This window comes from Atheta coriaria, unplaced genomic scaffold (assembly GCF_025399875.1).
Source record: "Atheta coriaria isolate IRGN ID8LTWV9N9 unplaced genomic scaffold, Caltech_Dcor_3.1 hic_scaffold_3_pilon, whole genome shotgun sequence".
Classification (NCBI taxonomy): Eukaryota; Metazoa; Arthropoda; class Insecta; order Coleoptera; family Staphylinidae; genus Dalotia; species Dalotia coriaria.
The window spans coordinates 4,078,550-4,130,764 of record NW_027045445.1 but is presented as its reverse complement, the minus strand read 5'-3'; the positions used below and the strand labels follow the sequence as shown (position 1 = coordinate 4,130,764).

At 37.4% G+C, this 52,215-nt stretch overlaps 11 protein-coding genes and 1 long non-coding RNA gene across 25 annotated transcripts; 7 read left to right on the top strand and 5 right to left on the bottom strand.

The window, feature by feature from the left end:
• Positions 1-618: 618 nt before the first annotated feature.
• On the top strand, positions 619-3,956 carry Hmx (H6 family homeobox). The gene is made up of 3 exons (XM_065317753.1): positions 619-1,185; positions 1,874-2,019; positions 2,596-3,956. Exons 1-3 carry the CDS (start codon positions 836-838, stop codon positions 3,405-3,407), a joined length of 1,308 nt encoding a protein of 435 aa, XP_065173825.1. The 5' UTR covers positions 619-835; the 3' UTR covers positions 3,408-3,956.
• Positions 3,957-14,508: 10,552 nt separating this feature from the next.
• Positions 14,509-16,351, bottom strand: LOC135789624 (cytosolic non-specific dipeptidase-like). Its single transcript, XM_065299542.1, has 2 exons — positions 15,281-16,351; positions 14,509-15,225 (listed from the first exon to the last, which is right to left on the bottom strand). The coding sequence occupies exons 1-2, from the start codon at positions 16,207-16,209 to the stop codon at positions 14,670-14,672; spliced, it is 1,485 nt and encodes a 494-aa protein (XP_065155614.1). The 5' UTR covers positions 16,210-16,351; the 3' UTR covers positions 14,509-14,669.
• Positions 16,352-19,268: 2,917 nt separating this feature from the next.
• On the bottom strand, positions 19,269-20,649 carry LOC135803835 (peroxiredoxin-2-like). 2 transcript variants are annotated; one of them, XM_065317545.1, is made up of 6 exons: positions 20,572-20,649; positions 20,443-20,513; positions 20,278-20,368; positions 20,049-20,190; positions 19,584-19,954; positions 19,269-19,514 (listed from the first exon to the last, which is right to left on the bottom strand). In XM_065317545.1, the coding sequence occupies exons 2-6, from the start codon at positions 20,473-20,475 to the stop codon at positions 19,420-19,422; spliced, it is 732 nt and encodes a 243-aa protein (XP_065173617.1). In that variant the 5' UTR covers positions 20,476-20,513; positions 20,572-20,649; the 3' UTR covers positions 19,269-19,419. The 2 variants fall into 2 exon arrangements, with proteins under 2 accessions (XP_065173617.1, XP_065173618.1); XM_065317546.1 differs by lacking the exon at positions 20,572-20,649 and having other exon boundaries at positions 20,443-20,565.
• A 203-nt stretch (positions 20,650-20,852) lies between these two features.
• Positions 20,853-23,434, top strand: LOC135803834 (E3 ubiquitin-protein ligase rififylin). Of its 2 annotated transcripts, XM_065317544.1 has the most exons (6): positions 20,853-21,029; positions 21,090-21,538; positions 21,598-21,728; positions 21,797-22,299; positions 22,351-22,561; positions 22,633-23,434. In XM_065317544.1, exons 2-6 carry the CDS (start codon positions 21,432-21,434, stop codon positions 22,806-22,808), a joined length of 1,128 nt encoding a protein of 375 aa, XP_065173616.1. In that variant the 5' UTR covers positions 20,853-21,029; positions 21,090-21,431; the 3' UTR covers positions 22,809-23,434. The 2 variants fall into 2 exon arrangements, with proteins under 2 accessions (XP_065173616.1, XP_065173615.1); XM_065317543.1 differs by having other exon boundaries at positions 20,853-21,538.
• Positions 23,435-23,569: 135 nt separating this feature from the next.
• LOC135803832 (E3 ubiquitin-protein ligase MARCHF3-like) lies at positions 23,570-24,897 on the top strand. The gene is made up of 2 exons (XM_065317541.1): positions 23,570-24,303; positions 24,369-24,897. Exons 1-2 carry the CDS (start codon positions 23,570-23,572, stop codon positions 24,808-24,810), a joined length of 1,176 nt encoding a protein of 391 aa, XP_065173613.1. The 3' UTR covers positions 24,811-24,897.
• A 239-nt stretch (positions 24,898-25,136) lies between these two features.
• On the top strand, positions 25,137-26,763 carry LOC135789745 (serine/arginine-rich splicing factor 3-like). 3 transcript variants are annotated; one of them, XM_065299729.1, is made up of 6 exons: positions 25,137-25,249; positions 25,393-25,591; positions 25,661-25,805; positions 25,892-26,114; positions 26,187-26,396; positions 26,461-26,763. In XM_065299729.1, exons 2-6 carry the CDS (start codon positions 25,396-25,398, stop codon positions 26,494-26,496), a joined length of 810 nt encoding a protein of 269 aa, XP_065155801.1. In that variant the 5' UTR covers positions 25,137-25,249; positions 25,393-25,395; the 3' UTR covers positions 26,497-26,763. The 3 variants fall into 3 exon arrangements, with proteins under 3 accessions (XP_065155801.1, XP_065155798.1, XP_065155799.1); XM_065299726.1 differs by having other exon boundaries at positions 25,889-26,114; XM_065299727.1 differs by lacking the exon at positions 25,137-25,249 and adding an exon at positions 25,299-25,317 and having other exon boundaries at positions 25,889-26,114.
• On the bottom strand, positions 26,665-28,898 carry LOC135789744 (ester hydrolase C11orf54 homolog). 2 transcript variants are annotated; one of them, XM_065299725.1, is made up of 6 exons: positions 28,759-28,898; positions 27,911-28,033; positions 27,762-27,860; positions 27,530-27,705; positions 27,028-27,465; positions 26,665-26,966 (listed from the first exon to the last, which is right to left on the bottom strand). In XM_065299725.1, exons 2-6 carry the CDS (start codon positions 27,984-27,986, stop codon positions 26,790-26,792), a joined length of 966 nt encoding a protein of 321 aa, XP_065155797.1. In that variant the 5' UTR covers positions 27,987-28,033; positions 28,759-28,898; the 3' UTR covers positions 26,665-26,789. The 2 variants fall into 2 exon arrangements, with proteins under 2 accessions (XP_065155797.1, XP_065155796.1); XM_065299724.1 differs by lacking the exon at positions 28,759-28,898 and having other exon boundaries at positions 27,911-28,193.
• LOC135789747 (serine/arginine-rich splicing factor 7-like) lies at positions 28,420-32,017 on the top strand. 5 transcript variants are annotated; one of them, XR_010547647.1, is made up of 5 exons: positions 28,420-28,598; positions 29,030-29,231; positions 29,290-29,482; positions 29,719-30,141; positions 30,816-30,957. XR_010547647.1 is itself a non-coding variant. In XM_065299739.1 (4 exons), the coding sequence occupies exons 2-4, from the start codon at positions 29,033-29,035 to the stop codon at positions 29,744-29,746; spliced, it is 420 nt and encodes a 139-aa protein (XP_065155811.1). In that variant the 5' UTR covers positions 28,420-28,598; positions 29,030-29,032; the 3' UTR covers positions 29,747-30,959. The 5 variants fall into 5 exon arrangements, 4 of the variants coding, with proteins under 4 accessions (XP_065155811.1, XP_065155808.1, XP_065155810.1 ...); XM_065299739.1 differs by having other exon boundaries at positions 29,719-30,959; XM_065299736.1 differs by lacking the exon at positions 29,719-30,141 and having other exon boundaries at positions 28,427-28,598; positions 30,816-32,017.
• Positions 32,018-32,395: 378 nt separating this feature from the next.
• Positions 32,396-35,419, bottom strand: Wee1 (Wee1 kinase). Its single transcript, XM_065299722.1, has 3 exons — positions 34,462-35,419; positions 33,578-34,396; positions 32,396-33,523 (listed from the first exon to the last, which is right to left on the bottom strand). Exons 1-3 carry the CDS (start codon positions 35,104-35,106, stop codon positions 33,314-33,316), a joined length of 1,674 nt encoding a protein of 557 aa, XP_065155794.1. The 5' UTR covers positions 35,107-35,419; the 3' UTR covers positions 32,396-33,313.
• Positions 35,420-35,637: 218 nt separating this feature from the next.
• Positions 35,638-50,892, top strand: LOC135789746 (actin-associated protein FAM107A). 5 transcript variants are annotated; one of them, XM_065299734.1, is made up of 5 exons: positions 35,638-36,060; positions 49,126-49,195; positions 49,460-49,661; positions 49,940-50,111; positions 50,171-50,892. In XM_065299734.1, exons 1-5 carry the CDS (start codon positions 36,007-36,009, stop codon positions 50,246-50,248), a joined length of 576 nt encoding a protein of 191 aa, XP_065155806.1. In that variant the 5' UTR covers positions 35,638-36,006; the 3' UTR covers positions 50,249-50,892. The 5 variants fall into 5 exon arrangements, with proteins under 5 accessions (XP_065155806.1, XP_065155802.1, XP_065155803.1 ...); XM_065299730.1 differs by lacking the exon at positions 35,638-36,060 and adding an exon at positions 38,911-39,314; XM_065299731.1 differs by lacking the exon at positions 35,638-36,060 and adding an exon at positions 46,512-46,669.
• LOC135789749 (uncharacterized) lies at positions 39,608-40,645 on the bottom strand. The gene is made up of 2 exons (XR_010547648.1): positions 40,291-40,645; positions 39,608-40,199 (listed from the first exon to the last, which is right to left on the bottom strand). It is a non-coding gene; the product is annotated as an uncharacterized lncRNA (long non-coding RNA).
• An 83-nt stretch (positions 50,893-50,975) lies between the features above and the next one.
• On the top strand, positions 50,976-51,801 carry LOC135789748 (uncharacterized). The gene is made up of 3 exons (XM_065299740.1): positions 50,976-51,127; positions 51,180-51,461; positions 51,525-51,801. The coding sequence occupies exons 1-3, from the start codon at positions 51,076-51,078 to the stop codon at positions 51,662-51,664; spliced, it is 474 nt and encodes a 157-aa protein (XP_065155812.1). The 5' UTR covers positions 50,976-51,075; the 3' UTR covers positions 51,665-51,801.
• The last annotated feature ends 414 nt before the right edge of the window (positions 51,802-52,215 follow it).

Sequence of the window (52,215 nt, the reverse complement as noted above, 5' to 3'; positions counted from 1 at the left end):
GCGCATTCAGGCTCGCTACGCATGCGATTGTGCCCAACAACTAGATACGAGGAGGTTCCTGTCAGCGCGGCAACATGCCGCCGCATTTCATTGCATTTATTCGAGCGGAAAATCATCGGCTGCCTATTGAGATGAAACTCAAACGTGTATCACCATGTTTCAACCCTATTTAAACATAATTTCCTTCAAAAAAAAATTAAATTTTAGCAAATAAACCACGTTTAATCAAATAATAGCATCATCGATATTTGGGACTCAATTCCAACAAGAAGACAGTAGTGAGGTTGTGAGGCGTGCGCGGTTATCCCACTCAACGAAACCGACTCACGGACTTTAACTCACCCCCTCGGTTATCCTGCTTGCACTCACATGTGCCCAACGGGGTGGGTTTGCTATGGTCTCGAGTTGGAGTGTCTGGTATGAGATACACCACTTTTAACGGTTTAACGAAAGGGACGAGCGAAATGCGTTGAAGTGAAGTGCACCACCGTCGGTGCGCTCGCTGCTGCCACAGGGTGTTCCCCCCCAGGACGCGTCCGGGGGTGTGTCCTCTTAAAATAACCGCCCTTATCGGGCGCAAACATCACACCGGCCCGTGTAAACCACTCTACACCGCAAACGGCATCAGTCGTCGCCACTCGCGCCGAAAACCAAACCGAATTCACAGTGTGCTGATTGTACAAATGTACAAATGTGCTCGTCGGATTGTTCGCATCACAGTTATTGTTCACAACTAAACATTCAACACTAAATACTAAACATATCCGCATGTGTAAAGTGTTATAATATCACAGTGAATATAAAATATTTCAGTGAACAAAAAAAAATCGGTAAAATGTCTTCGCCCGTGAAAGAGATTGAAGTGAACGTCGTGTCAAGTCCAGAATCGACATCGAGGAACAATTCACCAGAACCTGAATATCGCTATAATCATCATGTTCCGGCAAACATCACGTGCTTTCCGGTTATCAAGCAAACGCAAGCGGACGAAGAGAAAAACGACTCGAAAGATAGCACAAAAAGTACGGGCACGCCGAAAAACTCGGGCGCTTCCACAAACTTTTCGATTTCGAGTATTCTCAGCCGCGCGGAACCCGCGGCGAAGAAAAACGGATACTTGCCGACGCATCAGCAAGTCCTCGAAGCTGCCATTTCAAGTAACAACGACAGCAACATGCTTTCAAGGTAATTACAGCATAAACAATTCATATTAATCCATATAAAACGCGTTTTTTTGTGAAAATAGTTAAATATCTTGTCTGGTGACATGAAAAATGTATAAATAAGAAGATTGTTGGATTAGTTTGTCTTAGCAAAGTTGCAAAACCTCTTGGCAGGATAATCCACCCCAAAATCCCCTATTCTTTACTGTTTTGCATCGTTTTCATCCAAAATATTTAAGGATGAATAACAAAACGGTCTGTATTCATACCTTAAACATGCTACATCAATATTTTTATATTTGAAAAATATAAAATACCTCCTCAAAAGTCCTCAAAGCGGTTTAGAACCTAAGAGCAAGAGCAAGCGCAAGCCGTGCACCTCGGAAAAGGTTGTTTATCGATCATGTCAAGATATCGCAGCACTTAAAGACCAATGCGGTCTCCTGCACCAGCAAGCGCAAGACCAAGAGCAGACGGCAGGAGACAGAGGACTAAATCCTCTTAGGGAATTCGGCTCCTTGTGCTTCCGCTTACTTCCGGCCGCCTCCCATTAGACCCAGACTTCCCAGATTGCAGACTTTCGGCAAGTTGGGGCCCAAGACTACCTTTGAAATTTCGTAAACCTCTCATGTTTAAATTATAACATTCCAATACTACTCAAATACAGATTAATAAATAATTTGAGTACTAATAGAGCGTTATTTTTACAGATTAGGTCTTATGTCACATTTCGGTGCTCTGGCGGCAGCTTCAAGTCGTTATGCAGCGTTATGTGGACCGACGGATCCGCGCAGTATACCTTGGTACTGGGGGCGGCTACAACCTCAACTAAGCCAAGAGAAAACAAGTCCAAATGGTGAGTAAAAATGACTTATGACCACATGAATTATTGACTTGTAAGCGATAGTTGACGAATCACTACAAGTGCTCAGCCCATTTGTCATTCCCCATTTAATTTCGTTAAGGAAGCAATTAGTTTGCGTGCACGCGTGCTACACGATAAATGATAAAGTAAAACGTGTGCCTTTTTATGGTTTCTAATCCCGTAAAACTCCCAACTGAAACGGAAACAATCAATGTTGAAAATTATGAAACTTTTCCTGCATGGAAGTTGAGCGATAATTAAGTTAAAACTGGACTATTGCGTTTTATTGCCTGAATGCTTCCGGCTTGTTCGGTCGTTACACGTAATTTCCAACAATTTCCTTTATAAAAGCAATTTAACGTAAGTTGAACGTCGATAACGCAAACTCCAACCTGAAAGACGATCTCGCGCCTGCAACTGTCAGTAAATCCGCCCTGCACTACTAGAGTTATGGCTTCCGAACGATTAGAAGCAAACCAAGCAAACCGTGCACGCAGGGCTTCCCGGAAACCACCGGACTGCAAATACTCCTAACACAAGTTTATCATTTTCGAAATTTGTTTGCAGGCGGCACCTCCAACAATGACGATCAATCGCCACCAAACTCACCGCGTGACTTTCACTCCACACTACCATCATCAGAGAGCAATCGTAGCCCACGACCCACATCACCCGACGGCCATCGTTCACCACCCAACAGTCCACATCAAACCACCTCGCATACATCCTATCTGGAGCAGAATTACCTATCGCTAGCACGCGCAAAAAGTCCTTTCCGAGAATCCGACTCAAGTATGGTCATCGACGAGGAGGTCGACGACGACGAAAGCGACTACGATACAGATAAAGACAAAAAAGTGCAAAACGCCAGTTTAAGCCCCGGCAGCTCACTGGCGAACAAGCGCAAGAAGAAAACTCGAACAGTATTCTCCCGGTCGCAAGTTTTCCAACTAGAAAGCACCTTTGACATGAAACGCTATCTCTCCAGTTCGGAACGAGCAGGACTAGCAGCCAGTCTCCATCTAACCGAAACACAAGTAAAGATCTGGTTCCAGAATCGACGGAATAAATGGAAGCGACAGTTGGCGGCGGAATTAGAAGCGGCCAATATGGCGCACGCTGCACAGCGGCTGGTACGCGTGCCGATACTCTACCACGAGGCGGCGGCAAACCGCCATCCCTTCGATCAGGGCCATGCGTTAGCGCTGCATCCGCATCCGTTGGACGCACGCGATTCCACCAACACCGGCGCTGTCGGCACACCCCCCGCCGGCTATCCGAGCTCACTGTACTATCATCATCAGGCGAGTGTCGCCGCCGCCGTGCACAGCCTACCATCGAGTCCTGTAAGTCGACCGCCAATGTCGGGCCTCGTCTGAAACCCGACACACCAGCCGCACTAGTGAAGCAAAAGTGAAGCAGAGATGCAAAACGTACTAAGTACAAATTATTTATAACAGAGAAAAAAAACTTCAGTGTGTGTAAGTGTGTAAACATATTGTGAGAAAGTGAACAAAACATTTTAGCCAAATAGGTTGTATATATTTATATTTATACAAGAGTGCAGAAACAGCGCGTAAACACTGCGCCAAAAAAGCACAGCTTGTGTTTTTTTGGTGTTTTAAATATAACTAAGCTAAATATTTAAAAAAGAATGTGCAAGATTAATGATAATTATGTTAAGATTAGTGATGCTTTGTACATATTCATTGTATTTATTTTCTACTATATGACTAAAACCAAACAGCCGGAAATAATTTGTACATAAAATCTTTACAAATCACAATTTGTAAATGAAAACTATGCAACCACACATACACATAAATACTCTTTAAACTAACAACTATCTAAATTAATTGTGTAGCCACATATTGTTGTTACGAAAGTGAAATAAATGGAAATTAGATGATATTCGTGACATTCCAAAAGCACAGCTTGTTTATTTTGTTTTTATTTTGATATTTTTCTATCCTCTTTCTTTGAATTCTGTGTATAAAAATGATGGCCGAGTTTAATCAATATCGCATCGAGATAGAGTCAAGTGAATGCAAAAAGAAAAACGAAAATACTTGATTGGAGTTTAATCTTACTGCTGGGCAAACCCTTTAGAACATCTGCTCACTTATTACAACACTAGGTACTGGGGTTTATTCTTCTTCTCTGCCATTCCTGCGAATGTAGGGATGAGTTCACGCTTTGACTCGAGCGTTTTGTCCATGTTTGCCATTGTTATAGTACTAGTACATTATTCTAATAGGGGTGGCGTGTGACCCCATGTGTATAGTCGTTCAAATCACTCAAAATTCAAGCAATTATGTTGTCTCCGCTGTATTTTTAAGATAAAAAATCTTGCAACTTTTATGTTCTTGAAATTTGTGTGTTGAAAATCATTCGGAAATAATTCCCTGCAATTATGCGTAATAGTAAACCCGTTATTAACCTAATAATATTAACCATATTTTTACTACTCAATTGAATTCATTGTGCGCGCATATTCATCGCGTTAAATATCCATCGAAATTCAACCGCCCGCCCATCGCAACCCACCCGTGGTCTATTTCCGCGCGGCACAAAGCAACCGATAATTAACATCGAGTGAATGCGAGTATTGGATTTATATTGAACAACAACTGCAAGTGGGATGATCGGGCGGTTCCAGAGGCACATCCCCCATGCAGTGTCGAAAGGTGTGAACTTGCACACCAGAAAATCGCATTGATTCACTTACATCGAATGTTTTTCAAGGGCGTTTCGAACGCAAACTTACACAAACTGTATTTCTGGGACAGTGTAATGTATAATTTCGCTGGCATATGCTACGACACTGCGTAGAGTCTAGAATTACAACAACCAAGGGGGATAATAATTGCAAATGTTTGTAAAACGAATTGTAAAGCGGGAGAAAACAAAAAGAAAAAAATGAAACGCAGCGAAATAAAAGAACGTTTTGTGCCCGAAGTGAAGTACACGTGACAAATAAATTCAACGAAGGCGTTTAATTAGCCACAGGAGTCGTTTAAATTACACGAATGCATTTGTCATTTGTGAATTATGCAATGCAGATGCGGAATTACAATCTAAACTACAAATCTATGTTAATTTGTTAAAAATTCCACAAAAATAGTCAAACAACCGCAAAAATTTTGCAAAAATTTACTAAAACTAAACAATTATTACCCAAAATAAAATAATTTAATAATTTAAATGCTAATAAACGAATTATTCATCACAGATATAAAATTAATAAATAAACTACTATGCCACGGTTACAATGCACTTTATCGTCTGACTTTTAAAGATTATCAACGTTAAAAATCTAATCGCATCGAAAATCTAAATACTCTCTAATTCCATCCGTGTGCCTGGTGCAATAAAAGCCCAACAAACCCGCCACCAACCCCTAAATAAGCCGGAAAACTTCAAAAATTATAGAAATGTTAATACTCTAACCAAGTACGAACATTCATGCACGCGCGCCTCCTCCAAGTCCTTCATTCCCTGATAAATATAAATAGGTACCTAAAAGTGTACTAAATGTGTTCGGTTTGAGGGTTTTTTTTCGCTGAGCGGGGCGCGCACACACCAAGTATGCATTTATTTGAGTGTGTATATTGTGTGCGTGTGTGTGCACTTATATTATGATCATGCTTCGACGTTTGATGCTCGCAGCGATAACGCTCTTCGTATAGCGAAAAGATGCTATCGTCGCCGAATGGGAGGGTAAATAGTCATGTTAGTGCGTGCGCCCCGCGCACACAAGGGGTACATTAAATGATTATCTAAGCAAACAAAAATCATCTATTTAATTAGAAACGTGTTCGCCACCGGAAGCCGATGCTCTCTCTATGCGTATTTTTTTCGGGGCACAAACGGCACTAAAGTTTAAGTTAAATGTTGGCGCATTTGATTAGGGGTCGCGTGCACGGCACACTTTTCGGACATTCCTACAATTTTTCAAATTGTACCCTCAACAGAGGTGGAAAACTGTAATCAGTTATCGGTCACAATACTCTATAATTTATTAATGGTCAAAGCAACATATGCCTGTTGAATTAATCAAGTGGAAACTATGATAAAACAATAATATAAAATTATTAACAGCTGCAAGTAAAAAATAAACTTTTGAAGTTAAAACTTACTCAATATTGAAATAAATATAAAAAAAGTGTTAACAGTTTTTTTATGTCTTCAGGCGCATATATTAAATTAGTTTTACTTCACTTTACTTCCGTTGCTCTTCCGATACGCTTTAATTCGTGTTAATATGTTATTTGCGCCTGCTCAAAATACAACGCTTTTAATCAATTCCAATTTAAAAGTCTTGTCATTTGACTCCACGTTTTTTTATCATCAGATGTTATCCGCGCAGTCGTTGGGGCTTTGTGCGTAGATTTGCTTTCGCCGAGCGCATAAACGATGAAAATTGGTTGCTAAACGCAAGGAACTATTATGAGCCCGAAGCGAAGGGACGCGCTGCGCCGCAAGCACCAGAAATACGAAGCTTTTTTTCCGAGGGGTGGTCGCCGGGCACAAAAGGAATCTCATTTTAAGGGCTTTTTATACATTACGTACTGAATGGAGTGTATACAACACTCGTGTTAAATTACGTGCAAGGCAAAATCGCGTGAGATATTGTGATTAGCGTTCGATATTCGCTACGAATTATAACTTTATCAAACCTCTTGATTACTTCATTTCTGTACTTATCAAAGTGACCACAGTATACTCACAGAAGGCAGGTATTTGTGAGTAATTTAAAAACTCTGTTTGATCACATAAAACCTTCGCAAGAAAATCGAAGAAAAGAGAAAAAGGAAAAGTTGACAATAGCAAGAGGGCACGAAACTCGACGCAACATGAGGAGGAAGAGAAAAAAAGGCCACAATCGGCAATTCTTCATTTTGCACTCGTCGTACCGCCGCAGTCGAACACCACTGGTGCAAATTGAATTTAATTCAAATCCATTTCACTTCTTGTTTGTAGCCAAACAAAGGTGTTAAATTCGAGCCGCCAGACCTTGTGATCGTGTTTTATTTCTTTTTTATTCGTATTATGTTTTCTACTTACTTAGCGCTTAGGTACGACCGACCCATCGAAGGTATTTCTAAACAAATTCCACTCAACACACAAAAAAATAAAAACATTTATTAAGATGTTTCAAATATTTATTACTACGGAGTAATTTCATGCTTTAAAACGAAGACAGTCTTTTTAAAGATATTATTTACGTCCTAATCTAGATCGGAATATATTATAGAAAGTAAAAGCCAATAAAAAAAACCAAACGAGATTGATAAGCGACAATAAAACATGTGTATCAACGCTCCACGGCGCATCCGTAATTTAGGGGTAGTTTTAAGGTGTGCATAATGATGAGATAAATATTATTAATTCATGATTTATGTCGCTTTACACCTTGACCGCTGACTCTAAGCTTCGGCAGATGGCCGAATAGAAATTACGATATTAAAATGAAGAAATATGCAAATTATTCAATTTGTATGTTTGATCATGTAATTTAAAATTTAAACCCTTAATTTATTTTTCAATTTTCCTCCCGAAAATTTTCCCCACAATATTTTTTCGCCCAGTCATAAAAAATTACTGGTTTTTGTATGCTACACTTTGCACTTATGTGAAGAGCAAATAAATAATAATGGAAATACCGCATTGTTCAGTTGAAGAGCGGCGTACGCGGCCATTGTCTTTCGGGTAAAATTTTTAATTGCTCTTTTCGTGTTTTTATTTTCCATTATTCGCATTTAGCCCTTCCCCCGATTCTGCACAACGCGCGCGCGCGCACGTTGGTAGTACTCGTGCCTAGTTGTTTTATTTCGCAACTGTAAACTGCGCGCTGTGTGTAAGTACGACGTACGGTTTACTCTCGTGAAGAGAGCTCGTTATAATTACAAAAACCGCCTCCGCAAACAATGCAACAAACAAGAACGCTCGCGAGCTTGAGAGCCAGCGCGCGCGCAATTCACGAATGAGCGCTCGAATAAAATGAACAAAATGCAAAAATGTACGAAACCACTCGTTGACGCGTTTATGCGTCACACAGAAAAAAAATCGATATAGACTTACAATCGTGAGTTTAGGCTAGCCGCTGGCGCTTTGTCAGCCATTCATGTGTATTGGGTTGCAGAGAGCTAATTGTTGAATCGATCGATTTCAACATCGCGCTCGAAGCGGCTAATTTAATTGGAGTAAATAACAATTTAAAGTTTCGCGAAACTCTTCGACGTGCAACCGTGCAACGACGATCGTACCAAACTGCATCCATGGCATCCGATAAACATGTTTTACTTGTTTCCGAGTTTGCAACTATTTTCAATGCGAGACAAACAACACAATCCACTTCAGCAATTAAATCGTGCGGACGCTGCGGTTGTAAACAGGTTTTAATAGGACTAGCCGCCACCGACTAGCCTATTAGCGCAAAGTACGTTGGGTTGCCGGCTATGCGCACGACTGAAAAGCTTCCGCTCATGACTACCGATGGACTCGGGGACTCAGACTGCAATTTCCATTTATTCGAGCGCGCACGCTGCAAGTTTCTATGCGATGAATTTCGAAATTTGCGCTCAAACGCAGAGAAATCCACACACATTTCACACATAACCTCAAATATTCGCTAGCGCGATCCTTCATGCTGTAACAGGCAAGTAATTTCGAAACCGCATGATAACCTAATCACACACACGGGCGTGCATTAATATTAATGTGCAGAGACGCGCGTAGTGAAACAAACAAACACATCAAACTGCTTCACAAATTTAATCAAGACTGTGTGCACTTACCAATTCAATTCAATTCTCGTATGCGAGCGGTGTTAAAATCACATCAATCAATGGTCATGGACCATGGTCACATAGCAACCGTGTGTTGAGTGAGTGAAAAGCGAAAATCTCCGCCGGCTATTTACCCTTCTACCATCTACCTTTTACCTATACATGTTTAACGCTGTGTCTGTCTTCGTCTTTCTTTTTTGCTCGCCATGGGGGCGGCTCGCGTAAAACGCCCTTTGATAGAGCGTCTCGCTAAAGAGCATTAAGTGCACGCGTAAACGAGTAATTACTTTCTTCTCAATAATCGATAAGTAATTTTTGCTTTTATCTCTTCACATTTTTGTGTAAATATTCACCACTTTAATAAAATATTAGAGCAAGACGGAGAGAATCTCACATTGAATGTAAGAGGGAATGAAAATGCTACGAGCAAATCTAAATCTCAATTTGTTCAACAAAAGCGAATCGAATTGATTTCGGTAATCCTTTTGGACGATTCTTCGATTTGCGCACCATATTGAGTCGTTCATACAAAGTTAACTTCTTACCTAACCGCCCCCGATTCCTTGAACACTCACACTGACGCTCAGTCAAATTTTCTTTCACAAAATAACTTTTCACGACTCCACACTGTCAGAACTCATGCTTAACCTCTGGAAAAACTCTAGCGTCAATAAACTGAACTAAAATTTGGTGTATAACTGGTTGCATATATTGCGGATATTTATATCTATGACATGCAAAAAATAACAAAAATATATTAGATTTAACTATGAATATACTAAAATAACCTTCTGTTGGAAAATCGTAGCAATTAAAAGTCAGTAATTATCCGGACTCGTGCGTCGAGGTACTAAATTTTTGTCGAATGTTAATGAGGATATCAATGACAATTAATTAAAGTAACAGCATAGTCTTTCAAAGGGCCACACTGACACTACCTCTACCCCTCGCTGTATATTGCTTTCTAGTATTGCCCGAAGCCGCATCCGCACACACACATCGCTACAGCAACCGAAAACAGAATTAATTACGAGGTTTATATAACCCTCATAAATTATCTCGCGGGGTGACCCCGAATCAGCCGCAACATCGGCCATCGTTGAGGCGAGTGCGGTGTGTGTGCTCGTAAAATTTAGAACACAGGAACTCGTAATAAATTAAACTCACCTTCGCAAACGGCGCGCCGACCACCGAAGAGAGCACATTTTTTAACTTACACTCAGCACAAATGTGAAGGTTATGTTGAAATTGCAAGCGTATTCGTTCGAATATACGTTAATATAAGTATTAATTCCACTCAAACGTTGTGGTAAGTAGTACAAGAGAATGTAATCTCATCGTAATGTAATCTCGTATCGTTGGTTTATCAAGAGAACAAAAATTCACGCGGTGTTGACACAAAAAGAAACTAATGGATGTAACGCGCACATCAGCGCCGCCGCGTGCAATAAGGGTAATAAATTGCGCTTCGTACCAATAAGAATGATCCTAAATTATACTAAATCACTGCTCTAGCCGGTACGTGCCTAATCTCGAGGGATATCGTGCCATCATTTCATTTCTGCAGCATACCGCACAGACAAAAAACGAAACACAAAACAAACAAAAAATCAACGCACGGCAACGGGGTTGGTACGCCTGATGCGCAGCCAACACATAGTACACGCTTGTATAATGGCCTACATACATTTTTACTCTGGTCACATTAAAACCAGATCATCCTCCATCATAATAAAAAATGCGAAAAAAAACACAACGCCCGCAACCGCTATATTTTTATTAATTTTTCGTCCATTTTTAACCGACTAATGGGTCAACAAAATGTGCACGCCTGGCAACGTACTACCGCTCGTAATATTTACTTAAAACGAGGAGAAACCTACGAATTTATATGCGCAGCGTGACTTTCAACGGTTATCACGGTTATCACGTTAAATCACGAGCGTGCAGTGCGCTTAAAAAATTACCAAATGCAAAATTGCCAGCGCCAGCGAATAATAATTCGCGAAATTTGCGTTTTATTATAATTTACTTTGTGTGAGCGCCGCTAATTGCATGTTTAATCGGTGGATAGCTAATTAATATACATTATTACCGATTTATAATTTTATTTCGCTTGAATATCCTTAAATTATGTTGTTATTTACAATAAATGTTATATATTCAGCAACAACAGCATCATAACCTCAAAAAAGCTTCATAATATGTCAGAATACAGTTATAACCTCTAATAATAGCTTTATAGTTGATTTTTCATTTAGTAAATGATTATAAAGTAAATTGTGAGCGTGATGTGTGAAAAAGAGGGTTGATTAAATCCTGCCTATGGATAATCAAAGCGCAATATGCATTTAGCACTGACGCCTTTGGCATATATCAAAATTGTAGGGGAGGATATTTACTTTGATAGAGCTTTAAGTACTTACATCTTTACATTGCAATTTTTTACCTCCCACAACTTTAATATTCAATATTGTTGCAAGAAGATTGCAACACTAATGAAAAGATGTTAGTAGCGTTAACTAAACCACCGGCTAGTTTGCATCATCGCAGGCGCAGAAGCTTTCAAAGAATTCCGTCCAAATTAATCCACAGAGGCTTTTGTGTGCTCTTTATACGCGTGCATCGCTTCAATAGAAGAGCAAATCTCCTCTGATGGTCGCTCATTCGCCAAGGTCAATAGGTCCCCCTTCGATTAACTCTCCCCCGACTTCAGGACCAGCCAGACTCCCCCTAAATCTATGTTGTATCCATAACATGCTGCTGGGCTTTGCTTTTACATTCGCTAATGCGCCCGCACATTGGCATTGAGAAAATCACAAAGTGAAGATTATGCGTATCTGTCGCGACACGAATATTCACCGCGTGCCCACCCACCCCCCGGGTGGCGGTAAGCAGGAAGCCATTTAATCATTTTTCGTAATTTCGAAATTCGCCCGCCGGATATTACGCATTCAGTTATGCAACCCACACGACACATACGGATAATTACACACGAGCAAATAATTACCACACAGACATAACCACAAAAATGAGCCACGTTCGCTAATTGAATGTGACATAGAATGTTTTTTTATATTTTGTAGGATATTGTTAATGTGTGGCTTTCTTTCGCAGTTGATTGCTAATGAATGGTTCGCATGTGTGGTCACCCATCGCCGGAACGCACAAATATACTACCTAATTTTCTATATTTTAATGGTTGCGTAGTCACCGCTGGAGGCCTGATGTTATCACTCAACCGCCATTAATATAAAAATGTGGCGGCATGTGATGGCTAATTAGTTCTATTTGGATTAGATAGATGAGTACGAACACAACGTAGGAAAAAAATAATGAAATGAAGAAGATGGATTGCTTCGGTTACGCTCGGACGATGCGAAAAACGTTAAGCTTAATTTATTCATTACGAATCTAACAACCTCACACCTTCAATACAATTTATCATTGCGCATGCAACTAATGAGATGTCACTGATGACGATTTTTGAAGGAATTAACACAAATTACACGAAGTTTAATTTAAGTGTAATGAAAGTGACTTAAGTATTGTTAAGACAAGTCGCTTCTGGCACACAATGATTGATTGCGTTTTTCTTCGGGTGATATTTGAATGATGCTTTAAATCGAAGGGTAATAGTCTAGAATTCAACTTGAGCTGTATAGTGACGAAATCCCAAAGGGTATAATAATAAAACCATTGAGTCCCATATGCACTTAGCAATCTATAACAATGGCGCACGATGTACGCCAGCGACGCACTTCAAAAAGTAATCAAAAACCTCTTTTGCATTCGGGCATTCAAGGTTTTACTTTGCAAATGTCACCAACCAGCAATTAATCAGTCTTTATGCACGATATTTTTTACTTCTTTTAATGTAGACAACTTAACATACACCGTTTCTACTCATGTGTCAATGCTGACGTGAATAATCAAATTTAAAACACATTTTTACTCCTTTACAGTATGCAACTTAACATACACTGTTTGTACAAATGCCTAGATATTGACATTGACTATAACAAAGTATAAAATATGTTTCAGGTATTTATTGAGTGTGATTTTTGTGTTTTATTAAATAATTCGATTTTCTATACAAAAATATGCGCGCTGACAAAGCATGGCAAAGCTTTAATTAAATTAATGATGCTTTACGCACCTCTGCACTCACCGCTCGCTCACAACGTAGACACAATGTAAAAAATGTCAATTAATTAATAAACGAGTTTGGAAGCCGTGATAGCTTGAAATCACAGCCATCGGCAATGGACACTCTCGTCGCGTGGTTGAAATGTCATCAATGTGAGTTCCATTTAGATTTTCATTTAAAAAATCACCCGTAGCGAGACCCATAGTCTCCGTTTGATCATTTTTCAATTATTATTCGCACACAACGCACACACAACGCGTTCAATACATATTATTTAATTCATTTTTAATATTTGACGCACGTTCTGAAATTAAAATTGAAATTTTCGCTCGCCGGCGCAAAAATCATTAATATTTGCGCCATTTTACATTTACCATAGTAAATTTAGACCTGTATGCACATAATTGTACGTGTAATTTGTTTCGCATTCACATTTTATATGAATTGGAATGATAAACAATGAATAAAAATAATATAAACACGGCGATACGAGCAAAGCTTTTAAATGATTTTAAATTACGCATTGAATTTTTCCGCAAACAAATAAATTATGTATATATAGATATTTAACATTTACTCCACAATAAAGCACGAAAAATAAATCAAATGAAAGCAAAATAATTTGAGTTGAATTAAAATTATTTCTCTGACAGTTATTTGACACGCACCATGGCTCATTTTATCCTCATGAATAAACTTAAGATTTACTTAAACGAGCGTATTAATATAACTAATTAAAAACAATGTGCATCGCGTGTCTGGCGCGCGTTGTTTTCGTTCGTTCTTTTTTTTTCGTCTTTTTTTCGTGTTCGCTTGTGATTATGCACGTTGTCGAGCATTCGGGGAACAGATGTCGGCTAGCCGACATACACTTAGAAATAGGTGACATTTTATTGTCAGTGTGCGCTCGCCGGCATGTCGAAACAAAGAGCAACTTTTCGTTTGCCGCTTTTTGGTTTTTTTACTGCCCACTGCGCGCACCACAGAGGAAAAAAAATACGAACAGTTCAACTCGTACACCTAAAGTGTGCGCTTCTGTGTGCACGGGGTATATTTTTTTCGGGGGAACCGACCGGACAGAGAGACAAACAGTAATTTCCGGCTGCGGTGCGTGCCACGGCCACGTGGCCACGTTTAACACTCATTTATATTATCTGATGCGCTTCGTATTATCCATCGTTGCATCTATACACCATGGTCAACACGCCAGAGGCTCGTCTAAAGCACGCAAAGTGCAAAAAGTGCAAAATTTCATCATTTTTTAGGTTAAGTTAGGTTATACAACTGCCAAACAAATAAAATAACCTCAAAAATAAGTTTTTCGATTTCTAGTTGTTTTTTTGTGTTTTGGTGAATTTTCGTTAAAAAAATCCAAAGACGAAAAAAAAATCATTAAAAAAATGTTTTGCCTTTGCGTGCCTGCGTAAACGCCACACCTTTAACAAGCCGCAAACGAGCACACACAACAAATACGCTTTACACGCACACGTGCGGCTGCGCGCCGGGCCATTCACTTAATTAACTAATTAAAAACATTAATAAAACGAATGACGTATAATTATTTCGATAATAATACAATCGTAGCAATTACACTCCGCACGCAATCCCCATCTCTGCTATCTCTCATTCCGCCCACCTTAACAGCACTTGTTTCCAATAAATATACGAATAAATTGTAAATTCACGCAAAATTTCGCTCGTTACTTTGAACCATCAGACAGTAAACGTACTTGAAACAAATACGCCGCAATCAACTTGATGCTTTCATACAAGTTTTTCAATTGAATGTGCTCATTATCTTCACCGCCAGAACTGCCTTTGACAGACAATGGCAAAATCAAAATGTTACGCTCCAACATCTCCAGAATATTCAAATTTTTCAGGTCTTTATCATCACGTATCATGTTCGGATCTTCTTTGTATATTTGTATGGTAGCACGACGTGCAGCTTCGTAATTCAACGAGTGACAATCTTCAACAAATGGTTTTGTATCAGTTGTATATTCAACTTCAACCGTGTTCTTTAATTTCAACGTCTGCGCCAGATTAAGAATGTAATTCTTTAATAATTCAGCAATTAACTTCGGTATTTGCTTCGGAACAATCTTAAGTATTATATGTCGTTTTATTTTTGTAGTGTCACGTTTATCACATGTGCAGCGCTCTACTTTATCGACAAAAATGGTTGGTTTACGCCAGTAGTGCATTAAAAGCTTAGATTTTGACCAGTTTTGCCTCTCTGGAGGTAATTGTTTCCTTAAAAACATTAAAAAACAATTAAAACTGTTAAAAACAATAAAATTTAACTCACTTCATCTCTTCAAAGTTAATATTAATCGATTCATACAAATTTTCTTCATCCGGTGTAATTTGGGTTACATACTTATCATAGAGTGGTATTGTCACCACGTCACCATTACAAATCCTCGACACAATCTCTTCCATTGTAACTTCTGGATCTTCTCCTGAATTCGCCACAGTTGTGACATATAAATCAACATGAACGATACCAATCACTCCGTATGTAATACACGGATATTTATCATTCAACCATTCGGAGTCATTCACGACCACATAATCAATATCATGTAAAAATATCTGTTTCTGTGTCATTAGGAAATCCTTGAGTCCAATACTGCGATTAAAATAGTTGGTTTCGATTATAAACTTGACCGTAACCGGAAGTGGGACTTTTGCTTGAATAAAAGCATTGATTACTTCAATCCAGCAGAGTAACGGACCTTTCCCTAGCACTACACCATTACCGTAAACTTCTTTACCGACTTCGACAGCTTCCCATGGATTCGTCTTCCATTTTGATATGCACGGATCACGCACATCTACATTGCAATAAACACAAACTGTGATATCACTACTGCCTCGTACAGTTGCCAAAGTAACAGGCGGAAGTTTAATCTTTTGATTGCCAACTTTATGACACCCAATGTCAAATGATTCATACTTTGCGCCGAGTTTACGCATCCATTTCTCTATATGATCCTTCATACGGACCATTTCTTTGACACACTCTGCATTCGGCCATATTGTGCGAATTTTTATAAACTCTTGAAGGTCACTCAAGATTTGCTTGCGATTGGAATCAACGTGTTGAAGGATTTTATGCAACGCCGGCTGGATTTTAATCTTTTTACTGATTACTCTTGCGTAGTAGTCGCCATACTCAGCGTTTGACGTGTGTGTCTCACTGTGTTCAGTCCTGTACGCATGCGGAAACACCATCTTGTTGTTTATTCTTTGTGTAAAAATGGAAATCGTATGATATAATCGGTGTAAAAATAAGTGAATATGTATAGGTATGCGATGAACACATACTCTATCATTGCTTCATGACGAAACAAATTGTTATCTGTCAAATTAAAACAAAATGCATGGTGATACGTGTTTGTTTCACAGCGTGCTTGCGCGAAAAACGCGATCCTGATTTAAGGCACTGCACACATACAATGCGAAGACCTTTATTTGACGTTTAGTAGGAAGTCGGTGTCTCGTTTTCCCGTTTCCCAAGCGCTGGTAACTGTATTGTGGGACGTTTACGTCTCCCTTTTGGTTTTTAGCGAAACACAGCGTTCGCTTCGTGTCTCTTTCGGGGTGCGTCGATATTTCTCCTTTACTTTTACTCCACGATATTTTATTTTCAACGGATTTCCGAGCGATTTTTCTCGTATTTTTATTTACTGATGTTTTCCTAAGTTTGCGTTTTACTTGGCAGTTTCTTGAGGGCGCGAATTCCTCCGAGGGTGAGAATCGTAAACACACCTTTCACAATTAACCACTCGCCGGCGGCAACAAATAAAAAAACAAGCACAATGTATCTCAACATTGGATTACTGCTTTCAATACTAGGCCACAAATATCTACCCGGAAGTCAGCCAATGAGAATTGTCGAATTGGCTTCCATTTCATGTACGGAATTATTTGCCTGATATATGGTGCTTTGCCAATGCCGGGAGTCGCTTTAACGGTCATGTCAATGTTTTAGCCGTGCTGGCTGCAGCCACCGCCGTCTCCGTGTGTGACAGCAGGGATAATCCATCACGATTTACGACGCATTGCCGCACGATTTACAGCTCGCTATTGACACATCGGATACGTGTACTTGTACATTCGGCAAAATGGCGTCGGTGTGTGTGTGTGTAAAATGTCCGAAAGGTGCGAGAAATAATAAATATAAATACATTCGGGCGCCGTTTTTTATTGCCTCTTTTAAAAGTTGTAAAATTTATATGACGAACATTGGACATTGTGCACATCGAACCGCGGATTCCAGCCGGAGATAATATGAGCTGCCAAATCCATTGCCTGCCCACCTAAAAGCAGGAAGTCAGCGTATTGACTGTGTATCACGCGTTTTAGTGCATTTCAACCTCGATTTGTTCGTTTTTCCATTTTTTTCATGATGTTTTACGACTACGACGGAATAACTTTTCAAAAAAGAGTCCGGCAAACAAAAGCCCAGTAATGACTGTTTATTTGGCATAACTTTTCATATACACCGGTGTAGAAATGCACAAATAAACAAAAAATTGGTTATGTATGTAATTGCAGGTTATGTTCAATACATACATGCGTTTTATAGGTTATAATGTATAAAACATCAAAATAAGATCGAAAATTTAGATTGGTATGATTTTAAGAACGATATCGCAGCTAAAAAGGCATAAGGTCGATATAAAAATGGATAATAACCGCATACAAATACGAAATTCGAATATTAGGGGATTGATATTGATATATCACGGGTGGCTTTACTCGTGTTTGATTGGTGCGCTCGTGGCATACTCGTAGTGATGCATTTTGCGTGTTCGAGCCGGATGTATCGAGAAGGGTGAGGGGGCGGTCGCGGGCCGCAGTGGCGCGCCCGACGATGAACGGAAAACGCACGTCGGCAACGTTCCCGAAAATGGATGTATAGACGTGCGGCTTGGGCACGTTTAGACACACATTCGTATAGAACCACCGCTGCCGCCACCGCTACCACCGGCGGAGGTGGCCCTTCTCGCCACCCCGGCGAGGCGACTGGCAGCGCTGATTAATTTATTGGCCACCAGGGGGGAACGTTGGCGCGGATGCGGTCGAGCACATCTCACTTCGCAGCGTTTGTGATGGTTACTCTAATGGCGGAAACGGAAACTGCCCACCAACACTCACCAAAAACATTCGCAATTAATCTGCTATCAAAGCGCTTAAATTGATAACCATTAATATATCAATACTGATTTTTTTATTTCTATATTTTTAGTTAAAAATTTAATATTAGCGGTGTTTTGTTCCCGATAAATTACACGCAAACAAAACATGCTTATACGCTGAGCGAAAGTTGTTGTATCATAGATAATCAAAGATTAATTAAAAACTTTTCAAGCGGGACGCATACGCGGCTGATATTTTATGTAAACGTAAACCTATAAACATATACGCTAATAGAAATTCAAGTATATCACGACAGCGAATCGGCGCAGTCAGAGTGGAAAGGAGAGACGTTTTAAAGTTTTAGTTAAAATGAGCTATATAAACGGCGCCGGCAGCGACGGCGAGTGTAGCAAAATTGCACCAAAGCTCTTTCGAGAGAAAGAGGAGCTCAGCGTGGGGCGGCTGCCGACTTTCGCGCTGACAGTGGAAAGTTATTAACGGTAAAGGTAAAACGGCGCCGCCGTGCGCCTGCAAACTGCAAACCACGAAATAATATGGCGGAGTTTAGCCCGACGCCGCGTCCCGCGGGAGCCATTCCCGGCGCGGAATTGTAATGCATTTTCCTTATATAGTGTTTTTTATTATCGTCTATCGTGCGACACCGTGCGCGGCGACAATCTCGAATATCGCACGTGAGGGAGGCCTTTCTCATAATATTGCTGCGCGCCGCTGCGAGTGTATAAACTGCGCTTCGTTGCCGCCGCTTGGCGGAGGGTGTGCAATCACAATTTTCGCCAACTTTCACGCTGCGTCTTCTCGCGCGACAAATAAGAAAGGCGAGCGCACGCAAATCGCGAGAGATGCCGTGGAGACTTGAATGAGTTGCAGGGAGTGAGGCGAGGGGGGATGAAACGTGGCAGGCAGAAGGTCGCTATCAAAGAATGATGATAAAAAGACTGGTTGGTTGTGCGAAGCAGTTAAAAGGCAAATAAAATAAGTTTTTGTACAGCTAGCGCCACCTGTGAACCATATTAGGAACTACTCACGTTTGCTGCTCTTCAAGGACATCATGACGAAATATTGCGTCTGTCACTCTACAAAATAATAAATAAATAGAATAACAAATAAACTCTTTACAGAAGACTGAATTCATGTACTTAGAATGTTAATTTATTGGTAAACATTTGGATTTATTAATCTAGAAATATTGTACCATTTTTACTGACCAACAGAACCTTCCATGTATCAAAAACAAAACAAATTTACTAATGAATACAAAACATTACCATTTAATATCTTCTAATTCCTTTTATTGGCGGCTGAAAAATATTCTTGCGCTTCTTTAGGATTTGGTTTAATTGTCAAATCGCCGGCTTTCCAGTTAGCGGGGCAAACTATATTTAAAAAAAAACAAAGTTGTTAAAATTAATATTATTAAATGTTATTAATCTGTAAACATTTACCTTCGCCGTGTTCTTCATAAAATTTAATTGCTTCGACTAATCGAAGGGTTTCAGTAACTGATCGGCCGACTGGCAAATCATTAACTTGCATGATTCGCAACACACCTTTCGGATCAATGATAAAGAGACCTCGCAAAGCGATGCCTTCATTTTCTAGCAAGACGTTGTAGTCTCGTGCGATTGTTTTGTTCAAGTCGGAAAGTAGTGGATATTGTAGTTTTCCGAGCCCGCCTTTATCACGCGGGGTGTTCATCCAACCCAAGTGAGTGTAGTGTGAATCTACTGATACTCCAATCAATTGAACGCCCAATTTTTTGAAATCTTCAACGCGCTCATTGAAAGCAATCAATTCAGTTGGACACACAAAAGTGCTGAAAATAATTCATCATAATTTTCAGACCTTTTTAGTGTGAAATACATGTCTTTAGAGATAATTTTGTGTCTTATTGTACTAAAAATGCTTACAAATCCAATGGATAGAAAAATAAAACCACATATTGGCCTTTAAAATCAGTCAAGGAAATCTCCTTGAAATCATCACCAAAAGCAGCCATTCCCTTGAATGGTGGTGCTGGTTGTTGAACCCTTGGAGCATTCAACATTGTTCCTAGCAAGTTAATAATATAAAAGTTTTCAAATGCATTTAAATCTGTGTTTTTTATGGATAATCATGCATAATAGATAATTCATATACCTGTTTGAATCATTCGAACATGATTCTTAATCATACTAGTTGATGTAACTTGTTGTGACCTCAAAGCATTCACACTGAGGACCTTTGGTACCTGAAATTATGTTTCATGTTAGATATTAAATAACTGTTACATATTTCTATTATATTCAAGGTTTCAACACTTACTTGTCTAATAATGTTAGATATTAAAGATGCCATCGTGATTAAGTCTTTAGTTTGGGGATTGGGTAATATTCCTGTACAGAATAAATTAATAATAGTAGGATTACAACAAATTGTTGAATAAAATCGAACCAAAATTGAAGTCCTTGAAGCGCACGCACGGCGAACCACTTGATTAATAAACCTTCAGGTTATACTTTGACATAGGCAACTCTATAGACACCATATTTACAGTGTTGACTTAAAATAATCTTTTTAAAATGTGTTTTTACTTCATTTTTAAATGACTACTGCTGTTATTTAGTTTAATTTAAGCAACAGTTATTTATGTATAATAATATACATTCAATCAAACTAGCATCAAAAACATGACATGTCTAGATAGAATTATTTCTTGACCCAGTACAATATTTGCATATTCCATCAAATTCACCCTTGAAACGTCTGCTATCATCTGTCTTCAATATGTTCTTTGTTACACTCTCGTAAATCTAATGATTTCGTCTCATGCTCGCCACTACGTTTGGGTGTTACATTTACCAGCAGTTTGATTACAGTCAGAGTACGAGTACGTAGAGTGCAGAGCAAATGTAAGCAAATTCGACACGGTTTACTTTAATTGCAATGTCAGTTCGGTTCGTAATTACTAGGCTACACAGAAGTCAACACGTTCTGCATTTTCTCCTCGCTCGCAGAAACCTAACGACATGGATCTGATTGCTCCATTGTGACAAACACAAAACATGAAATCAGCGACCGATCGGACAGAGGTTTTTATCCGTTTTATCGAATTTTCATCCACACATCAAATTAATTAACCTTTGCACCGTCGTTTAACTACTCCCCCGTGAAATCTGCTAGTAATGTACTGATAAAGGTGTATCAAGTTTTATATCTGGTAAGAGGTTCGGAATACTTCATCAGTGATTCATTTGTTTCTGGATCGAGTAACAAACATTAAAACAATCGAAAAGTTAAATTATTGTTATAAAATGCCTTGTGGTAAGTGTGGTGCTGATTTCACAGTGTTTCTTTGGAAAATCAAATGTTATGAGTGTGAGGAAAACTATTGCTCCAAATGTCTAAACAAAATTGATGGGTTTGTAAACCAATTATTATAGAAACCAAACATTATCCATAAATATGTTACTTTTACAGTGATACATTTTGTGAAACATGTGCAGTCCTCATCAAAAGACCTCCAGTTCGAACAAAATTAATGGAATTAAAGTCAAAAGATCTTCAAAGCTATCTGAACAAGCATAATGTATCAACTAGAGGAATAGTAGGCAAGTATCTCTCTATATTTGTTCAATAAATATGAATTTAATGTTACATTTTTGTATATTTGTTATAGAAAAACAAGAACTGGTTGAATTGTTTTATAAATCTCCGATTCCGCCGAAAGACAAGCGAAAACACAAGCGCTTCAATTGTAATTTCTCCGGATCGGTACCAAATCTCGCACAAAGATCCCAAACGTATCTAAATAATCTGCGTACTTCTGCGGAGACGGCGTTTAATTCGCGTAACTGGGCACCTGGAGGCACACACGGTTCTAATGGCAACAATGGCCATGGTCATTCAGCGCAAAGCACTCCAATTCGTACCCCGCAAGCAACGTCTCCGAATAGACCTAATCCTGGTACTTTCAATACCTCAAATACTACGTTTACCACATTTACGATAAACAATGATCCACCTCATGTGTTTTCCACGACTACATCAAGCGGAATGGGTGGTGGTAGTGTTAATTCCAGTGCGGGAACGTCAAATTCAAGTTATGGGACAACTCCTAATACAACGACTCATAATACTGCAACGTCCACTCCGCAACCACCACCGAATGCACCATCTGCAGTAACTTTTTGTAATTTTTTGTTAGAAACGCAGTAAATTTAATTTTTTTAGGAACAACCGGAGTCTAGCCCACAAGTACCTAAAAAATATCCGAAACTTTCCGATTTTCAGTCTCCGGATGATTTTAATGACTTGTCAGTGAAACAGTTGAAGGAATTGTTGAGTTTAAACCGTGTGGACTACAAGGGGTGTGTAGAGAAAGCCGAATTACTCGAACGTGCTAGTCGTTTATGGATAGATTCAAATATACGGAAAGAAGAAGGTAGATTATAACAAATTTGTAAAAATTCTAATTTTTTAACTTAAACTTTTGGAATATTTTGCTTATTTTAGGTGATACTGACGGTAACATGGATGAAGCTTGTAAAATCTGCATGGATGCACCATTAGACTGCGTCCTGCTAGAGTGTGGCCACATGGCGACTTGTATTGATTGCGGCAAACGACTTGCAGAGTGTCCCATCTGCAGGCAGTACGTGACGAGAGTTGTACGAACATTCAAAGCATAAGACAATATATATCTAAAAGAAATAATAAATTAATTCAATGTTCAAATTATATTCATGCGCGAATAGAAAGCGAAAACGTTGATGTGATTGCAGTCACTGTTTCTTTGAGACTAATTATTATTAAATAGCTGTGAATGTTGAGAAAAACACTAGAACTAAAATACTTCTTTTAAGATTTGAAATATCTCAGTATTTAGTGTTTTTATTGCAACATTCAATAAATCACACATACATTCGTACATAACTAAGCTATTTGGGAAAATATAACAAATATATTTATTTTCTATCAATTGACAACACAGATATTGACATTTATTGCGTGTGAAACAAATTATTCACGTTTTTATCAATAATTTCTCATTTTGTAACGAATTATTATACATGTTTGATTGATTATGGCCGATTTGTTGTGACAGCAGTATCAGAATTAACTTGCTTATGTTTAATCACTGTATAGATTAGTTAGGATGAGTTTTATTCAGTAATATCTAATGAGAATCGGCGGAAGGCAGATAAATCTAAAAGTTGTGATATGTGTTGGAATATTAGTTGTTATTATTTGATGTATTTTATGATAAAACCTGTGATTCTGATTAAAGTTTCCAGAGAATTGAATTGAACAAAAACACACACGTATAATCATAATTTTAAATTCGAAATGTCATAGTTACATTCCTAAATTTTCAATCATGACATTGCAATGAATAGATACGAAAGAAGTCGGTTTCGAAACATAAACGTTTCGATATTGCAATTGAATTATGCGGAGGCAATCGAAGATTGATGAAGATAATGCCGGGCACTCGAAACAGAAAGATATTCTTGTGTCGATTATCCTCACGGAGTCGACTAGTAGTTTGCTGAGTTTGGATGTACCCAATTTAGAAGATTGTGCACACGTGGAGCAATCTTCGTGTTTCATAAGGCCTCTTTCTAGCAATGAAATTTCTAAACGATCATCGTTGTTTTCTTACATTTTCGGCTTCGGACAAGATCGTTTTAAAGATGATGAAGATATCACGACTGAATTCGCCTTCTTTTCGGATCATTTCAACGCTGAAAGTGCGAGTAATGTTGATGTAACTGAAGATAATAATAATGAAGAAGATGGTGATTGGTATCCTGATGATAATACGTTTTTATCTGATGATGAAATCATTGAACCGATGGAGAGAAACTTACAACTTGCGCGTGTATATATGAAACCACTAGTAAATGCAAAAACAATCGTGCATGGGAATAAATTCTCGTTTGAAGATAATGAAATAGTTGTGAATCTTATTAATCAGGATGAGGATAATACTTCAGTGAGTTCAGATCTTATATGTCGTATATGCCACGGTGGTGAGAGTGCAGGAGATTTATTAAGACCATGTAGATGTCGTGGAACCATCGCTTTGGTGCACATTGATTGTTTGGAACATTGGCTGCGTGAATCTGCGAATAGTCATTGCGAGCTGTGCAAACATCACTTTCGAATTGTACGCCAACCTAGGTAAACGCAATCAAGACAAATAATACATCACAAAATATTAATATGAATTGTTTTATGATGATTAGGTATGGATTACTATGGTCTGTATTCGTGTATCTTTCGGATCCGGGTGAAAACTTGAGAGATGTTGTACTGGACCTGCTCGCGTTTATTTTTTACACGCCATCGGCCATCATAACGACTTATATGCTGATGGTGATCTGTGAAAACATGGCGAAAGCACACATTAATCGTACGCGGAATCTCTCAGCACATTTGGTTGCATTTTGCGCGATTTTTGGCATGGCTGCCATTGATTTTACGTATTCATCGTGGTTGATACTAACGTTTCAACGGCATATGATTTCTTGGCGTAGCTGGTATCGCAACAACAGCTATTTGAGGCTTATTCTTCCGGAACATAAGAGAAAGAGTTACACGAAGAAAAATAAAGTGCAGGGAAAATCAGCTGGTAGCAGTAGAAATCCTGATGATTCCAATGCATTCGGTGGTTTAAGCACTGAATAAATACCACGGGTCTTTCCTGCCTCTGATGAACTCGTATAATTTTTATTGCAATATATTTTCTAATATATCAATATATATTAAATGAAGGATAGAGGTGTTTGAATTGGTTTAGTATTTTTTAAACATTTGTTATCGGAGTGCGCAAAATTCAAAAATTTTAAAAAAATTTGTGAAGGGTTATTTGGAATGCATGGAAACAAAGTAGATGTTATTTTTAAAAAGTAGTGCTTTGAATAGTGAACGTTTTGCGATATTAATTTAATTTAAAAAAATGACCTTGGAACATCAATTCAAAAGTTTTAAAAGAACTCGTGACTGATCGTTTGGAAACCGTGCCAACGACGAAGATGTATGCGCATGCGCGTGAATTTCTGCTGGACGTTACAGAACCCAGCCAATAATTTTTCACTTTTTGTTCGAGCTGCGCATATTACGAGGGGTGAGTATTACGCATTCCAACAGTTGTTTGTTTTGATTTTCAAATTAAAGAAGTGACCTTCGACACTTGTTGGTAGACCTTGATTATCTTCCGTCCACTCGCATTCAGCACTCTGATTTACCTAATTCTAAGTTGTGATTTAGAAAATGGCACGCGTCTTTAACGAGAACGACTGCAAAGTGTACGTTGGAAATTTGGGCAACTGTGGCGATGACGAAGAATTATATTATGCATTCAGTCAAATTGGTGAAGTGTGCGACGTATTTGTGCCACGAAATCGTGGTTATGCATTCGTTGAATATTACGATCCCAGAGATGCGATTGATGCAGTTCGATTCCTCGGTAAATATTATTCTTTGTGTCATGAAACACGAGTTAGTAATTTGTGTGTTTTGTTTCCTGTTATTACAGATAATCAGTTAATTTGCAATCGTTGGGTTAGAGTGGAGAAGTACAAGGAAAAAAATATTCCCGATCCGAACGCGTATGTTGTATGTACATTTTGCGGTCATTTTGGGCATCAAAACTGCAATCCTAACAGGCGCACCGGTCGTCGGTATGCAACCAATCTTTTATTTGTAAACTCCCACTTGTGACATGCCTCAACTTTTGCTTGTCAACTTGTTTTTATTATTTAAGTAGACGGGCTCGTGCACGTAATCCTGCTCAACCTTCACAAGTTGCACCTCAACGTATCTCTAGTGGTCCAGTGTTTTATTGCCATGGCCCTATTACTGTATCCAATCAATCTGCTGCAAGTGGTAGCAGATCTTCAAGTGCTGGATGCTCAAATGTAAACAATGCTGCCCCTACACGTAAACCAAATAATGCATCATCATCTTCAGCACTGTCACAGCAACAAGCAGTAAGTTGATCACTTAAAAGCATAAAGTTTTCTGGTTTAAATTTGTGATCCCTGTTTTTTTTTTAATTTAAGCATAAACCAACAGCTCAACCAAAGAAGAATATAATTTACAAGAATCTTTCTGGATTTAAGTCTCCAGAAGATTTTATGAAATTGTCCGTGGCTAAACTCAAAGAACTTTTAACTGCAAACTCCGTTGACTACACGGGATTCTTGAAAAGGCTGAATTCATTGAACATGCAATTGATTTATGGATTCATTTCAACCTTCAAAAAGACCATGGTAAAAATAACCTTCATGAAACAGATTTAACATGGTTTGATGTTCGTATTTTCATTCTTTGCAGGTAAACAAGAAGCGAAAGCTTCTTCTTCAAAAGTAGACAATTCGGACAATGATCTGTGCAAAATCTGCATGGACGCTCCACTCGACTGCGTCCTGCTAGAATGTGGCCACGTAGTCACCTGCTATAAATGCAGTGACCGCCTTGCTGAGTGTCCCATCTGCAGGAAACTCGTGACTAGAGTTGTTAAAACTTACAGGTCTTAAATGTGCCATATTTGATTTTATATATTGATACACTTTACGTAAACATATTCAGATGAGAACATGTATTTTTGATGTAATGTTTAAACAGATGTTATGAGAATATACCTAACGATGTTCTTAAAAAAACTAATCTTTGCCGAAACCAGCCGACTGCGGGGGTTTATCCACGCGGATTATTTCATCAGCCAAGTTAAAGAAACCTAGGTATTCCACAACATCTGGAGTTGTATCGATGTGGTAATGTCCAGCTTGACCATGATGAGAGTACAAATGAAAATGTTGTACTCTTAGGTCAATATCACCCTGAAAAGCACAAAAACAAACATTTACAATAACAGAATTAAATCTATATTAAATAACTCACATATTCAGTGGTTACAAGCGTGCCCACTGATATTAACGGTGCCGACATATTGAAAAACTGCAGCCATTCATTAAGTGCATCATCAGTTTGGAGTGGAACCGATGAAAAGTCAGGCATGACGTGCGTCTTAGCTTTTCCTTCTTTTAGAAGGAACGTACCACCAAGTCCGACTGGTGTTTCTGGTCCGTAATAATCGGCTAAAGATGTTCGAATACTCGCGATGAAGTCCATACTACCAATTCGTTTAGTCGCATGGACTTTCAAAACTTTACCGGGTTTACCTTCTGATACATGCAAATTACCCAACAATCCGAAGTTAGTTGCATCGATCGGAATTGTTTTCTGGATGGGATTCGGTGGATCCGATGCATTTACACGTGAAAGTTTTGAATCCTGAACGGTTATTTTACCATCTTGCACATTTAAATTATATATTCCCTAATAATAATAATAATTAATTATAGATAATTAATGTTTTATAGGAGGCGAATATAAAACTTACTTCACAATTAGTTTTCTCGTGATCAAATGGCCCTGCACCTGCACCAATAATAAAAGCAGGATTTATTTGTGCCGCTTTTGCCACGTCTGTTATGTCATACAATTTTGTACGATTCACAAGTGGTAGTAGATAAGCTGGACCACCAACTTCTACAAGTTTAGATTTTCCGCCTAAACCTACAAGCAAATATTAAGTAATTTATACTTTTAAACAAGATAAAAGAGCAAATTACCTGGACTAGCCAACGTAAATGGCTCTTTCGTGAGATCTGGACAATCAACCACAGCGACATCAACATGTTCGAAGTGACTTCGTAATCCGTCGGTTAAAACTAACGAAATGAATAGAATACAACTCAAATTTTTGAATTTGAAACTTTACCTTTGACAACTTCGTCTAATACTGGAACAACCAAAGGTTTCCTCTGAACAGGGACGTCCTCAAGGTGCAAAACCATGTTTTCTGCGTGTTTTGTGCGAACTGCGTCGATGAGTGAGCATACAACTATTAAAACCAATAAAATGAGTTTAAAGTAAATAGAAGATATGCCAGACAACTTAGAAATACACATTTTACGCAGGCACGCAGCGTATAAATGCACCAAAAACTTATCTATCTATCTTAATGCGACACTTTCGTTTCAATGGCTTGCAATAAATATTGAACTCTTCGAAATTATTAGATAAGCGCCTATTGACTATTAATTTATTCTAACATAAACATATTTACGATCACATGCATGTTGAGTGTATGCAGAGTGATTGGCATTGAACTAATTTCTATTTTATTAATAACTTTGCCTTAAATTCCGGTTTTTATATGGTTTATTGAGCGTTTGGCGATTCAAAACAAGCGGCGCTCGAACAAACAAATGCGCGCTCCTTCTAGCGTTGATTTTTCGTACTACGAAGGACGCCGTCGCTCGACTCGCGCGTCCTCCATATTGCTGTTTCATGTTGTAATTTGTGTGTCGCCTCGTGATGCATTTTGTGAAATAATTGTTGTTGGTGACCTGCTGTACGCATCGACCTGCAACGAATCGTTCCTTCCTTGACGACGCAACACATAGGTACGTAAAATTGGCTCGTGCTTGGCGTAAAATACGTGTACCGGTGGAATTTGTGATTGGGTGTTGCTCGGCACCCTACGACCGCGGATCAATAATGCCTCTGCGACATGGCAGAGCATAGTTTGATATCATTTTATTGAAAGGCAAGAGTGTTACTTACGCTAATTAGCGTTTTGTCCTAGCGACGTGCAGATTGCGCCGACAGTGGATACAATAAAACGTAAATATCAGTAGGCGGCTTGAAATTAGTGACCTTGTAACCGATTTATGTACGTATGATACGTATACGCAACCAATAAGCTGACGACTTTCGTTATCGCAGGAGTTGAGAGTGAAATTATTACTCCGACTTTCAACTTTTGTTTCTAAACAAACAAGCCATGAAATCGCTGTTTCCATGGCAATGCTTAAATAATTGACTTGTGTTTCAGAAAATGTCGCGTTACGGCTCCGACTGTAAGGTATATGTGGGTGATTTGGGCAACAACGCCTCCAAGCAGGAGTTAGAAGATGCCTTCAGCTATTACGGACCGCTGCGCAATGTGTGGGTGGCGAGGAACCCGCCAGGTTTTGCATTCGTTGAATTCGAAGATGCTCGCGATGCCGAAGATGCGATACGCGGCTTAGGTAAAGGCAATTTTATCCACTGGTCTTGAAAGCAATATTCTTACTGATTGCAAGGCTGTTACAGATGGACGCACAATTTGCGGACGCCGTGCGCGTGTGGAGATGTCAAATGGTAAAACTGGCGCGGGGCGCTTCAGAGGGCCGCCCCCGCGTTCACGTGGACGCCCCTTCCATCCCGATGACAGGTGTTACGAATGCGGGGATCGTGGGCATTATGCACGCGACTGCAACCGCTATAAGCGCGGCGGAAGACGCAGGTATGAACGGTTCTCAGCCGATTGCATAATCTTCAGCCGACTTCTCAATTTTCTTTATTTAATTTTTTGATTCTATTCGTTGATTTTATTTGAAATTATTTGCGAAACACGTTCATATCGCGTCAAGTTCAGTAACAATAATTGTGTCAAAATTGTAGCAACATGCAAACAATTCAAATGAAAGCTTGCGGTTTGATGAAGTATTGTGGCTGACACACAGTGATGCCATGTTATAGGTATAGTCTGTGGCCGATAGTCAGGTAACGAACGAACGAGTCGAGAGCACGAGAGCGCGCTCGATGAGAAACATGATCTGAATCGCACGCACGCACGGCGCACGCAGTGAGACGAATTCGTTCACTTCCGGCGCTCGCAGCTCGCAATCGCCAGTCGACCCGCCGCCGCCGCCGCGACGCTCTCAGAGAGTGCCGCCGCCGCCTCGGCCCGCTCGCTCGCTGCGCACAGAGCCCTGCCGCAACCTCGTAGTAGACCTACCTCGAACCTCCTCTGTCAGTATGCTCCGGCGGTGAACACACACCCTCTGCTCAGTTCAATTCGAATCGTTTGTGTCGGGCGTTTGATTCTATTGCTACCATTATGCCTACCCAACAATGATCGATCACGACACAGCGCTGACTGACTCGCTCGCAGACCAAATGGTAAAATGTATTTCTAAATATCTTATATCTTTAACCACATTTGATATTATATACATTCGATTTCATTCAATTGGTATATTGCGTTGTTTTTTTCAAATCAAAGAGAAAAGACAAAGACTACTAATCTGGTGTATGAAGCACGCACACACTCTTAATTTGTGTTGAGTCAATTATTCTAAAACAAAATACAATACCAAAGACAATGAAACGAAAAACCGAAATTTTGCATTTTACACACCGATACACGAGCGCCGATCGTCCAATCTGCAATGAATCGAATCAAGTCAAGTCGTTGAGCGATGGAATGAGCGTCTACGAGGTCTACCTACCAGTCTACAAAACGAAAATGGCGTTCGGTTCCACTTGGTTGCTTATCGAACCGAACGGCAATTCCGTTTTTGGCTTGCTGCAAGTCGTGAAGAGAGATCAAGCGTCGAGCCTCGACCACGATAATAGAGACGTTATTTTAGTTCTTGTGCATTTCAAGTATTTATTAGTTCACTACTACTTTTAACATACGTACTCATCTTGTAAGCAGTTTCACAATCAAACATCATATCTTATGGTTTTTGCATTGACTGCAATAATTAGCAGAGAAACAATACAAATAAAAGAAATGTTTGGGCAGACACTGACAAGATAAACGTTTAACGCATCTCCAACTGTGTTCACAGGTCTCGCAGCCGTTCCAGGAGCAGGTCACGGGATCGCCGCAGTCGTTCGCGCAGCGCGTCCAGGTCCAGAAGCAGGAGTCGCAATCGCAGTCGCTCTCGCAGCGCCGCCTCGAATAAGCGCAGCCGCTCGCGTAGCAATGATCGCAACTCGCGTTCACGGTCACGCAGTCGTTCTGCGGTGAAGCAGAACGGCGGCACAGGGGGCGGTGGCGGTGGACAGGATTAAATGACTAACTTTTATCGTAACTGAGCGTCACAACTCAAGTAACAAATTAATCTAGTTTAACAAAACACTACATGAAAGTGCGTACAAGACAAAGCAGATTTCTTCAAAAGTAGTAGTATATAAAGATTAGAACACGGCGACTTCGATTAATGTTAGTTTCTCGTAAATGTATTCGCATCGCTTTATAGTTCTTAATTAATATTAATTTTCTATGAATTTCTAAGACAAACCAACAAAAAACACTAATTGTGTGATCGTAGAGTAAATGCGTGTCTGATACAAGTGCTCTTTTGATTGATTAAGTTGAAGAACAAATTAGTATTCTGCCAACACGTCGAAACTATTTTATAACTTGACTGTCCCTCTTTTATTTGTCGTAATAAATGTGTGTAATCGTTTCCCTTCATTTAGGCGTGCTACTAAAGCGTTCGAAATTCGTTTGTATGACGGGATACCAAAATAAGTTGTATTTATTTATATGTATGTACATTAGAGAATATGAATCGAAATGTTGCAACTACTTGATTGTCAGAATTTAAATGAGTATTGAAGGGGAGTAAGTCATTATGATACGGACAAGCGAGAGCTATAAGATTTTGATAACAGCCGCAGGATCTCATTTTGTGCAATTGTAGAGAATTACAAACGGCCATAAATGACCACACGCTATTTTATATTACAGAAAATCTAGCTCTCCGTATATTAATAGTCGTTGAAAATATACGTAGCGATAGCGGGTTTCAGAACGAGAGGTGTGCGATTTGAAGGTATAGATGTGAACTGTCTGAAGAGGCATGTCACACTGTATGAAGCCAATATTATGCTGGTGAGATTACTGTGTGGTGCATTTCATGTAGTATAGAATTCATGAAGATATGGTTAGTTCAGACTGACAGTTGAGGATGGTTGAGATGCGCGGCTTTGCAGTAGCATCTATGTAATTTGTATTTTACAATATAACCATTTCTGTAATCTATATATGTTTGAAGTTTAATCCATTCAATTCTCAATTTCTAAAAGTTGATGTTGATGATGCCTAATGTCGCCTAAGTGACTATCCCTATTATTTTATGCCGGAAGACGATCGATTGCTTCAATTATTTGCGGTTCAAACACAAATGAAAAGGTTTCAAAATATAAAAGTCGATCTTTTTTTACTCTAAACTAAAAGTTGGAATTTCTAACTTCTGTTTTCTAATTCTGACAGAACTAATAATTCTTATCATTAAATCTTAAAAATATTTCAGTTAATCATTCTTTGTTTAGGTCCCGTGAGGATTAAAATAACAAATAAAATGTGTTTAAAAGATGAACACAATATTTTGATAAATGAATTCAAAATAAATAAGACCGGTATTTGTTAAAGTTTTATTGAGTGATATATTTTTTAAAAGAAATAGCAAAAATAGTTTAAATATAATGCAGCCAAATACATATAAGCAAAAATACAAATTTAAGTGAGAGAAATGATACAGCATAAAACGCCCCCTTCACAGGAGCGGCAAATATTACAATAAAGATATAAAAATAATAAATATACATTTTACAAAATTATCATTAATATCAATAGGAAATATGTAAAAATCACATTGTTTTGTTTTCGATTTACATTCATAAGATTGTATTAGCCATATCCGTAGTTGAGAGCATCGTGTTCGGATTCCAGCAGTCTACCAACGCCCAACACATAGATGTAAAGAAGAAAAACAACCAATGTAACATTATAAGCGTGTCTAAACCACATCGAAATTCAACAATACGCAACACGGACTTCTATCACTTATTAAAATAACAATTTTATCATAGTAGCTAGTAAAATATTCAATATAAAATGGTGCAGTGGTAAAATTAACGTTACAACTCTAACACATCCCTTTTACAACAGATTCATCTTCTTTGCTTCTAATCTAAATGTATAACATTACTACCTTGTTTCGTTCGTGCGCATTTACTACTCGTGGAACATTCACACCTTCAGCTACCTCGCTCGGCGTAAATATAACAATTGATTGCATTTATCACATTTCATTTACGATTTCGATTGCGGTCCATACGAAATCCACAGTTTATCACTTAGCTCATCTATGTCGACAAAACGAACACTGCATCCTTCAGATTTCTGCTAGCATGCAAGCAGTTTATTTGGTATTCGTTTTCCATCCACCCCTAAATAAAATATAATTATAGAATAAAATATAAGGTATATTAATGCGCGACATATGACGATGATATCGCGAGGTTGTTTGGCGAAAGCGGTATGTAAAATGTACATTTAAAAATTCAACGAGCTAACAGATCGCGTCTTCTTTTTACCAATGAGGCGCTTCGTATCGGGCGTGAGGGATTTTATACATCGTGTTGCTTCCTCTAGTTGCTTAGAAAGCAACTCCGCTTTGAGTACAGATGCCTTGTACTCCCGATGGAGCTGTTCGTAGGATTTCGTTGCTTCGGTGACATGGCTCACTTTACGATACAGTAAAATCTATAATTATACAAATTATTAAACATATTCTTTTAAAAAGTGTAGAGTACTAACCTGTTCACAAGTTGGTCTTTTCAGAGGATCTGGATCAATCATCGACTTCAGCAGTTCGAGAAAATCGCTCGGAAGGTATTTAACATCTTTGGGAATCTTACCCTCACGTAGCTGTTGCCACTCATCGCCATTTTTCGGCATCGGCCCATAACCGGACGCCTCGAGCACCGTCAATCCCAACGAGTAAATGTCAGCCATTTTTAAATTCGAATAATTCTCCTGTAAAACCTCCAATGGCAGATAACGACAATCGCCCTCTTCGACTTGCGCATCAGTTGTCGACGTAACATGACCCAAGTCGCCTATTTTATACGTCAGCTCTTCGTCTTCAGCGAATCCATCGTCGGCTGAATCGTTGTAGGAAATCCCCGAGCGCTTTCTCTTCTTAGACACCGAAATGAAGATATTATCCGGTTTGATATCGAGATGCACCAGCGAATGCGAGTGCATATAGTTTAAACCTTCAGCAATCTGCTGTAGTAAACGCTGACACTCAGGAAACTCAAGACTTTCGTTAGCAATTTTATCAGCAAGTGTACCACGATTACAGTACTCTGTCTGGATGTACATATGATTGTGTTCCGCCCAGGCAGAGTGATAGCCGACGAGGTTTTCGTGCCAATCTAGTACCGCATGCGCCCAAACTTCGTTCAATGCGGCGCGTTCATTCGAAGACCCAGCTACGGGTTTCTTCGAGCGTTTGATCGCGTACATGCAGCCATCTAAGCGATTGATGCATTTATACACGCGTGAGAATTGTCCGGTGCCCAGGAGACTCACTTCAGCGAATTCATGATGATATCTTGAGATATTGTTCTCCTACAAATGAATTAAGCAATATATAGAATAACAAATCAAACAAAGACAAATAAAATAATACTTACACTTAGAGCTAATCTTTTTGAAGGTGGCTGTAAATCACTATCATCATTCATATCTTGATCATTACTGAATGTCATCATTGGAATATTGGATTGAGAACTGATTCCAGGTAAACCAGGTGATACCTGATCCCTCATACGTTTTTTATTCTTCTGCATACGCAGCGCTTGTGGCGTGAATGGATTTATATTCACAGAAGGCACTTCTGCTAAACTACTACAGCTGGTTTCAGCGCCATCAACAGACTGCTGCTGTTGTTGATCAAACGGCGATAGGAAGAGCCGAGAACGACGCGGCGGAGTGCACACCGAGTTCGCCGAAAGCGTTCTCGGTGTGAGCGGTCGATCCAGCAGCCGCAGGGCGCGCACCTTCCTGTACGGTGGACTGAAGCTGGCGTTTGGGGGCTGTCGGATCGTCAGAATCTCCGTGGCGCTGTCCTCTTGCTCATCCTCATCGTCGACGAAGTGAAGCCGCCTTGATGAGATCTTAGGCGTCGAGCTAATAACGCGTTCGCGTGGTGTGTCTTCCTCGTCACCAGACATATTGAATCGCATTTCTACCTCGACGTCTGGATCGCTGCTTGATGACGCCGACAAATCGGCGTGTCTGTGCATGCTTGCACGATCCACCATTGCGTTTTGATGCATTGCCACAACGCGCAAAACACAATAGACACACACGAATAATTTAACTTCCTGATTCCGAGATTACAAACTGATATATTTTAATGATGCACTGGTTGATTTCACGTCCATTTAATTATCACAAAACAGAATTTTTACATAACATAGAAATGGCGTATGGATGCGTTCGTTCTCTTGTTGCTTTCTCTAACGGCGTACCTTATGCATGGTCGCTTTGAAAATAACGGTTACTGGAGCTACAATGCGCATGCGTGCGGGTTACTTGTGAACAGCTGAACGATGCGCGCTGCGCAGTAACCAACTGCGCACAACGGAAAGATATACTGCCACTCGCACAGAACCTCATCAATGTTATCATTAAACAAACATGATTACAATATTTACATGTTCTACATAATGCTTCCATAGATAAAGAAACAATCTCGAAAATATTCTAAATAAAGAATTGAATAATATATTTTTGTTTGAAATAAAACAAAATCATCCTGCCCTGTCAAGCGTTTAACAACCCTGTGCAACCCCTAGGACAGCAGTAGCACTTCGCAAATGGCGAAGTAAACAGCAAGCACCGAATCGCAAACAAATGTGATATTTTCTACTGACTTTTACACTCAATTTCCGCTCGTAAGCCTAACGCACAATCAGTATTCCGAATAATTCCAACCAGGTTAAACAAAGTGCCACTTTTTACACGGTTTTTATCAACTTTTACAATTTTATACGCGCGTTGGGGTGTGTTACACCAACACATGCAATATATCAGTGTGCGGAATGTATAAATGTGCGTGAAAGTGAATGAACTGTTGGTAAATACGCGAGACAATACAGGGAACACGTGCAGGGTGTTATTAGTAAACGAACGTATGGATAATTAGTCATTAGTGTCTTCTTGTAATCGACAAAATGCCGGCGTCTTCGGAAACGACCAACGTTGAAGAAAACGTTAATAATGACGATGTAAGTTATTTTATTTTAAAATTATAAATCAAAATTGATTATATTCGTGTTTAAAGTAAAGATTATTGCGTAAATTATGTAATTTGAGTGTTTAAATTGTTATTTTACTTGCTTTATATTCTTTAAAACAAGCTAATAAAGTTTATTTTGCAAATAATCTTCATAGTACCAACAAAAAACGCATACTTCTCATGTATAGCAATTATTTAAAATACGTTAACTGAATTTGTATGCTTGGTTGCCTATCTCACAACAAACACTCAAAGAAATTCATATACGATCACCGTTTAGTTCAAAATTCTTAAGTTTCCTGAAAACGTATATTTAATTATCATTTCTTCTATCCATTTATCTTTTATAGCTTCTTTCTATTAACGTAATTTCCAGTTGCTTGTGCGGAGATGATTATGACAGCGCGTGGTGTGACGATCGAGAAGAAAGTTTTCCACTCGATGAAAGAACTACGATCATAAACCGCACCATAACTTTCGCTTACTTTGGTCGTTCTTTAATATCAGTATGTTTGAGCAAATAAGGAACAGCAGCAAAACACTGCGTCTCTGGCCACAGTCCGAGACGATCTTAACTAGTAATAATTATCCATTTCGATTCACTTTTACACCATTAGTCGGCGCGCACAATAAAAAATTTAATTACCGACCGCAAGAAACTTTTCTCGATGAGAAAGAAATATTATAAGTATTACTTCACGCTTATGTTTATCATCTAATTGCTTGAAAACTGTAAAAGTTTCTTCGTACATCACTAATTCACATAATACGGGTATCGTTTTTGATATAAATGTAAATATTAATTGTTATTTACACGATTTTGCATTAAGTACTCACTAATTTGATTGAAAAGTGAACGTGTTACGCTTCTAATTCTTATAATATCTAGGCATAAATAAGCAGAGGTAAATTACAAGTGCAAGTTACATGCTAAAATCGGCTTTTGATTAATATTGCTACTTGCGGTAATTTAACACAGAATATTTCGTTTATCGACGCAAGTAAGCATTAAATTACTTATGGTAATTCGCATATATGCGTATCTTGGCATTACTTTAAAATTACGTAATTTTTGTACGCGTAGTTTTGTATTTTTGGCAAATAATTGCTATAATTATGCGGTTTGCATTTTGATTTGATTTATTACTATTTACGTTGTGTACGTTTTGTGAAAGTAAATACTCACTGATATAATAGGTAACTCAATGGCTTCCTGAACAACTGTCAACGATATAAATATAATAGTTAACCTAGAAACTGAGTTTTTGTTATAAGTTCAGTTAAAGTTAGGTTAAGTCGAGTTTTTTGAGTGTTTTGAATGAAAGTTAGATGATTTTTAACTGCATCTGAAAACATGATTTTCTCGTTAGCAGTGCCTTTGAGATCAGAATTTCTAATTTGCATTCAGTGCGTTAATAAATACGAAAATGTGGAAAATCTACATAAATTAATATGCAAATAAATGAAGCTTATCTATAATTAATTTAAAATATTGGACAATTTAATAGCGTAGAAAGTTGGCACGTTTATTTAATTGGTAAAATCTCTTAGAGATCAACCACTTTAAGCGTTTATTTCAATTTTTGATTTCGTAATACGAAAAAATCGAAAGTGAATGAAAAAAAAAATCATCAAATATTTTCTTAAAAATTCATTGTGCTTGAATCATCTTGAAACCGACGCATTCCACCTGTTCGTGATGCATCTTTATGTTTGTCTTCATTCGTAATGGTTCTGTTTTTAATTTTGAATGAGACTTACCAACTCACGCTGGATACTGGATGCTGAACACTGCAAATATCTTCGCTTCAATGGCATGCTGTGCTTTTGGGCGTATGATTAAGCGCATGCAATGCAATGATCTCATCCTCATCCCACTGCGTCGGCTTAAGATCAGACCGGCTCATCTTCGTGTGTTTGCATGCCGCGCGCGGCCTACTCATCATTCTTCAGCACGTCGATTACTTGTCTCCGAACCAACGCATACCTACAGTCAGTCGGCAAGGAAATATTATTATGACGACGGTGCTCGTCTGCCGCATATAGCCAAAAATCCAACGCCGTCGTCGACGGCGCACACGCGTACAGGTTGTTCTCTTCTCTTCGGTTCCTTCCATCCATCCATTTCATCCACTTCCATCTTTTCTAGCTGCGCGACGCAAAACCGTGCGGTGAACAAGCGTGCGGCGTGCACCGTACAGTCGACAAGTTTCTCAGGTGCGTGGTAGACGCTCACCGCCTCGCAGGTATCGGAATAAGAAAAAGAAAAAAATTTAAAAAAACGTGAGTTCACTTCCAACAGAATCCAATCCGAAAAACAACGTGTTTCATATTCAACATAAAAAATTAAAATTTTGTGTTTTGGGTGCTTTTTCCGAAGTGTTTAAAGTAACATTTCGTAATTTGTGATACAAGAGACGTACAATTGAACTGGTTGGTCTAGATTCATTTGATTTGTGTCAATATCAAGTCAATCTCATGAATAGACGGATAATCATCCGTTGAAGCAGCATCACACACGCTATGTCACTAGGTTTGTATAACATTTAAATACTCCACTCGTATTAATTTAAATAACAACTATCAACGGATACGCGGAAGTCGGAAGTAATAATTTTATTGCGCGTTAAAGGGCTCAAATCAGGGTCGGATTTATTTCGAACGCTTACATGTCTGATAATAATTATTTACCAGTTGAGTCGTGATGTGTGCATGCACTCCTGAACACGAACTTTGGCATCACTACCACTCACACACAATCGCCGGCTTAATATTAGTGGCTGGCAGCGATTGAATTGTATAAAGTGTTATGTTACATTATATGACGACGCCGAATGTTTTGCAAACGGCGTGGAATTCAATTCCCAGCCTCGGTTGTGCGTTCAGCAGCCGCACACATCGAGTGCACAACGTTAATTCGGTAGGATGTGAACCAGAGCCGTTCGGTTTCGGTAATAGGCTAAAATTATAAAATCGCGAAAAGATTTTAGTGTTGTGCTCGCCTCGGTCGGGACGTGTTCGTTTGTTCTAACCAAATCCACCATTATTTCCATCAATGCATTGGAAATGTGCATGTTTTTAATGACTTGCGTTTAGTTTTGTGTGTTTTTTATAAATATGCCGTGGTTTTGTTGTTGTTGCTCAAGGCGTAAGAGCCGTAGTGATGAGGATCTTCAGGAAAACGAACAGAACGGATCCAAAAAGGGAAAAACGAAAGGAAAACATGATAATAACAATGTCCCTGTAAGTTTATTTACTATTTCAAAGCAAAAACTAGTTTTCTTTAAAAAATTTATTTTATTTTGCATAAAACAATACTGAGAGTTTTTTTAGTCAATTACATAACAATTCTCATGATGTTTACACATATTGCTTCTTTTTATGAATAAAAACTATTATTATACTATACAATAATAAACATTAATTAAAACAGTACGTACGTACTTATATACATTACTTTTCTTATATAATTCAATAGGTAATGAAGGAAAGTACATTTTAAAAACAAATTTTCTTGATAAATTAGCAAAGTACTGTTTTTACGTTTAATAGAATACGTTTTATTTATGCGCGTAGCTGGTGAGTTAGGCAATGCGAGTACAATACGTAGTGTTTACTGAATTCCGTTTTGAACATGCAGGACCTTGACTGTTACATAAATATAGCACTGCTATGGTTCGTAATCATTGCTTGCTTCATGCATTTCACGCAGGCACTCAAAAAGGCAATAACACAAGCCAGTAATCCAGCTTTTCAGGAGATGTTATTGCAAATCTATGGTATACGCCGCGTCTGAATTATATTTCGCGCTTTTCCGTGCTATTTTTATGTCAAGGACTGTGCGTGTGCGGTTTGTATACAAATCGTGTGTGATTTATTAACATCAATCATTGAATCTTAGGCGTATGATATAAATTTACTTATTTTTGGATTAGGTTAGGTGTGGCAACATTGTAAACGTCATTTTTAGGGTTATGTTTAGCTCTAACGTATATAAGAAAATTAACGTGTTTTATGAGTTTTAAGTTCGTTTTATTAGCGGATTAACTTGTTTTTGTTTATAAAAAGCATAAAAAACTGTTTAAAGTGGATTATTTAGTACTTTTACAACGTTCCTGTGGAATTAACCTGAAACAATTTATACGTAACATTAATGCAACACTGTGGGAACCTACGTTGTTTTTTTCTTCTACGCAAGCATAATTTTTATGATACTTACATTAACATAGTTTTATTGTTTGCAATATTCATTAATTAAAAGTTATAATCCCTATACATTTTGATAGTATTTTTAAATAAACGGATGCGGAAGATAACTGTCACTTTGTGGTGAAGTGAAAAACAGAAAAAATTTCACTTTGTTCCAGTTCCGTTCGCGGACCGGCCACGCTTTGCTCTCTAAGTGAATTCTCTGTCTGGTCGTGATGTTAGACATGACACCGTGTCGCAAATGACACAGTACTTTTTATTTTTAATTTGCAACAACAACACGTGTTTGCTTTCAACGATTAAAAGCGATCGTGGCGATTGTCTTTTTGCATAAAAAAATAATCGTAATTTTCTATTCAGCGCAATTGGATTTATAACGACTTGTTCTAAACGATTAAGTTTTTATTGTCATTTGTGCACTATATGCACAGAGCACACGATAACACAGTAGTCACACCTGTAGTGAGTGACTCAGAGAAATTTTCTTTTGCGTGTCACATTAATTTCAGGCGTTTTATATCAGATTTATGTGACGCGTAGGGAATTTTTGAGGTTAGATTAGTAGCCATCTTGTGATTTAAGCGAGTTATTAAGTTGTAAGTAAATAAATTTAAGCTTCCATATACAGACATCATCTCACGTAGGTATAATGTGCAACATGTTAGTAGTTACAAGATTTCTAAAATAAAATACTTTGTATGATGGTATGCAGGTTCAAGGAGGCCATGAACACGCGAATAATTCACAATTCACGTCTCTTTGCATGTAGGTCTCCTCGCACTCGCACAAGTCCACACATACACAATGTGCGCATGTGCAACTGTGATTTATTACATTTTTCTTTCATAAAATTTTATTGTCTCATTCGTACACACTCGATTAAGAAACTGCTACGAATTAAAGCGCGTCTAATTAATAGCTGAATTTATTATCATTTAATAAATGAAAGCACGGATTAGGAAACGAGAAAATCGAAAGAAAATAAAATGACAGCCGTTTCTAATTAAATTAGAAGCACTCAACACGTTTGTGTGGATTTATTAACGACCAGCTAAAAAGAAAAATGCGTTTCACTTTACAAAAGATAATATTACTGTTAATTTTTATGTGCGGAAATAATTTTATTTGTTTCAAGTGAAATTCGAGTTTAAACATTAAACTTTTCCTGTAACTTGGAGAAGTAATACTCGCATCTTTGGAGAGAGCGTGGCGTATTTACTCCCGCGCAATATATTCGTGTGCTGGAGTGTTGACCGTGTCACCTTGTGAACGCCAAACGCATTTTCGATGAAGACATTTCGTACGCATTTGGAGCGCGTCGGAAAAATCGTTGAATTTGTGCCCAGCGCAGCGATTTTTTTAACACTACGAAACAATAGCATGAATTTGAATTAAGAACAATGTTAATAAGGCATAACGTCGCCATTTTTAAGGTATTAACCTTACTTTTGTAGGTTAAACATCAAAATTTTTGGTTTTACAACGAAATTTTTGAGAAAAATCAGTGTTATTTGTATTAAATGGATTAATAATGTTATTAAGGTATAATATCGCCATTTTTGATGTATTAACCTTACTTTTGTAGGTTAAAAATCAATATTTTAGGTTTTATCGCGAAATTGTCGTGAAAAATCAGTGTTATTTGTATTAAATTGATAAATAAGGTTATTAAGGTATAATGTCGCCATTTTTGATGTATTAACCCTACTTTTGTAGGTTAAAACTGGAATTTTAGTTTTTCCCGCGAAATTTTCTTTGAAAAATCAGTGTTGTTTGTATTTAATTGATAAAATAACTATTTCAATTTGTAGAATCTAGTTCCATACGTCTGAATACGTCTTTACGGGTCACTTGCCTATTATGGTTTGGTAAGTAGTTGGAGTAATGGACGATAATGCGACCACGAGCACAATCGCAGCGTTTAAATAAACTTAGCAAAGCGTAAACCCGCCAAGATGTTTGCGAATGCAATTCCCATTTCATTTCTGATTCAGATCGCGCACTTCCCGAACTAATCGCTTTGGAATACTCTAGAATAGTGATATTTTTATCGCTATTGACATGACATCAGCATGCGTTTCTTGGATTTCCCTGCTTATCGACTGCGCAAAATTTATCTTAATAGATTCGACGCGGTCGGGGTCATAATGCAGTTTGAGTGAAACAATTATGAAATCGTTGACTGACGGCTGAGCAAACATAACCGAGTTGATTGACTTCTGCGGCGCGGATTCGGAATAGATTCGTTTGGTCGAGTGGCATTTGCGGTGTGTAGATCGTTGAGCCGCTCGACACCTTGCCAGAATAGGACAGCTCGCGTTTATAGGAAGTTCATCGCTGTTGAGTTGTTCAGTTATGTCTTATGTTGCCCATTTGACAGCTTAAGGCAAGTGCGAAACCGCCAATTGTGGAAACACTACCGTTATTTCGAGGATTTACTTCGATTGCACATTTAAAACACAATAAAACGTTTAAATTCAACATTTTTGCATTTCTATAATAAAAATAAATTTTTACGTTGATTGAAACGGTGTAAAAGCAAAAATTGACAATTTTCAACTCTAACGAACGAGAAAATGGAAATTTAACGTTTCAAATATGTTTTGGTAGAAATATTCGCACCTGGCTATAAGCAAAATATACAGAAACGGTGATGGAATATGACGTTGCGATTATACACGCTAAAATTGCAGCGTTTATCGTGTTATGTGTTCGTTAATTAACAAATTGCTTTTTGCATAACACGCCAACCAAAAACGCATCCATTTGTGAAAATTATGCGTGAAATATTTAAAATGACTGGGAATTAGTTAAGGAAATGCACTTTATGCAAAAATTAGCAATTGTTGCTTCTACGAGTGAAACTTTTTGATTAACCAGGAAGAGTGATTAGTGATTCCACGGTATTGCGTGCGTTTATATCTATTGACTGCAACTGTGCACGATGATATTGTCAATGTAATTTACGTTTCAGTAATAAAATACTGAGTTTATATTTTGTGCTAAAACTTTCTAATCACTTTGGATTTTATTTATACTTTGACAAAATTTTATAACCAAAATAGAAATCAATATAGATTTTTATCGATTCCATTTTTTTCTTTTTATATCGCAGCTGATTATTAAAAAAAACTTTTGCCTCGAGGAGTTATAATAGTTTCATTATTTAAAGCAGCGTAGCGGATAAATAGGTATAGCCTGAGTTGATTTGCATATTATCTATAATTAAATTATAATTACTTTATTGTTTTCAAAAATAGTGAATAGTCAATTTGATTTGCTTGAAATCGAGACGAATAAAGTGAAAACTTCATTTTATCGATATATAAGAATTTAATATCGTATTGTACTTTTATTTCTGATTTTCCATGAAAAAATCAATATTTTTAACGTTTTTATACAATTTTTGATGATCCACAAGTTAAAAAAGTAAGCTTATGCATTGTGAGTCATTTTTTGTCAACGTTTCAACATCAGCACGCATAAAAAAATGTTTTTTACCCTTTAATATATTTATTACTTTCTTTGGTGAATACGTAATCCATGTTGTATATTTATAAAAAATATTTATTTATTAAACATTATACGTGATTTTGGATTTACAATTTTATTTTTGAGTTGACATGTTTCGCCCAGAGGGCATCTTCATAAACAGTTTATCACGTATAATGTTTAATAAATAAATATTTTTTATAAACCTTTAATATATAATATTTACTGTATAAATACCTCATTATACAAATAACAAAAATACCATACCCGTAAGCCTATTTTTTTAAACAAAATCCGATTACAGGCATTATAGTTAATTTCCGATCTTTAAGTCATCATTATTCGAGTGTTGTTACACCGAGAAAGTTAATGCCATCGAAAATTACCCACACACACACATACCCACATGAGCCTTATAAAGAGAAATTCAAAATATATTTCATACCGTAATAAAAGTCGATATTTTAATACTTCTAAACTCCGCACGAAGTTGTTTGCAAGTGATTTCACGATAATTTGCGAAACTGTCGGCTTCGAATTGCTTACTCTCCGCAAGTGCACTCGGAAAATACGGATGCACTTCATATAATCTTCTCGGCCAACTAATTTTTATAATGACATTACATTATTCTCGAATGAACCATAAAAGCAACTTTACAGTTCCTTTAAAATACCAGGTTTGAAGCGATTGAAGTGATTGTACTATGTATCTAGGTAAAAAAAAGGCTAACGGTCCCAATAAGTATTAATATTTTAAATAAATAAATAAATAAATATAAATCACTGATGATCAAGCATTAAAAATGGACCGTTTGTAAGCTGAAGTGCTATAACGACTTTAAAAAATCTAATGTAAAACGTGCGCACCAATGCGCATCACATTAAAGCTTATTTATTTATAATCATCGATGTTTAACCATGTGGAACACATCAAAGTAACTTAAAACTCATTCAATATAAATATGTATTAGGCACTAGAGGTAGAATCATGAAAACATAACCTCAAAATAAATTTGTGTGAAATTTTTAGGTTACGAGAATAGAATGACAAATGACAACATTTCAGCAAGTGTAACCTTAGCTAACAAACATAATACTTCAATTACGCAATTTTATCGCTAGACTTGAGTAAACTGTGCCTCTTAAACGCCAACACGTTTAAACACGTATCTACATATACGCAAAGCAAGTACGCAGCATATCTGTGTAAATAATCTCGTTTTACTTTCGTGTTGAGCTGCGACAGCGTAATTTGCTGCTATATATCGCAATCCGCAACACACTTCTGCGCCGCGCAACTTGTAAATGTCGAAGCATGTCGTGATGAATCGAATTGAGTCAACCGCGCGAAATGAAACGCAAACGCGCCATAGATTTGCGACAACAACAGTCGCTTTGGGATACTTAAGTGATTAATGTGCGAATGCAACATGGTGGATAATTGCAATTGCGTTGGGAGCGCTATAAAATTTGGTATTTCACGCGTGGGTTGCAATTTTTTCAACTGATTTCAAAGCAATTACGATGAACTATTATAGTATAATTGAAAATTTCCTAATAATAGACAGTATTATAGATAATTTTATCTGTTATCTTGCGTTAGCTAAATATTAGTGTAACCATGTAATGGTTATACTATCGATTAGTGACACATTGACATAAGTGATTTATTACTCACGTAATTGTATCCTAAATTGGTAATAAAATACTTACCTTTAATTGGATAATTGTTTAATTCGCAAAAATATATAGAACACATTTTTTCTTCAATATTTTCGTAATTTGAGTGAAAATTTCAAGTTTTTGCACTTTTTTCTCTGAAATTCTTTAAAAATCAAGAGTAGAACATCTTAAAACGTGATAATAATACAAACTGCTGGTGTACAAGCCTAGAAAATAAATATTTACTATTAAAACGAATAATATGAAGAAAATTAAGTTTTTCCTGAAGTACTAAACATTATTCACTGTTTTTAATTTTAATTCGGTTTATTAAAGTAGAATGTTCATGAAATTTTACTCAATTTACTCAAAATATTTATTTCTTTGCTATTTTCGTGAGTTGAGCGAAAAAATTCAAGTTTTGCACTTTTTCTCTTTAAAAAATTCACTTTTTTTGCTATTGTTACACTTGTTGCTCGCTTAACGCACGCTTGAGGCTTTTGTTTCGCGTTCCACTGATACACACACAACATCATTGTAATTAGCCACAACGGTAGCGCATATCGTTAGCAAATCACTGATTAATGTTATTATTCTCAACGCTGAAGTATGAACAACCAACGCCCAATGCACTGGTGGAACGTGAAGTTACTTTTCGCATTGTGGTCGCTGGTCACATATCCGCATTCGGATGAAATAAAACATGTTCCTAATAGAAACATATTCCATTCATGATATGCCTTCATTGTATCTGTGTTTTTCATATTGTTTGGCAATGTGTGACGATACTTTTCACGCAATCGCCATAAACTTCACACAAGTACTTCCTGCTCTTCTTTATCTACCATATTTCGCTTATTCTCATATCGAAAAAATGTTTTTAGAGTTCAATACTGTTTTCTGAACATTTCCGTTGTTTTTTCGTTCCCTCCGCAGTGAAACCCAACAGTTTTTGTTATATATGAGTAAATGTCATATATTCACACATTCCAGTGTGCGTTAATCATCACTTCATCGAATGTGTGAGTGAGTGCACAGTTTTTGTTCGGTTTGCGTCTCGTTAGTTGTGCTTAGTGCAACGTGCGCGGTGGCTGGCGGCGGTGGCTGGTAGGCAGGCGTGTATTGTTTATATCATGCGGGTTATTGCCTTTATAAACACACCATTTCGTATTTATATCGGAATCGGAAAGGTTCGTGCCTGTCATAGACTCATAGACACATTAAGCACATCACACGTAAGTGTTGAATTGTTCGCTTGAATTGCTCCACATTATATTTTTGATTGTGATACGAAACGCTCATTTTGCTCTTGAATGAGACATTTAATCGTGATGGTCGATGGCGCAAAATGCAATTTATTCAGTTTAATCAGTGCTGTGTTTTCGGTGATTGGTAATTTATTATGTTATAACTTATAAATTGGATTTTGAATTGTATTTTGCCAAGACACTGTAAGTGAACTATTATTTCCTATTATTCAGCGTAATTTTTAATTTAACTATACATATTTGTACATGTATTATATCCGGTAATGTATGATAATGTAAAACCGTGATAAAATATTAACATATTATCACTTTTTTGGGCGTATTACAACTCAAAAATGTACTAATTTTATGTACCTACATTTGTAATGTGTATTAACACTTAGAGATGCAAACATTTGGATGAAATGTGAAATGTTTACTCGGGAAACACATGTTACACATGTATGTTATTTTTATCTGCATGTCTGCGTAATTTCAAAGGATTATTTAGTTTTATTTCAATTTGTTTCATTTATACAATTGGCGCATTAATAATTACAATTATGGAAGAGAAGATTATATTATTGAATGAAATGTGCGTGGAGAGGCATAAGCAGTGACTATTTATGAAGTTAAATTGTTTTAAATTAACCCTTTTCTTATACAGCAGCACAAACTGCTAGTGTTTGAGCTTAGAAGACAAATATTCACTGTAAAAATGTAACAAAACAAATAGTAACATGAAGAAAATTAAGTTTTTGGGTAAATACTAAATATTATTTTGTTTTTATCTATCAATTGTACTATTATAGCAACATTTATTGAGTTTTTATGAAGTTTTACTAAAATTCTTTAAAAATCACGACAAGAACATTTTAAAATGTTTAGAAACTATATATTCCCTGTTAAAATATAATAAAACCAATAGTAACATGAGGAAAATTAAGTTTTTAACTGAATACTTAACTTTATTTTTTGATTTTAATTACAAAGCGTATAATTATAGCAGAATTTTCATGAAATATTACTCAAATTCTTAAAAAATCACGAGTAAAACATCTAAAAACGTGATAATAATACAGAATACTTGTGTTTAAGTTTAAAAGATAAATATTCACTGTTAAAATACAATAAAATACACAAAAATGTGAAGAAAATTAAGTTTTTACGAAGTACTAAACAATACTCACTGTTTTATTTACTAAATATAAATTTTGGAGAAATTTTATTCAAATTCTTAATAAGCTACTATCAAAACATTTAAAAATGTAATAATAACAATTATTAAACCCATAATTATAAATATTAATATAATCTTTGACGATTTCCAACCTGTGCCTTTAGCAAAACCGGTTCCTAATAATACCAATAGACAAATTGACAAGTTAATCGTTTATATTAATTCGTACGTTTACGAACTTGTAACCTACATAAAGAGCGACACGGACAATACGCCTGCGAGCGTGTTGGCTATTTATATTCGCGTCGTTAATGTAGTTATGTCTGGCGTGGACGAATGACGAGCGATGAAGAAAAAAAAACGATAATCACAACGTGAAAGCCTATCAATATGCATTGCGTATTCGTCACGGATGATGTTAATTTAATCGGCCTGAATGTCAATCAATTGCAATTGGCGATAAGAAATCGCTGCCTGCTTTCAACTGAAGCTTATGAATAGTTATTAGAAATCGATATGAATTGAATTCAATAAGAAAATTTATTATTATTTTAATTTAAATTCTTCGCTTGAATGCTCGCGGACAACGGTCCTAGATGTCCTAGATTTTGATTTTTCTATTTTCTATTTTTAGCTAAACTTTTTTAATATGCTGATTACGCCCAGTGGCCAAACCTAATTCGATGATGAAGGCACAGGCGTTAGTTAATTGCCTCAGAAGCGCTCAGATCGAGCATCGGTTCGATAGTAATCACTTCATGCCCTCCAGTAACTAACAAAAAAAGCCGATGTAAGCGATTAATGACGCACTGGCCTGTGCAGGGAAGATAATTAAGGCGCGCCCTTAACCGTTCTCACCTTTTGCGTCGTCGTATTATTAGAAATAAAGAAGGAGAAGGTTTCAAATGACGTCAACACGAGGACCTCACAGATGATGTCACGGAAATATCTATGGCGTGGTGAATGTCATGAAACTATTTTTAATTGACGCAATAATTGAAAATTTCCACGCTGCACACTGGCAAAAGGTTAAGCCTAGAGTAGTAATCGAATTTCTAAAAATACAAAACGATAGAAAGCAGGATAATTATGAGGTCAAAGTTTTATATGCGTGAATATTGCAGGAATATATTCGTCAATGTCAATTTCATCGCTCGGTTGCTTTTATTACTCGGTTTTTCTATTTTTGTTCTACGCGAGTCGACGATGACCGTGAAATGCGCGCACATGACGTCTATATTAATCTGTTTTTCGTTATTTTCAGGACTTGACGAAGGATCCTATTGATAATACTATTCAGGAATTAAAAGCCAAACTAGACAGCAGAGATATAGGTAAGTTATGCGCATATTGCAATGACCTTGAACATTTACTGATTAAATTAGTCGAAAGAAACCTGCAAAACGGAAATCAGACTAGATTGTGATCAGAATAACAGTCTGGACAAGTGATTCTTGAGTGATATTTCAATTTTTCCATAATGGTGACGCGTAAAATCAAGTTTTTTGAAAATATCGCACAATGTATTACATATTTTTTATTTTATGTCAATACTTGAGTTTTTTTTATACTTTACTATGTGTTTTTGTGTTTTCTAGTTGATAATAGTGAAGTGGAAGAGGTTGACAACCGAGAAGACGACGCGATGATACCAGAAACGCAAAGGGGCGTACCACTTCCGCCGCCACCGCCGCTCATCAACCAGGACGGGCTCATTATCCCGCGGAAGTTGCACAACCCCGTGCTGCACAACGGCGAACGCCAGAATCTCCACCGAGAGATGCTTTTCAATCACAAGATGTGAGCGTACTAACACTTGTTTTGATGCATAAATACGCGCAGCGCTTGCTCTTGCACATGTGCGCCTCTATTCTTCATAATTAAAGTGCCCTTATGTGTGCATAAGGTTTGCGGGGATGAATCATACACACCATTGGTGGTGTTCGTGCCATTCGGCACGTTTCTCAACTTTCTGCATTTCCACAAACTTTGTGGACTTAGACTTTGACTGATTTTCATTGCTTTTTGATGTTTAAATGCCTTGAAGCGCTGAAATTTTACTCGTTTTCTTTTTGCAGAGGGAAGAACGTTTTGAATCAAAAATCAGAACTTGCCAAAGCAATGGAAAAGCATAAAGATAGTATTATGCGCAAGGAATATGAACACAAACTTGCATCACAAACGCCTGAACTTGTCAAAGTCATTCAGGATCGAGCAAAACGATTGGAAGAGGTTCAAACACCCACACAAGTAAATAAAACTTATTTTTATTGCTTTATTATTATACTAATTGTTATATTTTATTGTAGAATGAAGATGATAAAGGAATAAACAATGTCTTCATGCAGGCACGAGCTAAATTGAAGACTCCATCGGATCTAAAGTGAAGAAACGTGCATAGCAAGAGAAATTTCGAATCAAACACGAATAATCAATTTGATGATTAATGACTAATGATAATAATTGTATTATGTACCTTTTTACCGTATAAGATTATGTATAATGTATATGAAACTGATGGAAAGCTACAAAACGAGAGAGAAACAAAAGTAGAAGGAGATTCTATTACATTTGATCACATATCTGCACGTTTACGTTGGTAATTGTAGAACTAAAAATGTTTACATTTGCATTGTCCTTTATGCTTGACGAAAAGAAATCATTTAAAGATAGGTATATAATATAAATAGGTATATTTGACGTCGAATGACATAATTTGTGTGTCTTATCTGCAATGCATTGTAATTTTGCGAAGATTTATGTGATAATTGTTTAATTGATGAGTAATTGAAAAGGTGACTTTATTGAAAAATGCATTTTATGTACACTAAATTGATATTGATTCATTTCATTATGCACTTGCTGCATTTCTATTTGGATTGGAATTCTGTTTAACCATATGCGAATTTTTATTTTCGATTAATATCTATGAATGTGTAAATATTATATTTTTAGTATCCATTTGTTTTATTTTGACAAATTCGAATGCTTTTCTTATATCTTATATAAATAAACGAATAGTTTACAAACATTCTGGGTGTACAAGGATTATTTACTCAAAATGTTCATTAACATCATGAAATATCTATTTTTAGTTGAACTTGATAACTTATCCAATGATATTGTAAGATGATTACATATATTGCAAGAACCGTGCTTGATATATTCATTTAACCAATATTTGTCGTACCTGCTAAACGTTACTACGATCAAAATGATGAAGTTTATATGTTTATCGGTAGTGTTGGTCTTTATATCTTTGCAAGGTAAATATAACACTCAATTCTTAAGTTTTAAACTTTAATGCTTTGGTTTTAGGTTCTAATGCTCTCAAATGTTACCTCTGTGTTGGATCAACAAGCAGTGAATGCGCAAATCCTGATGAAACTGGACTGGTAACAATAGACTGCAAGCCTAAGTATCGTCAGCGCCGTTCACATTTCGAAGTGACTGCCAATAATATTTTTGATGATTTAATGATAACCACACCAAAGCCAGACATGTACCTGATTCCAAGCATTGAAAAACATGTATCCGAAGAGATAACAGATGTTTTTGATAGGAGATTGAAGCCATATTGTTTCTACAATAAAATTAAAGGTATGAAATACTAGCAGGTTGCTATGTTTTCCTCTGTAATTTATGAAATTCTTTATATTTTAGCTTCTGATTTCCTTAGTAATGATATAGTTACAAGAGGTTGTGTAGGAATGCCACCACACATGGACGTCTGTACCGCAATGAAGAAAGTAGTTAAGAATATTGTTGAATGCAAGGCATGTACAACTGATAAATGCAATTGAACCAGTCTTTAACTGCATCTAACTAATCATATTTCATATTGACTAAACTGTATGATAACAATTACATAGGTTGTAATCAAATTTGTAAATAAGAATAACATTGAATAATCGATATTAAAAAATCCTGCTGCTGAGAATTGTGGACATCTTACAGTTGCTTGTTGTGCTAAGAACACACATTTTTCACGCATGGTGGGGACGTTTTTATAATAGAATGTAGCATTATATGAGAGCACAATCATTTTCTGTCCTTCATCTAATATTTTCTGACACAGTGTGGCAACAATCACCACTTGAATCTAAAACATAAAATAATCATTACATCAAAATGTAATTTTTAAACGTTTGGAAACTTACCCACACATGAAAACATGCTAAACTTAATTGCAGAATTCTACTATTTGTAATATCACCATATGTTAAAACAAAAGTCCTTATAAGCCGCAATAAGAAAAATATCATGTGTATTGTTATTAAAAACAAGGTTCCACCAAAAACATCATTCATTAATTCAATAATGTCATAGAAGTAATCAACTGATTTTAGGAAGT

Bases quoted from the DNA above. Each gene is read 5' to 3' on its own strand.
- LOC135789746 (XM_065299730.1), top strand. From the start codon at position 39,189: ATGCCGTGGTTTTGTTGTTGTTGCTCAAGGCGTAAGAGCCGTAGTGAT. The intron at 39,315-49,125 runs GTAAGTTTATTT...CGTTATTTTCAG, and splicing joins ATGATAATAACAATGTCCCT to GACTTGACGAAGGATCCTAT. The intron at 49,196-49,459 runs GTAAGTTATGCG...TGTGTTTTCTAG, and splicing joins ACTAGACAGCAGAGATATAG to TTGATAATAGTGAAGTGGAA.
- LOC135789745 (XM_065299726.1), top strand. From the start codon at position 25,396: ATGGCACGCGTCTTTAACGAGAACGACTGCAAAGTGTACGTTGGAAAT. The intron at 25,592-25,660 runs GTAAATATTATT...CTGTTATTACAG, and splicing joins TGATGCAGTTCGATTCCTCG to ATAATCAGTTAATTTGCAAT. The intron at 26,397-26,460 runs GTAAAAATAACC...CATTCTTTGCAG, and splicing joins CAACCTTCAAAAAGACCATG to GTAAACAAGAAGCGAAAGCT.
- LOC135789747 (XM_065299736.1), top strand. From the start codon at position 29,033: ATGTCGCGTTACGGCTCCGACTGTAAGGTATATGTGGGTGATTTGGGC. The intron at 29,232-29,289 runs GCAATTTTATCC...AGGCTGTTACAG, and splicing joins GATACGCGGCTTAGGTAAAG to ATGGACGCACAATTTGCGGA. The intron at 29,483-30,815 runs GTATGAACGGTT...CTGTGTTCACAG, and splicing joins AAGCGCGGCGGAAGACGCAG to GTCTCGCAGCCGTTCCAGGA.
- LOC135803832 (XM_065317541.1), top strand. From the start codon at position 23,570: ATGCGGAGGCAATCGAAGATTGATGAAGATAATGCCGGGCACTCGAAA. The intron at 24,304-24,368 runs GTAAACGCAATC...TATGATGATTAG, and splicing joins CGAATTGTACGCCAACCTAG to GTATGGATTACTATGGTCTG.
- LOC135789748 (XM_065299740.1), top strand. From the start codon at position 51,076: ATGATGAAGTTTATATGTTTATCGGTAGTGTTGGTCTTTATATCTTTG. The intron at 51,128-51,179 runs GTAAATATAACA...CTTTGGTTTTAG, and splicing joins GGTCTTTATATCTTTGCAAG to GTTCTAATGCTCTCAAATGT. The intron at 51,462-51,524 runs GTATGAAATACT...TTTATATTTTAG, and splicing joins TTTCTACAATAAAATTAAAG to CTTCTGATTTCCTTAGTAAT.
- LOC135803835 (XM_065317545.1), bottom strand. From the start codon at position 20,475: ATGGCATCTTTAATATCTAACATTATTAGACAA. The intron at 20,191-20,277 runs GTATATGAATTA...TTAACTTGCTAG, and splicing joins TGTTCGAATGATTCAAACAG to GAACAATGTTGAATGCTCCA. The intron at 19,955-20,048 runs GTAAGCATTTTT...AATTATTTTCAG, and splicing joins TTTTTCTATCCATTGGATTT to CACTTTTGTGTGTCCAACTG.
- LOC135789744 (XM_065299724.1), bottom strand. From the start codon at position 28,100: ATGTGTATTTCTAAGTTGTCTGGCATATCTTCTATTTACTTTAAACTC. The intron at 27,861-27,910 runs GTAAAGTTTCAA...TCATTTCGTTAG, and splicing joins ATTAGACGAAGTTGTCAAAG to TTTTAACCGACGGATTACGA. The intron at 27,466-27,529 runs GTAAGTTTTATA...TATTATTATTAG, and splicing joins ACGAGAAAACTAATTGTGAA to GGAATATATAATTTAAATGT.
- Hmx (XM_065317753.1), top strand. From the start codon at position 836: ATGTCTTCGCCCGTGAAAGAGATTGAAGTGAACGTCGTGTCAAGTCCA. The intron at 1,186-1,873 runs GTAATTACAGCA...TTATTTTTACAG, and splicing joins GACAGCAACATGCTTTCAAG to ATTAGGTCTTATGTCACATT. The intron at 2,020-2,595 runs GTGAGTAAAAAT...ATTTGTTTGCAG, and splicing joins AGAGAAAACAAGTCCAAATG to GCGGCACCTCCAACAATGAC.
- Wee1 (XM_065299722.1), bottom strand. From the start codon at position 35,106: ATGCATCAAAACGCAATGGTGGATCGTGCAAGCATGCACAGACACGCC. The intron at 34,397-34,461 runs GTAAGTATTATT...ATTCATTTGTAG, and splicing joins CAAAAAGATTAGCTCTAAGT to GAGAACAATATCTCAAGATA. The intron at 33,524-33,577 runs GTTAGTACTCTA...GTATAATTATAG, and splicing joins AAAGACCAACTTGTGAACAG to ATTTTACTGTATCGTAAAGT.
- LOC135803834 (XM_065317544.1), top strand. From the start codon at position 21,432: ATGCCTTGTGGTAAGTGTGGTGCTGATTTCACAGTGTTTCTTTGGAAA. The intron at 22,300-22,350 runs GTAACTTTTTGT...TAATTTTTTTAG, and splicing joins CACCGAATGCACCATCTGCA to GAACAACCGGAGTCTAGCCC. The intron at 22,562-22,632 runs GTAGATTATAAC...TGCTTATTTTAG, and splicing joins AAATATACGGAAAGAAGAAG to GTGATACTGACGGTAACATG.
- LOC135789624 (XM_065299542.1), bottom strand. From the start codon at position 16,209: ATGGTGTTTCCGCATGCGTACAGGACTGAACACAGTGAGACACACACG. The intron at 15,226-15,280 runs GTGAGTTAAATT...AATGTTTTTAAG, and splicing joins ATTAACTTTGAAGAGATGAA to GAAACAATTACCTCCAGAGA.